Here is a 72089-nt window from a genome sequence, read left to right as displayed (position 1 = left end):
GCAAGCTTGGGTACCCAAAATGAGAAAATGAGGATGTACACATAGGTGTACCAAGGTACCTATGGAACATAAAGAATGAAACTTAAAATATACTTAAGAAAAGTGACTAAAATGGAAGAAATAATGAAATTAGTAATTCTTGCATCCTCTCATACTGAAATTGTTTTATTAGTTGATTAAAACACATCTTGCAAGTATTAATCATTCTTTTCTTGTGATATAAGTGATATTTCTGATATGAAAAGAAAATATATCCAAATCACTCCATCTTTCTTTACTTATAGATGGATAATTTGGTAAATCAATTCTCCTAAGAATAACTCTATGAATTCTCCATATGCTTGACTGAGAGTTTTTATCCATGGCATTATTGTTCATTGATCATAGATATGAAAATGTGTACTTGGTATATCTTTGAATATATGCATTATAAATACTATGATCAAAGAATTCTTTTTGGCATATAAAATTAACTTATGCTAGTATGGACCTAATCTCAAAAGATCTTGTCATTGGTTTACTTAGAATATCTTCTGCAAGGTCAAAGTTTACTATGCATGTTAACTAAGGAAACAAACAAGAATCAAGTTCTAAATCTAAAGATGTTGTTTCCATCACTAAGTTTTCACAAGCTTACATTGGATTTGTTTTTGGCAAGTAAAATTAAAGTATTTTCTGCATTTGCTAAATCTTGTGAAAGGGATCAAATGAAAAAGGTTTGCAAACTATGAAAGTAAAAGAAGTATCATGGCATAGTGTTGAAAACCAATTTTGTATTAAGTTGTGCACAGAAAATAATATTGAATACAATTATTTCTGCACCAAAGAACACCATAAGTAAAATAGGGTTAATAGAATCCTTGAAGAAATGAAAAAGACAATGTTGTACGATAGTCATTTAAAAGCTTTCATCATTGCTTGTCATATATATGGTTTCTATTAGGTCTATTTTTGACGAAAACTCCATTTGATCTTCTGAAAAATAGAAAATGAACTACTGCATATCTTTCATATTTTTCAGTCGTACACGTTATACTTGATATATTCTTATGAAAATAATGCCAAATCTGATAAAGATATTTCTATCCTTGGATATCATTCATCAAGCAATGCATATAGAATATTCAATGAAAAGATTCTAGTTAAAGAAATATCAATTCAGTTTATTCTTTATGAGACTAATGATTCATTATCAAGATACTAAAATCAAATTATATATGGATATGTTTAATCTTTTACATATGACAATCTGAAAACTTGTTAATAATTAGAACCAAATTGAGTTTTCAGAAATGCACTTAATGAAGAAAAATTGGTGACTACTAAAAGATTCAATCAAGAAAAGATGAATTAGATCTTGATGAAATTCTTGCATGATTAGAAGTAAAGATCATCATTATCATGTGCTTGCTTCATGAGCTTTATATTCTGTCAAATGAATGTGTAGAAGTCACTCCTATGTGGTTACTTCATTAAAAAGGAGATCTATGAAAAATAACCACCATATTTAAAAATATACATTACATATATGATAAAGCAATATGTGATTTAGAACAAGCATCAAAAGCATGATATATAAAAGCTTAAGCAACCTTTTTGATAGAAAGTAATAGTGATAAATCTATGCATCAAAAAGATGAATTTGTGATATCTTATTTGCTCAAAGTATGCATTGATGACATCATTTTTGGTTCTACTAATGAAGAGTTATATTGCAAAGTGAGTTTGAAATATGATGAATGAATTAACATCTTCTCTCAAACTCCAAATTAAGACAAACAGGAAAGGGAATCTTCATTGACCAACGTTAGTCCACAAGAAAACTCTTATAGAAGATTGGCATGAAGAAGGTATATCTATGACCCCATCATGTAGAATTTGAAAAGGATGAGCAAAGTAGATCTATTGTGTTAAAGCTGTATTGAAGCATGATAGAATAATTATTTTACAGCTAGTAGACCAGATTGTATGCTCATTATGTGACCTTGTGCAAGACTTCAATCTAACTTTAATTAATCATATTTTATTGATAACAAATAAATCATAATCTGAATTTTGATAGAAACAAATGTTTAAGATAAATTGATTAAAACATAGTTAACATATCTTATTGATAATTATCTTAAGCAAATAGAATCTAAACTAAATTGACTTAAACTATCTTGGTTAATGAATCTATCTCTTTAGTTCAAATGATATGTGCTTGCTTATATTTAGGCAATCTCTTGAGTAAAGTGACTCAACATGCAACTATTGTCATATCTTATATTGAGTCATCTAGTTAAAAAAAATATATATGTTGGATGAATGCTTTGTATCTTAAAGAAACTAATAACCTTCCTTCAAGAAAGAAAAATGAGAAATTTCAACTTTAAGGATATCTTCATGTAAGATACACTAAACATTCACATGCAAACAAGAGAGAGGATCTTCTTCAGCCAAAAGTTCACACATAAGAAATCTAGTTTGGCTTGAAGAACATACAATGAATAGGTAACTTTAGATACCTTTCTCACAAATTAATTGAGCTAAGTCAATAACTTAAATCCTATTATGGCATGATTAAATTTTTTAATTATTAATTTTTGATATCATGTCTATATGTGTATTGACTGACTTATACTTTTAGAAATTGTTTCATGGTTTGCCCAAACTAAAATATATCTTTGCCTGTGTCATAACCATGAAATACACAAGTATATGCTTAAAATTTTGATGTAAAATAACTTGTGAGAAGTTATGAATCCTTGAGCACAATGAAAATGTTGTTTGCATATTCTTTATTCTGCTCTTTCATGTAAATTACTTGAGAATAACAAAAAGAGAGAGAGATAAAGAAAAGAAAATGGATGTTATTCAAGAGAAGTAAAATCTAAGTAAAGGCAAATACTTCAATCTTAAGGAAAAGCAAAATGAACATAATATATTCGGCACATTTGTGAGACTTGTGTGAGCATTCTTTTGGAAGGGATAAAATCCATAATTAATTACACTTAAACAGGAAGAGTTTGAAGTGAACATTTTAACCTTTCTATATTGCTCATCATAGGGATGGTGCCAATGGGGAGGCTAGTGGTAGTACCCGGCACTATTTGATCCAACTATTCGGTGTAGGGCATATTAGGGACGGCACAAGAGGGAGGCTAGTGGTAGTACCTCGTGCCCCTTCCCAACTCCACCGGATAGGGAGCAAATAGAGTATAAAGTATAAGAAAGTAAAAATGAATGACAAAGTAAATGAAAGTATATAAGAAGAATCAAGTCAAGTTTTAATCACTTGGAAACACACCTTAAGGATGAAATTAGTGGAAGATTATATTTAAATAGAGGGAGTTAATTCGAAAAGAATTGATTTCGATCCTTGACATGCTTGTTCTTAATATTTTAATGTATGACTTAACACACACTATATTTTGCATATAGCATGATATTTTAAATTATGGGTTCTCAATATTTTTTGTAGTTCCCCATACTTGGACAACTTGATTGAATGAAATACTACATAACATCTTTGTTTAGTTTTATTGAAAAGAAATTTCAGATTTGTCATTCACAATCATTGTTAAAATCTGAAAGCTAAATAAAATTGTAGAAAGGAGAAGAGAAGAATATCTCTATTTAGGAAAAATAAATTGATTTTGATCTATCTTTCTACTTGCCTAACTTTGATACATAATGTCCTAATACTTGTTAAAATATCCTTTATTGTATTTCGAAACTCAAAATTAAACACAAAGATTCTGAAAGTGCTTTAATGTTATTGAAATATGTATTTTTCAATCGTAACAATTTAAGATGAGCTACATTGTGAAAGATACATATCTCATATTATGACTTAGAAAGCTTTTATTGAAAATCCTATATAATTCAGAATCTGATTTTGTATAAAAGCTTAAACTAAATGTGATTTTTAAAATAAAGTCTTACTTTAAGAAAAACAGAATTAATTTTGATGCTTTTGGTGATTGCTCCGATACACATCCGAAACATATCATTTCTTATCTTCAAAGTATACTAATATTGGTTCAAATGATGTATCTTTCGATGATCTTGATTGCAAACAAAAATTTCTAAATATATGATTTTATTTTGATATTAAAAAGATTTATTGTGATTCATGTATACATCGCTGAAAAACTATCATTAAGAAATTGAGTTCTATAAATATATATACCTCAATGATCATCTATATGTTTTTCTCTCCTACATTCTTAAAGATTTCCATCAGAAATATATATAGAGTGAATGATCTAAAAGCTAGAAATATTTCACCTCACTCAAGTGACTCTAAAAGAAAGAAAATGTAAATGCTGTTGAAAGAAACTGAGCGTCAAATGAATCATTTTCTGATTAATATTTCAGTACATTGTCTCAAAGATTAAGAGGAAGCATAACTTGTTCTTGATAGATTAAAAAGGGTGATTGCTATAAATTTTGAATAATTCTTGATCACTCTCCATTCTCGATATCATAGAATTTCAGTTCTATTCACGTTTGTCACTAAAATCTGAAATTCAACAAAAGAAAAGAATGATTAAAGAAGTATGCATCTTTTGAGGGGGAGCTTTAGATATTCAGTATCTTATCCTAAAGTTACTTCAATTTGATGTATACCTTAAATTTTATGGATTGATTTTGATGAACCTCCTTATATTACAAGACACGCTTTAATTACCTTGAGATGAGTTCTATAAAGGTTGTCTTATCTCAAACCTTGAATCTTGTGAAAATAAGCTGAAACTTATAGAAAATATAGTTTTGAGATTGACAATTTTATTGAACATTATCTTCAAATTCTAAACTCTTAAATGGAATGATCAATAGAGGGGGAGAAAGAAAATTTCAGAAGGAGAGGTCTCACGGAACTTAATCGCGTATATCTATAACTAAAGGAGAGAGGAAGAATACAAAATGAAAAATGATCCTAATACTCTCCAATATGTATCATCTGAAATTTAATCTGAAAATCTTTATGATACACCTTGAGGCGTGTTATTTGGTTAGTATATCTTATGCATCACTCATGAACCAAATTACAAATCTTGAGAGCCTCTAATTTAATGAAACAGGGGGAGAACAATGTATTAAATTTTCTTGAGTATCTCTTAGAAAATCTATTTTGAACTTCACTAATGAGTCCTAATTGGCTTGCTCTTTAGAACTTCAATTTTGTGCCAATTCATTATTTTATGTATCAAATTGTGCTTATTCTCTAAAGAAATAAAAGAAAGTCTTTAAAAGAGTTTTAAGATGTATAAAAAATTGCATGAATTCATATTTTGGTATTTGTGCCCCAATGCTCTTATTATCATAAAAGAACCTTGAAGTCATTAAGAATTAATGATCCAACAGGATGATATGTCTTTCAAATATATAAGTTTTGATCTTTTACTCTGAAAATCAATTGAATTGCTCTCCTATTGATAAAATACTTAATAGATTAGGCAAAAGGTCTTAAATGAACAAGCTTTCATACTTAGTGAAGAGAGGTTAGATTTCCACTCATATTTTTCCTTGAATATCATTTGTGGTACTTCTTGAATTAACCTAAGCAAGATTCCACCTACACTTGATTAGAAAACTATCTGTGGTATCAAATTAAAAAACCTCTTGAATTCACACTCGATGTGTTCTGCTCTGATCTTTGTACTTAATGTTTCACTATCTTTTTGATGTTGTCAAAAAGGGGGAGAAATATCTAAGTATATGCTATATACTCAGAATGCTTTATTACTTTGAATTAAATACAAATCAGCTTAAAATTTAAATATGTTGAGTGTGTTAAGCTGATTAAATCTAAAGCATTATCATGAAGTATGTTTTTAAATATATATGTTTTCCACTTCATGCAACTTAGCTATGTATTACTTCTAGAAATCAATATCTTTTATATTGCATATACTCCAAGTTTTGTCATCATCAAAAAGGGGGAGATTGATGACCCAAAGATTGATTCATAGATTGATTTTGATGATCACAAAACCTTGAAGTATAGATACTAATGTTTATGTTGCAAGGAGAAAGATATTTATTTTGCAAGGAACATAGCAAGTTGGAAGAACACAAGAAGGCCTCCAAAGCTCTCAAGTTGGAAGAAAGCTACAATTTATTGGCCCAAGTTTAAAGTTCAAAGGATTCAAATTGGAGGAGTAAAATCAAAAGAAAAATTCAAAAGAACAGTCTTCGAGTCGACTCCAGTGGAATTCGAGTCGACTCCGGAGAAGTATGAGTCGACTCCGGAGAAGTATGAGTCGACTCCTAGGAGTCACAGGCAGAAAAGTCAGAGAGCAGTTTTCGGGTCTGAGATTCGAGTCGACTCCAGTGGAACGCGAGTCGACTCCGATGGTTGGTAGGTCGACTCCAAAGAAAGCAAGAGTCGACTCTCAGCGGAACACAAGGAAAAAGTCAGAGAGCATTTTTGGGACTCTGAGATTCGAGTCGACTCCCGCATTGCACGGGTCGACTCCGAGACTCCGCGACCATCAACAGACAGAAAACCAAGTTACTGCCTCTGAGATTCGAGTTGACTCCCAGACAGCTCGAGTCGACTCCAAGGCAGCGCTACACCAAGATGGCAGAAGGCTGTGTTTCGCAAACTGAGAGCCGAGTCGACTCCAAGGAAGTTCGAGTCGACTCCAAGACTGGACGAGCCAAAAGACAGAGGATCGGGAGTTCGGGCTCTGAGATTCGAGTCGACTCCCAGGACAGTCGAGTCGACTCGAGAGGACAAAATTCAAAATTAGATCCACGGACTTCAGTGGATGAGCCGACTCCGAAATTGCCAAGTCAGCTCCAGAAGTTGGCGAGTCGACTCCAGGTTAAGACGAGTCGACTCCCAGTCGAGGCAAGCACATTAATTCAAATTTGGAACAGTGGCCGAGTTGTCTCCGGTAAAACATGAGCCGACTCCTGCAACAGGCGAGCCGACTCCTGATCGCGCGAGTCGACTCCGATCCCAACGGTAACATTGTCAGGAAATGCAGACTGTGTCCAACGGCTCTTTTTCTTGTCTCTAACGGCTATATTCTTGTTTCCACGCCATCTAAAGCTATAAAAACAAGAAGAGAGCTAGGAGAGAAATTATGGAAGTGGGAGAGATCATCTAGAAAAGAGATCTCAAAGAGATTACAAAGGAAATCTCCCATAAGCACAAAAGGGCCATCCAAAACGAAATAGAGAGAAGAAGAGCATCCAAGTGAATCCGAAAGCTTCCTCTCCATCCATGTGCTGCCTCAGGGATCCTCTACTTCATGCCAAATCAGAGGAGGATCAAGTTAAGAAGAAGCCGAGCTCCTCCATCTTCAAAACTCGTTTGAGGGCTTCTCTTTATTCTATTTGTTTATATTGTCATATTTGCTTGTTTAAGAAGCTTTGTTTTGTTTTATACTTTGTTTTAATATCTTGTAACTTGATTCAATCAAGGGATTGAATCAAGGGGTTAAGGTTTGTTGGTGAGCCAAAGGGAAAACCAACGGTGAAAGGTTTGTTGGTGAGCCAAAAGGAAAACCAACGGTGATAGGTTTGTTGGTGAGCCGAGGGTAAAACCAACGTGTAAGGGTTTGATTGTGATCCCAGAAAAACAATCGGGGAGGTTCTAGTCGGTGAGCCTGGAAAAACCGACCGAGTTCGTTGTGCGCTCGTAAAACAACAAGTTGGGTTGTGAGCTTGTAAAACAACCGGCTGTAATCGGTAGGATTATAGTGAAATTTCCAAGAGGTCTTGGGGAGTGGATGTAGGTGCTGGGGTGCACCGAACCACTATATGTCCTTTGTGTTTGTAATGCCTCTAGTTATTGTCTAACTAACACACTTACTTACTTAGATAAATTGCTTGCTTAATTCTTATCCGCACATCCTTTAGTTGCAAGCATATTTAATCAAGTCGAAGTCTATACATCAAACCCTTGCTAAGTTTAACTTTCACTGTGCATCTATACAACTTAGCATAGTTAATCAAAAAGTTTTAGAAGTAGCATAAAAGTTTTAAAAGACCCAATTCACCCCCCCTCTTGGGTTGTATCTACTGGGCAACAAGTGGTATCAGAGCAGGTGCTCAAATATTATTTGTAGTCTTAACCGACTAGAGCCAAAGATCATGACAACTCAAATAGATAGTTTTCTAGGAGAAGGACAATCAATTGATACACCTCCACTATTTAATGGTATAAACTACCCACATTGGAAAATACGCATGCGCATTTTTATTCAATCACAAAACTACTATCTATGGAAAATCATAATAAATGACCTTCACACACTCTCTCATATTAATGAGAAGGACTTAGCACAATTAAATGCTAATGCTATGAACATATTATATTGTGCTATTCAAGAAACAAAGTTTAATGAAATTTCTGCATGCTTATCTGCTAAGGAGATCTGGGATACTTTAGAAAATATTTATGATAAATCTCAGATTAGCTCTCATGTGCTTCAATTACATTCTAACAATGAGACTGCAGAAAAAGGTGTTGAATCTCCCACCTCAGTCGAGTCGACTCCAAGTATTTCAGAGTCGACCCTCAAGATAACCGAGTCGACTCCAATAAGGTCCGAGTCGACTCCGAGGCAAATCAGCTTCCTAAAGACAAAGAAAAAGAGGAAGCAAGAAGAAAGGAAGAAAGAGATAAAAAGGAAGAAAGCCTTGACCAAGAAAGAGTCAAGCCAAAAAATAAAGGTTAGAAGCAACAATGATGATATTAGCTCCAAGAAACTACAAGAGGTAACTGACTTGTGCTTTATGGCACAAGAAGACAAGGTAAAATCTGAATCTACTCTTACCTCAAATGATTTTCAAGAAGAATTCTCTTATGATGAATTATTAAATGCTTTTCATGAGTTTTATAGTGATTGTAGAAAATTATCTGTAAAGAATAAAAATCTTAAGAAACTAAATTCTGAAAATGAAAGCTTAAGGTCATTTTCAGAAGAATTGATTCAGAAAAATCATAGCTTAATTAAAGAAAATCAAAACTTAAGTAAAGAAATTAACCAATTAAGATGTTTTATTAACAAATTCACTGTAAGTTCAGAAAGATTAAAAATGATGTTTGAAAGCCAACATGCTGATTTTGATAAATCAAAATTTAGCTTGACTCCTTCGCTTAGCCATAAATCTCTAGAAAAAAAGGTTATCAATTTACCAAGCAAACCATTAAATAAGATAACTTATTTCAAAAATGAAAAGGATGGGAATAACAACTTTACCTATCGTTCTAGTATAATTAAATCAAATGGTAAAGTTATTACTATTAAACAGATATGGGTTCCAAAAGGAACCATATGTCCTAACTCTCAAGGACTCAAGCAAGCTTGGGTACCCAAAATGAGAAAATGAGGATGTACACATAGGTGTACCAAGGTACCTATGGAACATAAAGAATGAAACTTAAAATATACTTAAGAAAAGTGACTAAAATGGAAGAAATAATGAAATTAGTAATTCTTGCATCCTCTCATACTGAAATTGTTTTATTAGTTGATTAAAACACATCTTGCAAGTATTAATCATTCTTTTCTTGTGATATAAGTGATATTTCTGATATGAAAAGAAAATATATCCAAATCACTCCATCTTTCTTTACTTATAGATGGATAATTTGGTAAATCAATTCTCCTAAGAATAACTCTATGAATTCTCCATATGCTTGACTGAGAGTTTTTATCCATGGCATTATTGTTCATTGATCATAGATATGAAAATGTGTACTTGGTATATCTTTGAATATATGCATTATAAATACTATGATCAAAAAATTCTTTTTGGCATATAAAATTAACTTATGCTAGTATGGACCTAATCTCAAAAGATCTTGTCATTGGTTTACTTAGAATATCTTCTGCAAGGTCAAAGTTTACTATGCATGTTAACTAAGAAAACAAACAAGAATCAAGTTCTAAATCTAAAGATGTTGTTTCCATCACTAAGTTTTTACAAGCTTACATTGGATTTGTTTTTGGCAAGTAAAATTAAAGTATTTTCTGCATTTGCTAAATCTTGTGAAATGGATCAAATGAAAAAGGTTTGCAAACTATGAAAGTAAAAGAAGTATCATGGCATAGTGTTGAAAACCAATTTTGTATTAAGTTGTGCACAGAAAATAATATTGAATACAATTATTTCTGCACCAAAGAACACCATAAGTAAAATAGGGTTAATAGAATCCTTGAAGAAATGAAAAAGGCAATGTTGTACGATAGTCATTTAAAAGCTATTATCATTGCTTGTCATATATATGGTTTCTATTAGGTCTATTTTTGATGAAAACTCCATTTGATCTTCTAAAAAATAGAAAATGAACTACTGCATATCTTTCATATTTTTCAGTCGTACACGTTATACTTGATATATTCTTATGAAAATAATGCCAAATCTGATAAAGATATTTCTATCCTTGGATATCATTCATCAAGCAATGCATATAGAATATTCAATGAAAAGATTCTAGTTAAAGAAATATCAATTCAGTTTATTCTTTATGAGACTAATGATTCATTATCAAGATACTAAAATCAAATTATATATGGATATGTTTAATCTTTTACATATGACAATCTGAAAACTTGTTAATAATTAGAACCAAATTGAGTTTTCAGAAATGCACTTAATGAAGAAAAATTGGTGACTACTAAAAGATTCAATCAAGAAAAGATGAATTAGATCTTGATGAAATTCTTGCATGATTAGAAGTAAAGATCATCATTATCATGTGCTTGCTTCATGAGCTTTATATTCTGTCAAATGAATGTGTAGAAGTCACTCCTATGTGGTTACTTCATTAAAAAGGAGATCTATGAAAAATAACCACCATATTTAAAAATACACATTACATATATGATAAAGCAATATGTGATTTAGAACAAGCATCAAAAGCATGATATATAAAAGCTTAAGCAACCTTTTTGATAGAAAGTAATAGTGATAAATCTATGCATCAAAAAGATGAATTTGTGATATCTTATTTGCTCAAAGTATGCATTGATGACATCATTTTTGGTTCTACTAATGAAGAGTTATATTGCAAAGTGAGTTTGAAATATGATGAATGAATTAACATCTTCTCTCAAACTCCAAATTAAGACAAACAGGAAAGTGAATCTTCATTGACCAACGTTAGTCCACAAGAAAACTCTCATAGAAGATTGGCATGAAGAAGGTATATCTATGACCCCATCATGTAGAATTTGAAAAGGATGAGCAAAGTAGATCTATTGTGTTAAAGCTGTATTGAAGCATGATAGAATAATTATTTTACAGCTAGTAGACCAGATTGTATGCTCATTATGTGACCTTGTGCAAGACTTCAATCTAACTTTAATTAATCATATTTTATTGATAACAAATAAATCATAATCTGAATTTTGATAGAAACAAATGTTTAAGATAAATTGATTAAAACATAGTTAACATATCTTATTGATAATTATCTTAAGCAAATAGAATCTAAACTAAATTGACTTAAACTATCTTGGTTAATGAATCTATCTCTTTAGTTCAAATGATATGTGCTTGCTTATATTTAGGCAATCTCTTGAGTAAAGTGACTCAACATGCAACTATTGTCATATCTTATATTGAGTCATCTAGTTAAAAAAAATATATATGTTGGATGAATGCTTTGTATCTTAAAGAAACTAATAACCTTCCTTCAAGAAAGAAAAATGAGAAATTTCAACTTGAAGGATATCTTCATGTAAGATACACTAAACATTCACATGCAAACAAGAGAGAGGATCTTCTTCAGCCAAAAGTTCACACATAAGAAATCTAGTTTGGCTTGAAGAACATACAATGAATAGGTAACTTTAGATACCTTTCTCACAAATTAATTGAGCTAAGTCAATAACTTAAATCCTATTATGGCATGATTAAATTCTTTAATTATTAATTTTTGATATCATGTCTATATGTGTATTGACTGACTTATACTTTTAGAAATTATTTCATGGTTTGCCCAAACTAAAATATATCTTTGCCTGTGTCATAACCATGAAATACACAAGTATATGCTTAAAATTTTGATATAAAATAACTTGTGAGAAGTTATGAATCCTTGAGCACAATGAAAATGTTGTTTGCATATTCTTTATTCTGCTCTTTCATGTAAATTACTTGAGAATAACAAAAAGAGAGAGAGATAAAGAAAAGAAAATGGATGTTATTCAAGAGAAGTAAAATCTAAGTAAAGGCAAATACTTCAATCTTAAGGAAAAGCAAAACGAACATAATATATTCGGCACATTTGTGAGACTTGTGTGAGCATTCTTTTGGAAGGGATAAAATCCATAATTAATTACACTTAAACAGGGAGAGTTTGAAGTGAACATTTTAACCTTTCTATATTGCTCATCATAGGGATGGTGCCAATGGGGAGGCTAGTGGTAGTACCCGGCACTATTTGATCCAACTATTCGGTGTAGGGCATATTAGGGACGGCACAAGAGGGAGGCTAGTGGTAGTACCTCGTGCCCCTTCCCAACTCCACCGGATAGGGAGCAAATAGAGTATAAAGCATAAGAAAGTAAAAATGAATGATAAAGTAAATGAAAGTATATAAGAAGAATCAAGTCAAGTTTTAATCACTTGGAAACACACCTTAAGGATGAAATTAGTGGAAGATTATATTTAAATAGGGGGAGTTAATTCAAAAAGAATTGATTTCGATCCTTGACATGCTTGTTCTTAATATTTTAGTGTATGACTTAACACACACTATATTTTGCATATAGCATGATATTTTAAATTATGGGTTCTCAATATTTTTTGTAGTTCCCCATACTTGGACAACTTGATTGAATGAAATACTACATAACATCTTTGTTTAGTTTTATTGAAAAGAAATTTCAATCATTGTTAAAATCTGAAAGCTAAATAAAATTGTAGAAAGGAGAAGAGAAGAATATCTCTATTTAGGAAAAATAAATTGATTTTGATCTATCTTTCTACTTGCCTAACTTTGATACATAATGTCCTAATACTTGTTAAAATATCCTTTATTGTGTATCGAAACTCAAAATTAAACACAAAGATTCTGAAAGTACTTTAATGTTATTGAAATATGTATTTTTCAATCGTAACAATTTAAGATGAGCTACATTGTGAAAGATACATATCTCATATTATGACTTAGAAAGCTTTTATTGAAAATCCTATGTAATTCAGAATCTGATTTTGTATAAAAGCTTAAACTAAATGTGATTTTTAAAATAAAGTCTTACTTTAAGAAAAACAGAATTAATTTTGATGCCTTTGGTGATTGCTCCGATACGCATCCGAAACATATCATTTCTTATCTTCAAAGTATACTAATATTGGTTCAAATGATGTGTCTTTCGATGATCTTGATTGCAAACAAAAATTTCTAAATATATGATTTTATTTTGATATTAAAAAGATTTATTGTGATTCATGTATACATCGCTGAAAAACTATCATTAAGAAATTGAGTTCTATAAATATATATACCTCAATGATCATCTATATGTTTTTCTCTCCTACATTCTTAAAGATTTCCATCAGAATATATATAGAGTGAATGATCTAAAAGCTAGAAATATTTCACCTCACTCAAATGACTCTAAAAGAAAGAAAATGTAAATGCTGTTGAAAGAAACTAAGCGTCAAATGAATCATTTTCTGATTAATATTTCAGTACATTGTCTCAAAGATTAAGAGGAAGCATAACTTGTTCTTGATAGATTAAAAAGGGTGATTGCTATAAATTTTGAATAATTCTTGATCACTCTCCATTCTCGATATCATAGAATTTCAGTTCTATTCACGTTTGTCACTAAAATCTGAAATTCAACGAAAGAAAAGAATGATTAAAGAAGTATGCATCTTTTGAGGGGGAGCTTTAGATATTCAGTATCTTATCCTAAAGTTACTTCAATTTGATGTATACCTTAAATTTTATGGATTGATTTTGATGAACCTCCTTATATTACAAGACACGCTTTAATTACCTTGAGATGAGTTCTATAAAGGTTGTCTTATCTCAAACCTTGAGTCTTGTGAAAATAAGCTGAAACTTATAGAAAATATAGTTTTGAGATTGACAATTTTATTGAACATTATCTTCAAATTCTAAACTCTTAAATGGAATGATCAATAGAGGGGGAGAAAGAAAATTTCAGAAGGAGAGGTCTCACGGAACTTAATCGCGTATATCTATAACTAAAGGAGAGAGGAAGAATACAAAATGAAAAATGATCCTAATACTCTCCAATATGTATCATCTGAAATTTAATCTGAAAATCTTTATGATACACCTTGAGGCGTGTTATTTGGTTAGTATATCTTATGCATCACTCATGAACCAAATTACAAATCTTGAGAGCCTCTAATTTAATGAAACAGGGGGAGAACAATGTATTAAATTTTCTTGAGTATCTCTTAGAAAATCTATTTTGAACTTCACTAATGAGTCCTAATTGGCTTGCTCTTTAGAACTTCAATTTTGTGCCAATTCATTATTTTATGTATCAAATTGTGCTTATTCTCTAAAGAAATAAAAGAAAGTCTTTAAAAGAGTTTGAAGATGTATCAAAAATTGCATGAATTCATATTTTGGTATTTGTGCCCCAATGCTCTTATTATCATAAAAGAACCTTGAAGTCATTAAGAATTAATGATCCAACAGGATGATATGTCTTTCAAATATATAAGTTTTGATCTTTTACTCTGAAAATCAATTGAATTGCTCTCCTATTGATAAAATACTTAATAGATTAGGCAAAAGGTCTTAAATGAACAAGCTTTCATACTTAGTGAAGAGAGGTTAGATTTCCACTCATATTTTTCCTTGAATATCATTTGTGGTACTTCTTGAATTAACCTAAGCAAGATTCCACCTACACTTGATTAGAAAACTATCTGTGGTATCAAATTAAAAAACCTCTTGAATTCACACTCGATGTGTTCTGCTCTGATCTTTGTACTTAATGTTTCACTATCTTTTTGATGTTGTCAAAAAGGGGGAGAAATATCTAAGTATATGCTATATACTCAGAATGCTTTATTACTTTGAATTAAATACAAATCAGCTTAAAATTTAAATATGTTGAGTGTGTTAAGCTGATTAAATCTAAAGCATTATCATGAAGTATGTTTTTAAATATATATGTTTTCCACTTCATGCAACTTAGCTATGTATTACTTCTAGAAATCAATATCTTTTATATTGCATATACTCCAAGTTTTGTCATCATCAAAAAGGGAGAGATTGATGACCCAAAGATTGATTCATAGATTGATTTTGATGATCACAAAACCTTGAAGTATAGATACTAATGTTTATGTTGCAAGGAGAAAGATATTTATTTTGCAAGGAACATAGCAAGTTGGAAGAACACAAGAAGGCCTCCAAAGCTCTCAAGTTGGAAGAAAGCTACAATTTATTGGCCCAAGTTTAAAGTTCAAAGGATTCAAATTGGAGGAGTAAAATCAAAAGAAAAATTCAAAAGAACAGTCTTCGAGTCGACTCCAGTGGAATTCGAGTCGACTCCGGAGAAGTATGAGTCGACTCCGGAGAAGTATGAGTCGACTCCTAGGAGTCACAGGCAGAAAAGTCAGAGAGCAGTTTTCGGGTCTGAGATTCGAGTCGACTCCAGTGGAACGCGAGTCGACTCCGATGGTTGGTAGGTCGACTCCAAAGAAAGCAAGAGTCGACTCTCAGCGGAACACAAGGAAAAAGTCAGAGAGCATTTTTGGGACTCTGAGATTCGAGTCGACTCCCGCATTGCACGAGTCGACTCCGAGACTCCGCGACCATCAACAGACAGAAAACCAAGTTACTGCCTCTGAGATTCGAGTCGACTCCCAGACAGCTCGAGTCGACTCCAAGGCAGCGCTACACCAAGATGGCAGAAGGCTGTGTTTCGCAAACTGAGAGCCGAGTCGACTCCAAGGAAGTTCGAGTCGACTCCAAGACTGGACGAGCCAAAAGACAGAGGATCGGGAGTTTGGGCTCTGAGATTCGAGTCGACTCCCAGGACAGTCGAGTCGACTCGAGAGGACAAAATTCAAAATTAGATCCACGGACTTCAGTGGATGAGCCGACTCCGAAATTGCCAAGTCAGCTCCAGAAGTTGGCGAGTCGACTCCAGGTTAAGACGAGTCGACTCCCAGTCGAGGCAAGCACATTAATTCAAATTTGGAACAGTGGCCGAGTCGTCTCCGGTAAAACACGAGCCGACTCCTGCAACAGGCGAGCCGACTCCTGATCGCGCGAGTCGACTCCGATCCCAACGGTAACATTGTCAGGAAATGCAGACTGTGTCCAACGGCTCTTTTTCTTGTCTCTAACGGCTATATTCTTGTTTCCACGCCATCTAAAGCTATAAAAACAAGAAGAGAGCTAGGAGAGAAATTATGGAAGTGGGAGAGATCATCTAGAAAAGAGATCTCAAAGAGATTACAAAGGAAATCTCCCATAAGCACAAAAGGGCCATCCAAAACGAAATAGAGAGAAGAAGAGCATCCAAGTGAATCCGAAAGCTTCCTCTCCATCCATGTGCTGCCTCAGGGATCCTCTACTTCATGCCAAATCAGAGGAGGATCAAGTAAAGAAGAAGCCGAGCTCCTCCATCTTCAAAACTCGTTTGAGGGCTTCTCTTTACTCTATTTGTTTATATTGTCATATTTGCTTGTTTAAGAAGCTTTGTTTTGTTTTATACTTTGTTTTAATATCTTGTAACTTGATTCAATCAAGGGATTGAATCAAGGGGTTAAGGTTTGTTGGTGAGCCAAAGGGAAAACCAACGGTGAAAGGTTTGTTGGTGAGCCAAAAGGAAAACCAACGGTGATAGGTTTGTTGGTGAGCCGAGGGTAAAACCAACGTGTAAGGGTTTGATTGTGATCCCGGGAAAACAATCGGGGAGGTTCTAGTCGGTGAGCCTGGAAAAACCGACCGAGTTCGTTGTGCGCTCGTAAAACAACAAGTTGGGTTGTGAGCTTGTAAAACAATCGGCTGTAATCGGTAGGATTATAGTGAAATTCCCAAGAGGTCTTGGGGAGTGGATGTAGGTGCTGGGGTGCACCGAACCACTATATGTCCTTTGTGTTTGTAATGCCTCTAGTTATTGTCTAACTAACACACTTACTTACTTAGATAAATTGCTTGCTTAATTCTTATCCGCACATCCTTTAGTTGCAAGCATATTTAATCAAGTCGAAGTCTATACATCAAACCCTTGCTAAGTTTAACTTTCACTGTGCATCTATACAACTTAGCATAGTTAATCAAAAAGTTTTAGAAGTAGCATAAAAAAATCAATGCTTTTGGCAATAGAACGAAGGTAAGGAGGGGGGAAGCTCACCGGCGGTTGACGGAGGTGGTGGGTCTTGGCCAAGGGAGGCTCGATCCGGTGTTAAGCGGCGGCGGCGACGGCACCTTCCAAAGGGGAGGTAGATCCAGAAACAGGGGAAGGCCGTGAGGGGATTTGGACAGTATTCGGCCGGAGAGCTCGCCGGTCACTCGGGAGGCAAGAACAGAGGGAGGAGAGGAAGAGGAGAGGGAGGAGAGGGGCTCGGTGGTGAACTAGGAAGGAGAAGAGGGGTTTTTATCATCCCCTTGTACCGGCTCTCCGCCGCGAAAATCGCAGCAGTCGAGCGTGATCCGTGGCCGTGATTGGCCGCGATTTGACCGGAGGGGAGGTGCCGCGGGATGCTTGCGACGTCTTGCCCCGATTGATCCTGGAGGAGCCGGAGAGGATCGCCATCGCCATCCTCTGTCCAGTTCCTCCCAGATTAGGACCGGGGCTGAAGTCGGCTGGGGCTGCCGACTTCAGCCTCGTATCTCACATTCTCTCCTCCTTAAAAAAAAATTTCGTCCTCGAAATTTAAAAGATCTAGGCCTTTCAAAGTTAGAATTGCTCAGCCCATTGAATAATATAAATCCAAGATCTCATTCTCCTCGATCAAAATCAGTGTGATAGATAGCTTTAGATCAATTATCAAAAATTTCATAAAACTCGCAAGATTAACACTAGATAAGTGACTAACTAAAATCTCAGATTGAAATTATCATCTTGATGCATGTTCACTCGAGATCAGATCAGGATTGATTCACAACAGGATTGATTAGAATTAGTTGCATTTGGGATAGAACTTGAAATGAAATAGATCTCATATACTTATTATAGTAGTGTGCTGATCCCTCAAAGGATAATGACCAACCTTGGAGTCAAATCATTATATGGCTAAGAATGTAATTCATAAAATGAACATGTACTGATGATCATTAGATAGCAATGGTCTATCTCAAAAATGATTTGCATCAAATCACAAGAGCAAGTCTAAGAAGACAAAGTATTAATACTATGATTCAATATGCCACAAAGCTTTTAACTTAAACTTATAAATCATAAGATGGGAGCAAATAATGCATAGTTTATTCAGATTCTTAACAAATTAGACCGTATTTGGTCAACAATCAACTAACCCGAGTCATAATATGCTCAAATTATTATTATTATTATTATTATCTTGTCATACCCAAAAATAGCAAAGTCTATCCAAGAGATAACATAATCATATTATGACTGACCTGAGAATCAATAGTATTCATCTTTCCTTATTAACAAAATCTTTCATTATTGAACAACATAGTCTTTCATCATAACATATTACCAAAACACAGTCAGTATTTTTATCCAATTTAAAATAACTCAGTCCACCATGCTTTTGTTGTGCAACTCTGATCAATATTTTCCAAAATTTCTTAATGATCTTATATCATCAACATTTTTTTATATATATATAATATCCAAGCAAAATTTTATCCTTGCTTCCCAAGTACACTATGTCATGATTAACCCCTGAGATAGTTGGCGTATTTGTACCATCATATGATCAAGTAATCATATTCTAAATCCAAATTTGAACTAAGCCAATTCTAGTTTCCCTTGACAATTCCATTATACAAGTTGATATTCATTCTAAGCTTCGATAATTAAAGGATTCTAGATTAGCTTACTCAGGAGCCTAGTCAATCATCCCGAATCTTTTCTTTTAGGCTAAACTTATTTGGGCCTCTCATGAAATCCCACTTGCATTTCTCATATGGTGATACAAAATCCACAATCAACTCATGGCCTTGATTTATAAATATTTAATTCACAAGAATCTAATAATCTAGTTCAAAGATTTACAAGAAATTCCATCAAGATATAAGCTCTATGATTTTACATTGAGATCCATCAAAATATCAATCTTAATTGTTTCAAGTCTCAAGGGTTAGAGCCAAATAAAAATTCTTAAGTCTCATCCCCAAGTATATTTTCCTTCTATATACGAGTTCCATGCATGATCCACATACAGATTTCAATGAATATTTTCTAGTCCAACTTTTAAACATCTTTTTATAAGTGAATCTTAATTTGCCACCAAAATAATTAACTTCAACTAGAAGCAATATCCATAGTGCCTGATATCAAGTTAAACTTCCAAAATAATTATATTGCACGATAATATCTCATGATTAATATTCCTTCACTTAATTTAGTCAAAATCTAATTAATCATAACTTGAAATACAAATTGCTCTACCAAGAAAACTCTCAGAGTAGCTCATTCACACTTCGGTTACGACCATAATTAGGTTGCATTCTAATTTTAGCATTTCAAAATTATGATAAAATAACTCAAATTTATCAATAACAAAAGCAAATAAATGCCTTCGTCTAATGGCCTAATGTCTACCCATCTCTCAAACTTTCTGACGAATCCTAAAGATCCTAAAACTTAAGCTCCATCTGACTATTTCAAACACAATCCCTAGGAATCTGAAACCTGAGCTCTGATACCACCAAATCTGTGACGCCCCGAGCCCGAGGCGCGGCAGACGCTGCACGCCCGCACGGCGGGCCGCACAGGCGTGCAAGGCATCGAAACATATCGGAGCAAATATAGATGTTCAAAACTTATTTAAGAGTTAATCACAGATGCTTAAAATTGACATAAATAATTAAAGTCATTCAAAAGCAGTCTTACAAAATTTCAAAATAGCATTTGCTAACATAATTCAAATGTCCAAACTAATCTAACTGAAATGTCAATAACTGAAGAAATTATCGAAAAATCTAACGCACTCCCCAATTCCGTGTGATCAAGCCTCTGGATCTGAAAAATAGAGAAAATAAAATAATGAGCTACACTAGCCTAGTAAGCAACAAAATACCCCAAAGTGGGGTCAGAGCATATCAGATTAAAATAAAAAAAATGTCTGGAATAAATCATAAATAATATCGTTTTACTGTTTTCAAAATTTATTATCATTTTTCCAAAAATCTGATACCAGAATCTCAACATGATAGGCTACGGCCACGTAACCCAGTGGCATGGGTTGCACAAAGTGCCAGAAACCACTATTGTTAGTCACCGGTGGCAACGGTGTTCAGAAACCACTATTTTAATCACCGGTGGTGCGGTGTCGAAACCGGTTTCTCAAGATTATAAGTCGACAGGTCCAACGTATAATCCCCATTGGCGGGGCCAGAACAGAACAGAACTGATCATAGCCATGCTGAGAATGCATATATATAGAAAAATAGATTTCATAAATTATCCAGTCATATTTCACGAATTTCAGAGCATACCACAAAATTTTCAAATAGAATTTAATATGCTTAACCCATTTTATAGAATACAAAACATATATCAAAATTTAATCTATTTATCAAATAATTTGGAAATCACACTTGAAGTATCCAGTTACTTACCTCTTCTCGCTTAATTCCTACGCAAGGTAGGCGAATCAGGTTTACCTGTTAACATTTAATTAATTTCTTTATAAATTTTAGAGCTAAGCAAAACCAAAAGTAATACTACTGGACACGGCCCAACAGGGCCCAAAGTTGGCCCATAATGGACATGGCCCGATAGGGCCCACATCGGACACGACCCAATGGGCCCGCATAGACTCGGCGTAATAGGGCCCTCCCAAAGTTAGCCTCTAATTTGTTCATTTATGCAATAAAATCCATTGCAAGGACCAATATATAATTACATAGTATTGTTCTGTAATAAAACTTGAGTAAAGGGACTAAACAAATATAGTTGAGGGCCTTTATGTAATAAATCTTTCCTATAGGGATCAAATACAAATTATAGATACCCTTTTATGAAATAATATACTGCCAAGGGCTGAACTGAAAAATTCCATTTATTGGCCAAATGGGTTTGGATTTCGGGTTTCGGGTTCTGGATTCGAGTTCGGATTCGGGTTCTGGGTTCGGATCTGAACTGGGCCCAAGTTGGGCCCACAAAGGTACTACCCAACTGGGCCTAACCGGACTGGACTGGGCCCAAGTTGGGCCTGCAATGGATAGGGCCCAACGGGCCCAGTTTGGCCCGTGATGGGCCTCCTCCTTCCCCATACCCCCCACGGACAGGGGAAGTAGGAGAGACGGAAGAGAGAGAGAGGGCCGGCGGGGTGGCCGGAGGCCACCCCTCGGTCGACGGCCAGCCGGCCGCCATGGCGGCCGGCGGCCATTGCATTGGCCGACGGGGAGGAGAAGCAACTGAGATGATCTCGATTGCTGGGGCTGAAACAGAGAAGAAAAAAATCAATGCTTTCGGCAATAGAACGAAGGTAAGGAGGAGGGAAGCTCACCGGCGGTCGACGGAGGTGGTGGGTCTCGGCCAAGGGAGGCTCGATCCGGTGTTAAGCGGCGGCGGCAACGGCACCTTCCGAAGGGGAGGTAGATCCAGAAACAGGAGAAGGTCGCGAGGGGATTCGGACGGTATTCGGCCGGAGAGCTCGCCGGTCACTCGGGAGGCAAGAACAGAGGGAGGAGAGGAAGAGGAGAGGGAGGAGAGGGGCTCGGTGGTGAACTAGGAAGGAGAAGAGGGGTTTTTATCATCTCCTCGTAACGGCATTGTGAGTTTACTAAACTTGTGTTCGGACGCATTCACTGGAATTCTCATATATGAGATCATAGTTAATGGATCACTTGAAAAATTCATTTATATTAAGCAACAAATTATTCTAGATCTTGAATGGGTGAAACAATTGGAGATTGAAATTGGTAATGCACGAGGCTTAGACTATCTCTACCATGGCTGCAATATCCAAAAATATCTTATTTTCGGCCAGCTAAAATAGTGTAGCTCGGCTGACAGAATCATATCAATGGCCAAATCTTGAGGGACTGTAGGCTACTTTTATTGCCCTTGAGGTCCTCTCAAGGAATTTTAGAGGCATCTCTAGCAAATCCATTGTTTATAGTTATGGGATTATAGTGTTTGAAATGGTTGGTGGAAGAAAAAATATTGAAGTTCAAGTAGACAACATCCGTGAGATATCCACTTCTCACATTGGATTTACAAGCATCTCAACTTGGATGAAAATTTGAGAACTTTCACGGCCATGACCCAAGTGGAAGAAGAGATTGCCAAAGGGATAATTCTAGTAGTTTTATGGTGCATTCAGACTAAGCTAATAAATATAGACTCTCGATGGGTAAGGTTCCAGATATGTTAGAAGGAAGGATTATAGACTTGCAAATTCCCCCCATGCCAGTTTTATTTTCCCCTCAAGATGAGGGAAGCATTTCTAGACAAATCATTCTCATGAAATAGTATCAATAGTCACTTGTTATAATGGACTCAACATATTTGACCGTATAATAGGTATGTTACCCATAGTGTTGTAGGCATCTCTTAATTTCCTATGTTAGATAAAAATTTAGAGTTGTGGTTCTAAAGGCTTAAATAAATCATTCAACCTTCAATGGATTTATATTTTACTTTCAATTTAGCAATCATGCAACTTAATGATCAGACGACCCGGGATCCGCCACGTGGCAGGCCATAAGACAGCCTCAACAAATCTCTCTGAATTGCCCCCACTAAATGCTGATCATTATGGAGGGTGCTCCGGAGCTCGAAATATTGATGGCTGACCTCTCGCATTTCGCCAGATGAGACGCTTTGGAGAAGGAAGCATTAATGGCCGGCTTCTCACGTTTCGCCAGATGGAGTGCTTCAGGGGATGGAAAATTAATGATCGAAACCTCCAGGAAGGAACGCCCATGTGGAACACTGAAAAATTTCCACGGCGGATTCTACTCAAGAAAATCTGGCAACTCGAACCTCCCAAGTCCGACGTCGAGCTCTCGGCCAAGAAATATGCCAAGGCATACCCAGTTTGGTACACACCTCTTCTTGCCTACGTGATTGAAGCACTGGACGATTAGAAGTCTGCCTACTTCCATCGTCCGAGCTGCAAGGCGGCTCGACCTCGGAAGTGGGGCGCAAATGATAGGAGAAAAAATGGATCGTCCAGCCCACAACTAAAAGGCCGCCCAGTTTCGGCCCAATAAACGTCAACGCCAACCAATCGAATCCACACTTCGGCACCGAGTCAGCTCGACTTCGAGACTCCGCCGAAGGCTCCATCAACTTCAGACATTCGCCGACTCCCCTGACCAAGTTCGGGGTGCCTCCAGTATTCGCCGACCCGCCCCAATTAAGCTCGGGGCGCCTACCTCAGCAGTATGCCCCGACTTTCGAGCTCGGAGCGCTCCACTAAGCACGCCTCGGAACCTGAAAAGCCAAGCTACTCCCAGTACCCGTCAAGCCGACCTCTCATGATGAGGGCTGCAGTGCCACTACCACCTGGGCCACTCCACCGAGACTATAAATAGCTCGGTCAGGTAACTTGTAAAGGACTTTTGGGCTGGATCAAATCTACTCCACTCTAACTTGATCGTCGAAGGGCCCTCACCGGAAATACTGATGAAACTTTGTGCAGGTCCGCGGCCATCGCACAGAAGGTGGCTCCCGTCTTCTCCTTCCAATCACTGGCGGCTCCCTCGACTCCACCGGCGTGGTCTCCCTCAGGCCAAATTTGAACCACAACAGTCATAACTCCAGGATTAGTTGGATTGACTTGCTTCTAAACTATTACACTGTCGGTCATCTTTGTTTTCGGACTCTTAGTCATCTATGCCTTCAAATGATGATACTTTCAACCTTCAGCTAGTGCAGACCATTTTTCAACCCTTGATCTCTTTACCCTATTCCTTTTATAAGTCAAGATGGTTCTCTTCCTTCAGTTGATGAAAGCTTGTAATACCTACTCTATCTTGGTTTTTCTGAAGTTGTATATCTCCACTCTTTGTTACTCCTCCCTCTTAGGTGTAGCAGTAGGAGCATCATCTATTATATCTCCTTTTTCAATTCCTTAATAAAGTAAAAAGAGAGACTTTCTAGTAAACTAGAATCTTTCACTACAAATTAAAACCGAGTTTTTCCTGTCAAATTTGTTGATGGCTGGCCCATAAAAAAAAATTTGGCAAAATACTTTTCTAATAGCTTTATCTAATTTATTCGTATTATAAAATAGATAAAAGGTTAAATTAGATGATGTTATGTGATAACTGGGACATCAAAATCAAGCTTGATCTTGGAGTTCAAATAACTGGGACACCAGATAGTGTCCTGAATTATGGTACATTAATTGATATAATATTTAATTTGGAGAAAGGCTAGGAAAGAAGCAAACAACCTGCTTCCTTTAGAAGACAATGACACAGGAGCACTCCGAGTAATGGTTAGAAAATAGATACTAGTGTTGATTCCAATTGTCCAGCATCAAGATACAGTCGACTAAACAGACTACCATGTCAAAGTGAACCAGCATCCAGCAGCTCCCTTGTTCAATCTTTGATCATTAAGCTATCACCTCAAGCTGGATTAATCACTTCAAGATGCAACCGAGTTGACAACTTTCTAGGACATATTGCAGAAGCTAAAATGGCCCTATGGGGTATGTTGGAAGCAGCTACCATTAAAGGTTGGAGCCAGAACCTAGAAAACTTGCCAGCGAGCAAACAGAGCAAGAGAGAACAATTGATGCATTGGCAGGCTTGAAAGATGGGTGATCTTTTCAAGATAACAGGTCTGGGCTCTGCACTTTCGATAGGGCCTTATGAAGTTAAATTATATAGAATACGATGCACGTACACCAAACAAATGAACACCTCTAAACCAGCGGGTGTTCTTATTGGTCGACTAAACAGACACCTATTTAACCATATGCCAAACAATCGCTTTGTGGAAGCAATTCACAAGATGAACCATATGTGTTGACACTTGCACTACGCCGTTTGTGGCCTTCTTCACTAGTTGTTATCCACCCAGAACTGAGCCTGGAGATACTTGATCGTATCCTTGCCCACTTGGAAGGCCTTGGCCAAAACCGCATCAGAGATGGGTGGGTTTGATCCAAAGACTGCATTGGCTATAGTGATCACTCCAGGGTTCTGGCTGCTTAGGGCTGCAACGGCCATGGCAGGCATTGGACCGTAGTTGAATTGGAAATGGATTAGACCTTCGGGAAACACAAAGACATCACCCTTCTTGAGCATCTTAGTGAAGAGAAGGTTGCCGTTGTTGGTGTTGGATGTGACAAAGCCGACATAGAGCGTGCCTTCTAACACTGTAAGGATCTCGGTGGCCCGGGGATGGGTGTGTGGCGGGTTGAGACCGTAAGGTGCATAGTCTATTCGAGCCAAGGAGATGCCGAGGGTGTTGAGCCCTGCAATTTGGTTCACATTCACCTGCGTCACCTTAGATCCAATCTGGTTCGACGTGTTGCCAGGCATATCGAGGCCGGAGAAGAAGAAATCATCCGTTGTCATGTGCATTGGTGGCTTGCAAACAAAACCATTCACAAGGACTGCATCCAAAGGAAGAAGCTAAGCAACAAAGGGTAACTCGTAAACCATTATGTTGAAACTAGTAAAAGATAAGAGTGAAGAGTAATTACTAGGGGACTTGAGGTCAGCAACGCAGAAGTCTTGAAGTTGGCTGGGATCGGAGGCCATCACACGAGAGGAAGCCAGGGCAAGGAGAGCAAAGAGGAGGATATGGCAAGGCATCTCTTTCCTATACGAAATTAAATCTTTAGAGGAAATGAGGGTATTTGGCGGCATAAGAAGGCGTGGAGAGGATCGGTATATATAGACCAGGAGATGGAACCAGTCATGCTCTAATAACGCAGTAGAAGAGTCTATGAGGTTAGGTATGAAGGTTTCACACAAACTACTTGCTCTGCAGGCCGTAGACGCAGTCTATTGTGTGTATCCAGTCATGGAGATCAAAAGGTTTGATAGTCTTGGTGTAAGAGCACATGGTCAAAAAAATGTACGATCAACATTGTTTACTTAATAATATATATAAATATATACCCACCTCTGGTAGACCCCAGAACCACAAACCGTTCGCTAGAGGCGGAGCCATGTTGGGTCCTCATATACTTTACGAATTTTTATTTTCCGACACAAAGGCCATAAATTCTGAGTTCTGGAATATCTCCATTAAAAACAAAGACTCATAAATTAAAAAAAAACTGAAGATTTTTAAAAAATTCTGATGAAAAAGATAGCAAGAATAAAGAATCTAAAATTACGCACTCATGCATATGATATATATATATATGTGTGTGTGTGTGTGTGTGTGTGTGTGTGTGTGTGTGTATTAAACACTATAAAAGAGTGAATAATCTCTATTGAAATAGATTTCAAAGTATTAGATATTCTTTATCTCCCTGAAACCATTCCATTTTGCCTTTACATCTATCTCATTTCAGACCGTATCCACCTACATATTAAACCCATGAAATACCGTTCAACAACACTTAATCGGATTTGTGATGCCTTTTTATTTAGAGTCAAGAGGAAATTTTATTCATTGGCCCTTCTTCTAAATCCAAAGAGTAAGGAGTTTTCTATATATTAGCAATTTAAAAAATTGCTTTGATCTTGAGTTCAGTCGTTAGTAAAGAAATTATTACAAATCTAACTACTTTATTATAAAGAAAGAAAGGATTCTAAGAAAATTATATTATTTGAATTTGGAAATAGTCGGGAGGTCATCAATCCTTGCTTTATACAAGCCACTTCTTAGGCTTAAAAAGAAATTCTATCAATTACCCCTTCAAGGCTTCAAAAGATAAATTGCGCATCGAGACCGACTCACATTCCTTAAAGTAGAACAAACCAACACCCGTCGAGAAATACAACTCTTGAAGGAAGAACAAGCAGAGCTGGAATGGAATAACAACACTACAGGAAAAATAGTATATTCCGACTCTCATGTGCCGATGCTAAAAAGAAGCGTCAGCAATTTAGTCACCCTGCAAAAATTTGCCGGCACTTTTTAGTGGCGTCGGGGTAGGAATTACACTAAGACGACGCTTATTAGCACTGTGCGAAACCAACCTACTAATATTGAATTCTGACGATGCTTAAAAAAGCTCGATCACCCCTTCCATTGACCCTTGTTAGCCCTAAATTGACCCTTCTCAGCCCAAATAACTCTGCCTTCGCCTCCTCCTCGCCGCCCTGATCCCCAACTCATTTTCCCTCTCTTAGATGGCCTCCTTCTCCTCCACCCCCTCTTCCTCCTCCTTCTCCTCCTTCTGGCCGGTCTACTTCTCCTCCTCTCCCTCTTCCTCCTCCTTTCGTCTGCCCATACCCACCGCAAAGCTTCCCTGCAGATGTATCGTCTTCTCCTCCTCCCCATCTCCGCTTGCCTTCTCCTCCTCCTGCCCCTCTTCCTCCTCCTTCTCCTCCTTTTGTCGAAGCCATTTACTGATCCGGTCAACCGCCCTCCTCCGGCTGACCGCCCTTCTCTGCTGCGGATCTCAGCCGACATACATCCATGCTGGTGATTTTGCTTGATGCCTTAATATTCTGTTTATAGCTCTAATTTGTGCTTAATATTTAAACTTGCTCTATGTGCTTAATATTCTGATTGCCGTCTAATATGTATTTAAATTGTACATGTAATTGTGTCTGTTAACAATGCTTATACAGATGTTTTTTTCTTTACTTAATACATTGTTCCATTCCTTTTTAACTTTATCTGAATAAATTATTTTTTTTACTTTGGGCCAAATTCTGATCATGTTTCCATCCCATGACAGGACAACCAATAGTATCACGTTTTCAGCCTGTAACAGGGCAACCAATAATATCACATTTTCAGCTTTTGATGGGGCAACCAGTAGTTTCACATTTATAGTCTGTGATGGAACAAACAATTGCTTTACATTTCTAGCCTGTCATGGCATAAATAGTAGTATCATATTTTTAGCCTGTGGTAGGGCAACCAATGATAACGAGATGAGCCCAAAGTCTTTATTCATTTAATCAAGTTCACATCCATCCATCAATTTTTTTTAACTTTATTTCTGGCTTTAGACTAACCACGATCATGTTTTTCATCCATAACCGGGCAATCAATATTACGTGGTTAGTCCAAAGCACCATATCCATTAGTCCTATTATTTAAGTATAAATTATGTACATATATACACCCATCATACTATCAATCATAAGTAAATATGATCAAAATACAATTTAATACCAAAACGATCATAAAATCATTCTTGCTTCTTACTTATTTGGATCATTAGTATGAAATACATATAGGTACAAAAATATCTATATCATGCAGGTTAGTATACAAGAATTCTTACCTCTTTACTGACAACCCAGACAGACTACCACAATCTACAAACCAGAGTGCGCAAAATCCTACTCAATATCTTCATGCCTAAAAGATTGTTATCCTATAGAACCGAATCAACATCAAAAATTATCCAAGATATCCGACAACCCAGAATTTCCTACTGATCCACTAAAGGTTCCACCATCATGTTGTAATCTAAGACTACCCTTTGAGTCCCTTTAACCAAAATTTCTTCGGATCAAGCTAGAGAGAGAATACCAAGGGAAAAAAAATAGAAAAAGAGAGAAACTAGAGTATAAGATCTCGTCGGGCTTCTTTCTGCTTGGATGACTATAGCCTCATATAAAACCAAGGCTGACCATGAAAATAGAATTGTATAAAAAGATATACAAGACCAACTAGATAACAACGCCCAATTATTTGAATCGATCAGTGCAATATAATCCAATTCATTTGATAAAGAATCATATATCAAATCAAGAGAATAAATCAAAGGTTATCAATTAGAGGTCCAACGGTGGTTAACAATTTGGATGAATAGGGTCGACTAGATGCAGCGTCCGACGATCTGGGTCAATCGGCTCTCGCCAGTCCAACTAGTCAAATCATGAAAAGACAATCAAACCATAGTTCATAAAACACAATAGGGATTCATGGTAATAGAGTCCAATGATGCTCAGCAATATTCGGGTTAAGGCTAGCTTGACGGATGGTCGCAGCGACACTAGTTTAGAGCCCTTAACTAGGGTCAACCCTAGTCTATAATGAAGAGAAATTAAGAGAGAGAGGAGAGAGAGAAGAGAGGAGAGAGAAAGAAGAGAGAAGACTCTCTTCTATCTTCTTAAAATAGGGGAGAGTCAATCCCCCCTCTCATCTCGAATCAGAGCATTGCAGGCCACTTAGTCGGCCCAGCCTCGACGATGATAGCCACGGGCAGCCCTTCGGCCGCGGCACCGTCGGCGACAGTGGTCGGATGGCGCGAAGAAGGGTAGAAGAAGATCAAGAAGAGCAAGGGGTGAACAACTCAGCATAGATCGTGGTGGATTCTTTTTTGACTGACGGCCATGCAAAATCGTTAATCCCAAGAAATGGCGAAGTCCAGCTCGAATAAGCAGCCGGTGGTGGTGAACATGGAAGAAGGATGCCGAAATAGGGCACCCCTATTTCGGATCAAATTTTAGTGATTTTTTCGGTGCAAATCAGCGTGGCAACAACTCTAAAACTTGAAAAAAAAAAAGAGAAGAAGGCAAGTGAGGTTTCGATGGCCTTTCTGGTGACAAATCGATGAAGAAAATTTGGAAGAAGAACTGGGAAATCGGCAGTGATATCTCGGATTTTCGTTGATGACAATCAAAGTGGAAGGAAGGAGTCTTAAATAGATTGAATCTCGAGTCTGGCCAGTGTTGGGATTGCCTCAAGATTCTTAGAGTCCGGCATTATCAGAGGAGGAAGAAGACTCCGATCGGGAGTCTTCTCCTCCTTCATGTGCAACAAGGCATGCCCGAGCTTGGGCCTGGCCTCTTCAGGCTGTCCCACAAGCCCGAGGGCTGGACTATTACATATATAGCTTGAAAATGACTCTCGGACTATGTTCACTTCATATGGCCACATAGTTCTGATTGAACAACATCTTAAATTAGGTCCAGCAAAACCACTAACATCGAGTCATAGCAGTCTTCATGTCATTTATTGACAAAAGATCCTTTTATGGTTACAAATATTAGATATGGATCTCAGTGATGTAGTGCATGTAGTGTGAACTTTGTTTCCTTATGTGACTCTTGGAGCTCTTCCTCGGGGGGGCAGAGCCTCTTCCTTAGAGTTGAGCTAGGCTGAGTGGCCGAGCTTTTTCCAAAAGCAGACTCAAGAGAAGATAGGCCAGGCCTGATGGGCTCCACGACTTGGGTCCGATCATGTATCTAGGATCTGGGAGGAGCATGCCTCAACTTTGTGGACTAGGAGATCTGTTTCATTTAGCCTAAACAAGCTAGGGCTAGGGACCGAGGAAAATTGGGCTTGCTCCATACGGATGTCCACATGGCGAAGGCCCATAAATATTGTGGGCTCTCCCGATTCCTTCTATGCCTGACCCAGGAGCAAGCCTAAGCTTGACCTAAATCCGATCCGATCAACACACCCGCCCTTTCACCACTACTAGACCATGCACCAACAATGGAGATTAGATAATCCAGCATCCACTGCCTGAAAAACTTGGCCGATTTTGCTAGCCTTCAAAGTCCAAGGGGAACTCTAGGGAGGATGTTTGGGATAGGGAAATGCTCGTGGCCTAAGCAAGGCCAGGGTCTACAACTTTTCCCCTTTCCCCTAAATCGAGGGGCCTCAACAATCTAGTTCTAATGCCCACCAACCAAAAGCCAAATGGAGGCTATTGGTCGGAGGACTGAGGATCTAGATTCCCATTCTAAGCTTGCATCGAGGCTTCTTTCTTGGAGTAACTTGTGCCAACATCGATAGACATGGGAGTGAACACAAATGACTTTTGGGTCTTACCATTTTGTCCATCCATCACAATGTTCTCTAGCCTACAAGATTGCAACCCTCCATCAATCAAGAGCAAGTATAAGTATGGCCATAGTTAAAGGCTCTTGAGTTGAATATGAGTTGTTTCAAATCGGATTTATAATTGTGTATATGAATTTTGAAAGAAATGGATCTTAATGGATTTGTTTTTTGAAATGGAATTGCTTATGTCTTTACACTGATTTGTGATAATTTTTGTTTTACTATTGTCACATACGTTTTTATATAAATTTTCAAGTTAAGGTATTCATTACTTATCGAGCTGTCTAGCTCATTATAGATTTTTTTATATTTTTAAAGATTTGAACAATTAGCTTGACTCCAGAATTTATCATGGGAGAGCGACTAGAGATAAGATTTTGACAATCTTTATTTACACTAGATTTTATTTTTGATTTGATGTAAAATTTTGGAATGTTATTTATTGTAAGACTTTTAATTTTGTCATTTAAATTAGAATTTGAATGTTAATTATTTAAATGTATTCTGCTGGTTGTATATGATATCAATTGAGATACCTTGCATGCTTGTGGAGAGAGTTTTTTATGAGTATAAGGCGGCTGCTGCGATCCCTGACTCACAATCTTAGGTCGGGGGCGTGACAAGTTTCTTCACAACCATTGCAAAGTTCAAAAGTTCATGATCCTTGAATGAGGTTGAACAGTCAGAGAAGAGCTTCACAACTTTTCTATCCACCTAATTGCTGAACATTGTAGAGGAAGAATCTAGAGCTCCATTCCAACCAACATGACCATAAAATAGCTACTACAAGCATGAGAAAAATGCATCGCAGGATGGATGAGAATTTCCACTTGCACCAAGTGGAGCAGATATCGACCAGATTTGGAGGAACAACTAGATTGCTCTATAAATTATGTTGTTCAAGCAAAACAATTAGAAACTATAGTTAGATTGGTAATTCATTAAATGAACTCCAAGTGCCTAATTAGCCGGTTCTTAGTTGATATGAATTTCCTTTAGAAGGAAAATTATGATTTGAGAGATTGAATTGATTGAAGCCTCCTCCCATGCCCTTGATGCCTATCCACCTCCTTCTCCACCTCGATGGCTTCTTTCGATGCCGATAAGGATAGGGGATGGCCGGCGGCCAACACTAGCCTACTTTCAAGTACCTTAATTGCATCTCTTTTCTCTCTCTCTTTCTTCACATTGCCCGTCGGAGCATAGTCGATAGCTTGTGGGTGTAGCAGCAATACCCATTCCTTGTCTAACTTCGATCATATCTACTGGTCACCTTCCAGCCACGTGCATACACCGTGGTCCTAGATTTCAAGCCAGATAAGGATGGATGGATCGAAGCAGACATGAAGGTCATGAAAAGGATGGAGAGTCTTTGAGATTGGTGAAGTTGGCGAAGGTGCTGACTTTGGTGCAGCAGAGCAATGGGATTGGGGTTTTGACATAGTTGATCAGGTTGGATCAGGCAACACCAAATAGGAAAAATCTTTGGCGCTTTAACTCTTTTCTTTATTTGCCTTTCATAATTACATATTATTTGATGCAAAAATAAAATTGTTCTCCCAAGTGCAGGAGAATCGCACAAGTAATATAACTCGGGAGTCCGAGGTCGATTCCTCAGGAAACGATCTATAGATTATTAGCGTAATTTTTAGATGTAGTTTTCAGTTGATTTTCAAAAGTTAAAAGCAGAGGATTAATAGATAATTAAACAAAGTTCAAGAATATAGAGAAGGCTAGGGATCCGGAATCCTCCTTGACAATATTACTTCCAATAAATAAACTCGGCGATTCTTGATTAAAGATTAATATGATACAGTAGTTCTAATCATGGAGTATACAATCTGAAAACATAAATTCAACATCTAAGTATTTATCGTGCCGGTTACGTCTATGACAAATCAAACATCGAAACAATCCATGCATCAATATATATATAAACCATAAAAGATATATCTAATAAATAAATATTCAAGAATTCAAAACATACCAATGGATATAAAATAATTAGAATAAACGTTTAGAGTATACTTGATGAAAGCAACATGACAAGGATTCATCCATCACCCTTTGCCAACGGAATTAGCAAACCATTACAAACATCAACATCCCTCCCTTTCTCACTCTCTATTTTTTTCTTCTTTTTATTTTCGAAAACAGGGCATCCCCTGTTTCCCTTTCTCTTTTTTTTTGTTTGAAACCACGGAGGAGGACGTGGACATCCGGGGCGGTGATAGCGGCTGCTGCGGTGCTTCACAGGCGGAAGGAGAGGGATCTCGAATGTTGATCGCGGAAGATGGATTCGTTGCTGGGGCGCTGCAGAAGGAAGAAACGGGTGTTGCAGAGGCGGAGGGCGTCAATCCGTGGCTGGATTTCGGGCTGGAGGTTGGCACGCGGACGCGGTTGGACGCGGTTCACGGACGCGTGATGCTAGGAGGTGATCACAGGATGATCACGGAAGATTGCTCGCAGGGGAGAAGCTCGGACGCCGTGGATCTGAGACTCCGGACGATCGCTGATGCTTGGGATTACGGGCTCGGGCGGACACCGTGGAGGAGGCGGATGGCTGGGCGGTAATCACGGGCGTTGCGTTGCTTGATCCGGAAGCTGGGATTACGAGGAAAGAAGATGATGTGGGGTGCTGCTCGCTGGTTCCGCAGGAGAATCAAGAGGAAGAGGATGCGGTGTTTTGGGTGTTTTGGGATGCAGACTGATGCAGAAGGATGGGCTTCGGATGTTTTTGGTGCATTCCATGTGGATGATCGCCAAGTGTCGCTCTAATATGGTCAGGCCTGGCTGCTGCCCATAATTGTGAGTTTGATATATGATGGGTTCGACTAGGATATGGCGAGATTGGGTGCGCACAGCTTGGGTTAAGCATCTTCCTAAACCAAACTTGTACCAAATATGCATTTTATCTCTGATTTATGATAAGACTATGCGAAACACAAAATACAATTTAACTCGACGATATTATCATCATCTGTTAACAATAAGACTAATTTAAGTGGTATGTAGATCACATTTTTGTGCTCTCATCACACCCCCCAACTAGCTTATTGCTAGTCTCTAGCAATTCAGAGTAAATTGTCACGCCCCGAGCCCGAGGCGCGGCAGACGCCGCACGCCCGTACGGTGGGCACAGGCGTGCAAGGCATCGGATCATATCAAAACAGATACAAATATTCAAAACTGACATAATTATTTAAATTGTTCAAAAGCGGTTTTACAAAATTTCAAATAACAAATGCTTACGTAAGTCAAATACTTTCATCAATCTAACTAAAGGACTAATAACTGGAGGAATCGTCGGAAAATCTAACGCACTCCCCAATCCCGTGCGATCAAGCCTCTGGATCTGAAAAATGAAGAAAACAGAATAATGAGCTACACTAGCCCAGTAAGCAACAAAATACCCTAGAGTGGGGTCAGAGCATATCAGATCAAAATACAGGATAATATCTGGAATAAATCATAAATAACATCGTTTTGTTGTTTTCAAAACTTATTATCATTTTTCCAAAAACTCTTATACCAGAATCTCAACATAATAGGCTACGGCCACGTAACCCAGTGGCATGGGTTGCACAGAGTGCCAGAAACCACTATTGTTAGTCACCGGTGGAAACGGTGTCCAGAAACCACTATTCTAATCACCGGTGGCGCGGTGTCGAAACCGGTTCCTCACAGATTACAAGTCGACAGGTCCAACGTATAATCCCCATTGGCGGGGCCAGAACAGAACAGAACAGATCATAGCCATGCTGAGAATGCATAAATATAAAAATAGATTTCATAAACTGTACAGGCATGTTTCACGGAATTCAGAGCATATAATAAAATTTTCAAATAAAATTTAATATGCCAGACCCATTTTACTAAACACAAAACATATTTCAAAATTTAATCTAGTAATAAATTACTTTACCAAATAATTTGGAAAAATGCACTTTGAAGCATTAAGTTACTTACCTCTTCTCGCTTAACCCTTACTTCAGATAGGCGGATCAGGTTCACCTGTTTAAATTTAATTAATTCTTTGTTAATTTCAGAGCTAAGCAAAACTAAAAAAAAAATAATACTATTGTACATGGCCCAACAGGGCCCAGAGTTGGCCCATAATGGGCATGGCCCGATAGGGCCCATATCGGACACGGCCCAATGGGCCCGCATAGACCCGACCAAATAGGGCCCCCAAAGTTGGTCTCTAATGGATTATTTATGTAATAATCTTTCTTATAGGGACCAAACATAAATTATAGAATACCCTTTTGTGAAATAATATACTGTCAAGGGCTTATCTGTAAAATTCCATTTATCGGCCAAATGGATTCGGATTTCGGGTTCTGGGTTTCAAGTTTCGGGTTTCGGGTTTCGGATTTTGGGTCTGAACTGGATTTCGGATTTCGGGTCTGAACTGGGTTTCGGGTTTTGGGTTTCGGATTTTGGATTCGGGTTCGGGTTCCGGGTTCGAGTTCGGATTTCGGGTTCGGGTTTAGAGTTGAACTGGGTTTCGGGTTCGGATTTCGGGTCTGAACTGGGTTTCGGGTTCGGGTTTCGGATATGAACTGGGTTTCGGGTTTTCTTTTTTTTTTTTTTTGTTTCGGGTTTCAAGTTTGAACCGGGTCTAAGTTGGGCCCACGGTGAACAGGGCCCAACGGCCCATCATACTGCTCACGGCCCACATGCAGTGGGCCTTCTTCTTCACCGAGCTCCCCATGAACAGGGGAGATGGGAGAACGGGAGAGGAAGAAGAAGGGGCCGGCTGGGGGGGGGGTCAGCCAAGGCGGCCCGGGGGCTGTTGCCCGGCCGACGGCCGGCCGACTGCAGTGGCGGCCGGCAGCTTCTGCGACAACGGGCATCGAGGGAAAACCGAGTGATCTCGGTTTGGGGCCAAAACAAAGGGAGAACACAAGTATGTTTAGCAACGGAATAAAGAGAAAAAGAAGGGGCTTACCTGCGGTCGACGGAGGCGGCAGATCCCGGCCGCAGGTGGCTCGATCCGGCGGCTAGCAGCGGCGACGGTGGCGTTCGAAACCGAGATAATGGATCTCGGAACAGGGGATGGCCGCGATGGGGATCCGGACGGCGCTCGGTCGGGAAGAGGACGCCGGTCACTCGGGAGGCAAGAACAAAGGAAGAAGAGGGAGGAGAGGGAGGAGAGGGAGAGGAGGAGACGGAGGAGAGGGAGGAGGAAAGGGGGGTTTTATAACCCCATTTCAACAGCTCTCCGCCGCGAAAATCGCGGCGGTGGGGCAAAATCAACGGCCGCTCGTGCGGCCGTGGGGTGGCCGCGGAATGACCGCGGGGCTGCCGCGTAACGCCTGCGGCGCCCCGCCCTCGCTGCGCCCGAAGAAGCCGGAGGGGATCGCGTCTGCGATCCCCTGCTCTGGCTCCTTCCAAAAAAAGGAAAACGGGGCTGAAGTCGGCTGGGGCTGCCGACTTCAGCCCGTATCTCACATTCTCTCCCCCTTAAAAAAATTTCGTCCTCGAAATTTAAGAGATCTAGGCCTTTCAGATGCTCAGCCCATTGAGTAATATAAATTCAAGATCTCATTCTCCTCGATCAAAATCAGTGTGATAGATAGCTTTGGATCAACTATCAATAATTCATAAGACTCGCAAGATTAACACTAGATAAGTGATTGACTAAAATCTCATATTGAAATTATCATCTTGATGCATGTTCACTCGAGATTGGATCAGGATCGATTCACAACAGGATTGATTAAAATTAGTTGTGTTTGGGATAGAACTTGAAATGAAATAGATCTCATACACTTATCATGGTAGTGTGCTGATCCCTCAAAGGATAATGACCAACCTTGGTCAAATCATTAAATGGCTAGAAATGTAATTCACAAAATGAACATGTACTGACGATCATTAGATAGCAACAGTCTATCTCAAAAATAATTTGCATCAAATCACAAGAGCAGGTCTGAGAAGGCAAAGTATTGATACCATGATTCAAAATGCCACAAAGCTTTTAACTTAAACTTATAAATCATAAGATGAGAGCAGATAATGCATGGTTTATTCAGATACTTAACAAATTAGACCATATTTGGTCAACAATCAACTAACCCGAGTCATGATACGCTCAATTATTATTATTATTATTTTCTTAGCATACCCAAAAATAGCAAATTCTATCTAAGAGATAACATAATCATATCATGATTGACCTGAGAATCAATAGTATACACCTTCCCTTATTAACAAAATCTTTCATTATTGAACAATATAGTCTTTCATAATAATATGTTACCAAAACATAGTCAATATTTTTGACCAGTTTAAATTGACTCAGTCCATCATACTTTCGCTGCGCAACTCTGATCAATATTCTCCAAAATTTCTTAATGATCCCAGATCATCAACAATTTTTTTTTTTTTTTTTAATATCCAAGCAAAATTTTATCCTTGCTTTCCAAGTACACTAGGTCATGATTAACCCTTGCGATAGTTGTCGTATTTGTACCATCATATAATCAAGTAATCATATTCTAGATCCAAATTTGAACTAAGCCAATTCTAGTTTTCCTTGACAATTCCATTATACAAGTTAATATTTATTCTAAGCTTTGATAATTAAAAGATTCTAGATTAACTTACTTAGGAGCTTACTCAATCATCCCGAATCTTTTCTTTTAGGCTAAACTTATTTGGGCCTCTCATGAAATCCCACTTGCATTTCTCATATGGTGAGACAAAATCCATAATCAACTCATGGCCTTGATTTATAAATATTTAATTCATAAGAATCTAATAATCTAGTTCAAAGATTTACAAAAAATTTCCACCAAGATATAAGCTCTATGATTTTACATTGAGATCAACTCCTCAAATAAGTAAAATATTTTTATTTTCAGTACTGCAAACATTTGGGGATCTTGTAAATCTACTAGACTTAGAGAATCTACTAATAACACAATGATATCCATATCGATCAAAATCAAAAAAACTATACTTTCCAATGATCTTTTTTTTTTTATATTTTTTTTTTAACAAGGAAAAGCATCAAGAACTTTTCCAAATCAAACAAGTCCTATTTTCGACCAACCCAAAAACATTTTAATCCACCAATATTCTCAAGATTTACTAATTGACTTTCCATCAAAATATCAATCTTAATTGTTTCAAGTCTCAAGTAGAGCCAAATAAGAACTCTTAAGTCTCATCCCCAAGTATATTTTCCTTCTATATACGAGCTCCATGCATGATCCACATACAGATTTCAATGAATATTTTCTAGTCCGAGCTTTAAACATTTTTTTTTATAGATGAATCTTAATTTGCCACCAAAATAATTAACTTCAACTAGAAGCAATATCCACAGTGCCTGATATCAAGTTAAACTTCCAAAATAATTACATTGCACGATAATATCTCATGATTAATATTCCTTCACTTAATTTAGTCAAAATCTAATTAATCATAACTTGAAATACAAATTGCTCTACCAAGAAAACTATCAGAATAACTTATTCACACTTTGGTTACAACCATAATTAGGTTGCATTCTAATTTTAGCATTTCAAAATTCTGATAAAATAATATAAATTTATCAATAGCAAAAGCAAATAAATATCTTCGTCTAATGGCCTAATGTCCACCCATCTCTCAAACTTTCCGACGAATCCTAAAGATCCTAAACTTAAGCTCCGTCTGACTATTTCAAACACAATCCCTAGGAATCTGAAACCTGAGCTCTGATACCACCAAATCTGTCACGCCCCGAGCCTGAGGCGCGGCAGACGCCGCACGCCCGTACGGTGGGCACAGGCGTGCAAGGCATCGGATCATATCAAAGCAGATACAAATATTCAAAACTGACATAATTATTTAAATTGTTCAAAAGCGGTTTTACAAAATTTCAAATAACAAATGCTTACGTAAGTCAAATACTTTCATCAATCTAACTAAAGGACTAATAACTGGAGGAATCGTCGGAAAATCTAACGCACTCCCCAATCCCGTGCGATCAAGCCTCTGGATCTGAAAAATGAAGAAAACAGAATAATGAGCTACACTAGCCCAGTAAGCAACAAAATACCCCAGAGTGGGGTCAGAGCATATCAGATCAAAATACAGGATAATATCTGGAATAAATCATAAATAACATCGTTTTGTTGTTTTCAAAACTTATTATCATTTTTCCAAAAACTCTTATACCAGAATCTCAACATAATAGGCTACGGCCACGTAACCCAGTGGCATGGGTTGCACAGAGTGCCAGAAACCACTATTGTTAGTCACCGGTGGAAACGGTGTCCAGAAACCACTATTCTAATCACCGGTGGCGCGGTGTCGAAACCGGTTCCTCACAGATTACAAGTCGACAGGTCCAACGTATAATCCCCATTGGCGGGGCCAGAACAGAACAGATCATAGCCATGCTGAGAATGCATAAATATAAAAATAGATTTCATAAACTGTACAGGCATGTTTCACGGAATTCAGAGCATATAATAAAATTTTCAAATAAAATTTAATATGCCAGACCCATTTTACTAAACACAAAACATATTTCAAAATTTAATCCAGTAATAAATTACTTTACCAAATAATTTGGAGAAATGCACTTTGAAGCATTAAGTTACTTACCTCTTCTCGCTTAACCCTTACTTCAGATAGGCGGATCAGGTTCACTTGTTTAAATTTAATTAATTCTTTGTTAATTTCAGAGCTAAGCAGAACTAAAAAAAAAATAATACTATTGTACATGGCCCAACAGGGCCCAGAGTTGGCCCATAATGGGCATGGCCCGATAGGGCCCATATCGGACACGGCCCAATGGGCCCGCATAGACCCGACCAAATAGGGCCCCCAAAGTTGGTCTCTAATGGATTATTTATGTAATAATCTTTCTTATAGGGACCAAACATAAATTATAGAATACCCTTTTGTGAAATAATATACTGTCAAGGGCTTATCTGTAAAATTCCATTTATCGGCCAAATGGATTCGGATTTCGGGTTCTGGGTTTCAAGTTTCGGGTTTCGGGTTTCGGATTTTGGGTCTGAACTGGATTTTGGATTTCGGGTCTGAACTGGGTTTCGGGTTTTGGGTTTCGGATTTTGGATTCGGGTTCGGGTTCCGGGTTCGGGTTCGGATTTCGGGTTCGGGTTTAGAGTTGAACTGGGTTTCGGGTTCGGATTTCGGGTCTGAACTGGGTTTCGGGTTCGGGTTTCGGATATGAACTGGGTTTCGGGTTTTCTTTTTTTTTTTTTTTGTTTCGGGTTTCAAGTTTGAACCGGGTCCAAGTTGGGCCCACGGTGAACAGGGCCCAACGGCCCATCATACTGCTCACGGCCCACATGCAGTGGGCCTTCTTCTTCACCGAGCTCCCCATGAACAGGGGAGATGGGAGAACGGGAGAGGAAGAAGAAGGGGCCGGCTGGGGGGGGTCAGCCAAGGCGGCCCGGGGGCTGTTGCCCGGCCGACGGCCGGCCGACTGCAGTGGCGGCCGGCAGCTTCTGCGACAATGGGCATCGAGGGAAAACCGAGTGATCTCGGTTTGGGGCCAAAACAAAGGGAGAACACAAGGATGTTTAGCAACGGAATAAAGAGAAAAAGAAGGGGCTTACCTGCGGTCGACGGAGGCGGCAGATCCCGGCCGCAGGTGGCTCGATCCGGCGGCTAGCAGCGGCGACGGTGGCGTTCGAAATCGAGATAATGGATCTCGGAACAGGGGATGGCCGCGATGGGGATCCGGACGGCGCTCGGTCGGGAAGAGGACGCCGGTCACTCGGGAGGCAAGAACAAAGGAAGAAGAGGGAGGAGAGGGAGGAGAGGGAGAGGAGGAGACGGAGGAGAGGGAGGAGGAAAGGGGGGTTTTATAACCCCATTTCAATAGCTCTCCGCCACGAAAATCGCGGCGGTGGGGCAAAATCAACGGCCGCTCGTGCGGCCGTGGGGTGGCCGCGGAATGACCACGGGGCTGCCGCGTAACGCCCGCGGCGCCCCGCCCTCGCTGCGCCCGAAGAAGCCGGAGGGGATCGCGTCTGCGATCCCCTGCTCTGGCTCCTTCCAAAAAAAGGAAAACGGGGCTGAAGTCGGCTGGGGCTGCCGACTTCAGCCCGTATCTCACATAAATAATAACATGAGAGTACAAAAAGTGTTGGTCAATTCTTTGACTTTTTATTAAAGCTAAAGATATAAAACTAAGATATGTACCCACTTTCGTAGGGCATCACGATTACACTTAGCACGTGCAACAAGCCGTTAAACTCTTAGGTTACCCTAGTGGACGAGTGTTGTCTCGTGAGGATTTTCAGAGATATTACCCACAAACATCATGAATGATATGACATGAGGTCCTCAATTCTAAGCTAATACCCATGTAATTAATATATATTTTCAAGCATGGCAACTATCAAAGCAAGGGGAAATATGAAAGTGTAGTGTGCATAAAATAGTATGACTTTCTCAGAGTACTAATACCTCCACCACAATATGGTACCGCTTGAATTTTAGGTGTACTACTCAAGTTCACAAGTGTTTACTACAGTTTATTAGAACCTGATCCATCAAATTTTCGGAATATCTCATGTTGTCTAAAATTGTCAAAAATGGTTCGCATAAAAAGAAGGAGCTATCAATCCCAACTAAATATCCAAAGTACACAAAGGTTCAATACAATGGAGTCAAACCAGCCATTACCATATGTCACTAGGTTCAGCCCGACCAACCCTATTCATGCTTATTTTTATTTTTGAACACATATGATGATTACAATAGGCCAACCCCCTTAGGCTCTAGCAAGGTCCATGTAGCGAGTTTTTGACCAATGACTCCTGATCCAGTTGGCTCAAGGCATTAGGTGAAACACCCCTCGGGCTTAATTACTCGAACCAGACTACGCCACGAGGTTAGACTTGTCATCTCCTCATTTTTTTTATTTTTTTTATTTTATTTTTATATATATATTTTTTTTGCAAAATAGAGAAAGTAAACTGAACCATATAATGTGACTGTATCGTGACTATAGGTCAACCAAGGTCGGAACATAAGACACTTAGATGATCTAGCCGGGGTATTCAACCTCTATCTTTATGTGAAAACCAAATCATGAACCTTATAGTACGGACAAGGATACTCGTACTTCTTTTACAGATATGGCTTAATAAAAATGCATTAAACAAATATGAAATCCTGAGACCTTTCTATAATCATTAAGTACATGTGCGGGGATCTAATAATAGATCTCTGATCAGTCATAGTATGCATGTGTTCCTTGCCTTAATAGTTGCACAAACTTAATATGAAAATACATGTGCATTGGTAATAAATCAAATGCAGAAACATTTTTGTTTTTGTTTTCTTTTTTTTTTGCAAAATACTTTCCTCCCCCCAACTTAAACATTGCATTGTCCTCAATGTAATAGATACAAGAAATATTTATATGAGAGACAGTAGAGAAAATAATATTGGAGAGAAGAAAAATACCTTGAGCTGTTGATATCCAGAAAATAAGACCTACAAAACTAGAAAAAATATAATTCTAACTAATATACACATACCTTTGCCTTCATATTCAGTCATAAGAAGGCTCCCCCAAGGAAAAGGAGTCCTCTTCATCTGCAAAATTCTCAAGAAAGTGTTTTAACCTATGTCCATTTACCTTAAAAATTTTACCATCTCGTGAATTCTCAATCTCAACCGCTCCATGTGGAAAAATAGTTTTTATAATATAAGGACCTGTCCATCTCGATCGCAACTTACCAGGAAACAGATGTAAGCGGGAATCATATAAAAGAACTTTTTGCAAAGGTTCAAAAGATTTTTTTAAAATTGATTTATCATGTAAGATCTTCATTCATTCTTTGCAAATTTTAGCATTGTCATAAGCATCTCTGCGAATCTCATTAAGCTCATTCAATTGCAATTTTCTAGTTAGACCGGCATCTTGTAAATCAAAATTTAATTTTCTAATTGCCCAATACGATTTATATTCTATTTCTACAGGCAGATGACACGCTTTTCCGTAGACTAGCCGGTAGGAAGACATGCCAAGAATGGTTTTGTATGCAGTCCGATAGGCCCATAATGCATCTGATAGTTTCAAGGACCAATCTTTTCTTGATGGATTTACCGTTTTTTCTAAAATACGCTTGATCTCCCTATTGGCTAATTCTACTTGGCCACTAGTTTGCGGGTGATATGGGGTAGCAACTCTGTGGGTGACACCATACTTTTTCAATAAGGTCTCGAAAGGCTTATTACAAAAGTGTTTTCCATCGTCACTAATTATAACCTTAGGCATCCCAAATCGTGAAAAAAATATTTTCTTTTAAAAACTTCAGGACAGGTTTGTGATCATTGGTCCTACAAGCAACAGCTTCTACCCATTTGGACATATACTCGACACCGACTAAAATGTACTCATATCTAAAAGACGGTGGGAATGGGCCCATAAAATCGATGCCCCAACAATCGAAAATTTCGATAATAGTAATGGATTGAAGAGGCATCATTTGCCTACGAGTTAGACTTCCAATACGTTGACATGGATCACATGTCCTGCAGAACTCGTGGGCATCTTTGAACATAGTAGGCCAATAGAAACCACATTTCAAGACCTTTGCGGCGGTTTTCTTAGAAGCAAAGTGTCCACCACAAGCATCAGTATGGCAGAAAGAGAGTACGTTTTGTATATCATGATCCGATATGCATCGTCTAAAGATTTGATCGTTGCAATATTTAAATAAATAGAATTCGTCATAGTAATAATTCTTTACTTCGCGCAAGAAAATTTTTCTATCTGTCGACCCCCAATGTTCTGGCATCTGGCTTGTAACAAGAAAATTTACAATATCTGCATACCATGGCATACTAGAAAGTGCAAACAACTGCTCTTCAGGGAATGAGTCCTTGATGGAAAATTGTGGCACTGAATCATGAAAAACTAGCCTTGATAAATGGTCCGCAACCACATTCTCTACTTCCTTTTTATCTTTAATAGTGATGTCAAATTCTTGGAGTAGAAGTATCCATCGTATTAAGCGTGGTTTGGCCTCTTTCTTATCCAACAAATATTTTAGTGCCGCATGGTCCGTGAAGATAACAATAGGAGCACCAAGGATATAAGAGCGAAATTTATCTAAGGCAAATACTACTGCAAGCAATTCCTTCTCGGTGGTAGTGTAATTCATTTGAGCATCGTTTAAGATTTTGCTTGCATAGTAAATGACATATGGCTTATTATCCATGCGTTGTCCTAGGACAGCTCCTATCGCATAGTCGCTAGCGTCGCACATAATCTCAAAAGGTAATGACCAATCAGGTGGTCGCACGATGGGTGCAGTGCTAAGCATAGACTTCAACTTTTCGAATGCCTCTTGACAGGTTTCAGTCCAATTGAACGGTGTATCAAGGGATAGGAGGTTACATAATGGTCGAGCTATGACACTAAAGTCCTTGATGAACCTCCTATAAAATCCGACGTGACCCAAAAATGATCGAACATCTCTAACCGTCTTGGGTGCAGGTAGCTTAGCAATTAAATCGATCTTAGCTCTATCTACTTCCATGCCCTTCGATGAAATAATATGTCCTAGGACAATTTCCTTTGGTACCATGAAGTGGCATTTCTCCCAATTCAATATCAAATTCTTTTCTATACATCGAACTAAGACTGCTTGTAAATGTGACAAGCAATCATCAAATGAGTCACCAAAAATGGAGAAGTCATCCATGAACACTTCCAAAAACTTCTCGTTCATGTCTTCAAAGATGCTGAGCATGCATCTTTGGAATGTTGCAGGTGCATTACACAACCCGAATGGCATTCGTCGAAAAGCAAATGTGCCAAAAGGACAAGTGAAGGTAGTCTTCTCTTGATCTTCTGGTGAAATATCAATTTGATAATATCCCGAATAGCCATCGAGAAAACAATAGAAATCATGCCCTGCAACTCTCTCCAACACTTGGTCTAGGAAGGGTAGAGGAAAGTGATCCTTTCGTGTGACCAAATTCAGCTTTCGATAGTCAACACACATGCGCCAACTCGTTGGAACACGAGTTGGAACTAGTTCACCTTGTTCATTTTCTACCACCGTCAAACCCGACTTCTTAGGAATGACTTGAGTAGGGCTTACCCACTTGCTGTCAGAAATTGGGTAAATAATACCTACGTCAAGCAACTTGAGGATTTCTGCCTTAACCACATCTCTCATCATAGGATTCAACCTTCGTTGCATTTGCCTTGTAGTTTTGGCATTGTCCTCCAAATATATCTGGTGCATGCAAATTAAGGGGCTAATTCCCTTTAAGTCGGCAATAGACCACCCTAAGGCTCCTTTATGATTCTTTAGAATACCAACTAATTATCTTTCTTGGGTATGACCAAGTCTAGATGAGATGATTACAGAAAAAGTGTCTTCGGGTCCAAGAAAAGCATACTTAAGTTTCTTTGGTAAGGGTTTCAATTCGAGCTTGGGTGCTTGCTCATGGGATGGTACTATTTTTGCCTCTCGAGGCGACAACCTCTCAAATTCGTCTACTTTTGGTCTCCACCTATTGACCATCTTGATATCTAGATTATCCACAATAGGTGTGACTGACAAATCATCATCATCGGTTCCATTAGGACACCAATCAATTAAGCTATCATTGGATGGGTCGTTAATTGCTTTAGCTAACAAATATTCTTCTGCGATGGTTTCAACCCAATCAACCTCCTTACTCTCTTCGGGATCATTGGGTTGTTTGCACACATTAAAAATGTTCAGTTCTAAGGTCATGTTACCAAAAGAAAGCTTCATGACGCCATTCCTACAATTAATCAATGCATTAGAAGTTGCAAGGAATGGACGTCCTAAAATGACCGAAATCTGAGACTGTGAGTTCGAAGCCGGATGTGTGTCCAATACAATAAAATCGACAGAAAAGTAGAACTTGTCTACTTGGACTCATACATCCTCGATAATCTCCCTTGGAATTTTAACTGACCTGTCAGCTAATTGCAAAGTGACGGAGGTTGGCTTCAACTCACCTAAACCAAGTTGCTCATATACAGAATATGGCAACAAATTCACACTCGCCCCTAAATCTAACAATGCTCGCTCTATCCTAAAGTCACCTATGATGCATGAGATGGTTGGGCAACCTGGATCTTTATATTTAGGGACAATGTTGTGCTGCAAAATAGCACTCACATTTTCAGTTAAAAATGCCTTCTTCTTAACATTTAATCGACGCTTAACAGTACACAAGTCCTTCAAAAATTTGGCATATGAGGGTACTTGTTTGATTGCATCAAGAAGAGGTATGTTGATCTTTACTTGCTTAAAAAGCTCAAGAATTTCAGAATTAGGTTCGAGCTTTTGCAACGGCTTTAACCGTTGTGGAAAAGGTGGAGGAAAAGGACATTCTACTTTCTCGGTAGAAGTTGGGACCTCAATTTTTTCTTTGTCCCTTTCATCGGCTTTGGGAGTATCAGAATTAGAAGTGACCTGCGGTCTCAATGGGACGGTCTGATCAATGACTTTTCCATTACGCAAAGTCATGATGCTCTTTGCATGTTCTGTATGCGAACTAGAAGGAGCTGCATTATTACTACCGTGCACTTGTGGGTTAGGTTGGGGTTGAGCTGGAAGCTTACCCTTCTCTTGGGTACTTAGGACGGTAGTCAACATTGACAATTGGTTCCTTATATCTTCAAAATTTCGAGTATTTTGAGCATTGATATTAGCTTGACCTTGTAGAAAAGTTTGTATGGATTGCAAGGTATCCTCGATATTTGGCTTCTGAGAGGGTGGTGATGCAAAAGTAGGATGTGCAGGTGGAGGAACTGAATGGTATGACTGTTGAGGATGATCATTTCTCCACCTAAAATTTGGATGATTCTTCCAACCAGGGTTATAGGTATTCGAGTATGGATCGTTATAAGGCTTTTGGTAGGAGTTCATAGCATTTGCTTGATCGTGCAAGACTTCTTTGAATGCCGGTATGGTGGGGCAATCTGTAGTGGTATGATCCGACATATCGCAGATACCACAACACTCGTTTCTAAGCTCTATAGTCTTGACAGGCTCAACCTTTCTAAGCTCAATTTCTTCTACTTTTCTAGTGAGGGCTGCCATTTTAGCATGAAGATCATCCTCAGTTTTGAGGTTGTAAAGGCCTCCTTGAACAGAGCTAGTAGGCTTAGGTAAAAACTTGGTGTTTCTATCCCCATTATCCCAAAGTTGGGCAGTCTCAGCAAGGGAATCCAAATATTCCCATGCCTTATCAGGGTGTTTTTCTAAAAATCTATCATTGCACATGGTCTCTACAAACTGTTTCAACTGTGGAGATAAACCTTCATAAAAGAAGTTAATGATTCTCCAAGTTTCGAATCCGTGATGAGGGCATGAGAGAAGGTCTTTAAATCTTTCCCAACATTCATAAAATGTTTCATTATCTTTTTGTTGGAAATTGCTGATATGTCTTTTCAAAAAGTTGGTCCTTTGTGTGGGGAAGAACTTCTTTAAAAATTCTCTCTGCATATCTTGCCAAGTTCTTATTGATCTAGGTCGTAAAGAGTTTAGCCATATTTTGGCCTTATCCTTTAGAGAGAAAGAAAACAATGTCAACTTGAGGACATCCTCGGTGACGTTTGGCACTCTAAATGTAATGCTCAATTCTTCAAAATCCTTTAAATGAAGATACGGACTTTCGGACTCTAACCCATGAAACTTGGGCAGCAATTGGATTACCCCTGGTTTGATGTCAAAATATCCTACATTATCAGGAAAAATTATGCATGAAGGCTGACTAGTCCTAGTCGGTTGTAGGTATTGTCTTAGAGTCATAACATGGGGTTCTCGTTCTCGATTGTGGTGACTCCCCGCATCTTCATTTAAATCAGCCATCTCACAAGGTGTGAGATACTGCGAAGGAATTTCAGGGGTGTGTCCTAAGGGATGATCTAAAGTTGTACGACTTAATCGACCGGTGTCGTCCCTATTCCACTTTAGCATGCAAAATATTTTCTTCTCTTTTTTTTAAAAAAATAAATATAAGTACCAACTAAAGATATCCTAAAACGAAAATCTATTTACAATCAAACATGCAACAAAACATTACACCTCAATTTCTAATGTTTTTCTTAAATTTCTAGACAGCTCCTAACTGGTTTGAAGAGGGCACCTAAGCCTCCAATCCGGTCTAATGAACCGAGTTGACCAGGTAAGCTCCCAGGTAAGTGGAGGGGTCACGATGCGTTCGCAAAGGTCCCACTTAAAACCCACTTGCTTCGAACAGATGAATTGTCTCCCTTATAGGGACAAAGCTTGCCTAGACATCAACTAAGCCACAGAGCGAAATTGGTGCAACTTTCGGTGGTCTTCGTCCTATTGAGCTCGAATGTCCTTAGGGGCCAACGTCTAGTTGATTTTAGTTAAGCTTAGGATATTTATGCACTGGGGTGATTTTTGGGCTAAGGACGAGTGATGAAATCCTGACCTTATCTTTTTAAATGGGTTCAGCCCTTAGAATATTTTATGCTGATGCCTTATACTATATGCAACAATCAAGAGATTTTTTTTTTAATGTTTTATGACATGACATTAAATTTCATTGAATAGGTGATCAAGCAAATTATTTATTTTTTTAAAAAATTATATGAGTTGAAGTTTGAAATTTGAATTCTGAAATTTGAAATTTGAAATTTGAAATTTTAGGTTTTTTTCTCTTTTTTTATTTTTGAATAATCACCCTTGATCTTTTCTTAAAGTTTTTTTTTCTTAAATTTTCAATTAGCAACAAGGGTTAATGAGATATGATAACAATAAAATTCTGATTCTAAAAAAATTAAATGCAGAAAATTCAAAACAGAAAGCAGCAAGGTTTCATATTAAGCTAATGGTCTTAAAAGTCTCATAATATCAATCAGACCGTTTAGATTATTGAAACATATGTCTTGCACCAGCTGACCAAATTTGAGTCCAATCAGACAGCTAATTTCTATGATATCAGAGTTTGATGCAACTGTGCAGGAAATTAAAAATAGTAGTAAAGATTTAATCTAATTTTTTTTTTCAAAAGAAAAATACTAACTACTAAGGTAAAAATTAAATCTAAAATTATACTAATAACACAGCCGTTCTCCGGCAACAGCGCCAAAAACTTGATGCAAAAATAAAATTGTTCTCCCAAGTGCAGGAGAATCGCACAAGTAATATAACTCCGGAGTCCGAGGTCGATTTCTCAGGGAACGATCTATAGATTATTAGCGTAATTTTTAGATGTAGTTTTTAGTTAATTTTCAAAAATTAAAAGCAGAGGATTAATAGATAATTAAACAAAGTTCAAGAATATAGAGAAGGCTAGGGATCCGGAATCCTCCTTGACAATATTACTTCCAATAAATAAACTCGGCGATTCTTGATTAAAGATTAATATGATACAGTAGTTCTAATCATGGAGTATACAATCTGAAAACATGAATTTAACATCTAAGTATTTATCGTGCCGGTTACGTCTACGACAAATCAAACATCGAAACAATCCATGCATCAATATATATATAAACCATAAAAGATCTATCTAATAAATAAATATTCAAGAATTCAAAACATACCAATGGATATAAAATAATTAGAATAAACGTTTAGAGTATACTTGATGAAAGCAACATGACAAGGATTCATCCATCACCCTTTGCCAATGGAATTAGCAAACCATTACAAACATCAACATCCCTCCCTTTCTCACTCTCTATTTTTTTCTTCTTTTTATTTTCGGAAACAGGGCATCCCCTGTTTCCCTTTCTCTTTTTTTTTTTTGTTTGAAACCACTGTCGCCCCCCCCCCCCCCGACGCCTCTCTTCACGGAGGAGGACGCGGACATCCAGGGCGGTGATAGCGGCTGCTGCGGTGCTTCACAGGCGGAAGGAGAGGGATCTCGAACGTTGATCGCGGAAGATGGATTCGTTGCTGGGGAGCTGCAGAAGGAAGAAACGGGTGCTGCAGAGGCGGAGGGCGTCAATCCGTGGCTGGATTTTGGGCTGGAGGTTGGCACGCGGATGCGGTTGGATGCGGTTCACGGACGCGTGATGCTGGGAGGTGATCACAGGATGATCATGGAAGATTGCTCGCAGGGGAGAAGCTCGGACGCCGTGGATCTGAGACTCCGGACGATCGCTGATGCTTGGAAAATTATGGGCTCGGGCGGACGCCATGGAGGAGGCGGATGGCTGGGCGGTGATCACGGGCGTTGCATTGCTTGATCCGAAAGCTGGGATTACGGAGAAAGAAGATGATGTGGGGTGCTGCTCGCTGGTTCCGCAGGAGAATCAAGAGGAAGAGGATGCGGTGTTTTGGGTGTTTTGGGATGCAGACTGATGCGGAAGGATGGGCTTCGGATGTTTCTGGTGCATTCCATGTGGATGATCACCAAGTGTCGCTCTAATATGGTCAGGCCTGGCTGCTGCCCATAATTGTGAGTTTGATAAATGATGGGTTCGACTAGGATATGGCAAGATTGGGTGCGCACAGCTTGGGTTAAGCATCTTCCTGAACCAAACCTGTACCAAATGTGCATTTTATCTCTGATTTACGATAAGACTATGCGAAACACAAAATACAATTTAACTCGACGATATTATCATCATCTGTTAACAATAAGACTAATTTAAGGGGTATGTAGATCACATTTTTGTGCTCTCATCATTATTTACTAGATTTATTATTTGATATTGAAGGTTCCTTGTCTAGAGAATTCAATCTAATTGTCAGATGGTTTTTTATAATTACACATGTGACTCAAAGAGCTGATGTCGGTATATATTCTGCAATTAGAATTTTTATTTGTTCATTTTTTCCCTAATTTGTTTTATGGTTATCTTAGGGTTGGCTAGTCAGTATAGGATGTTATGGATTACGGAGATACAATGATTATATTATTGGTAATTTGATATCACTATAGAAAAAGATGAAACAAAATTGCAAGGAAAAATATAGTTAATTTTTAAATTTTAAAAATTTTCTATGTATATTCATAAATCTAATTAGTTTGGTGTGTATATATATATATATGTATACACTAATAATCTTATACTTATGGGAAACGGGAAAAAAGAACTAAATTACAAAATAGCAAAATCATTTGTTGTTTCCTCTTCCTTTTATGAAATCTCTTTTGGGGGATGAGGGTTCTTTAATGCACACTCTTTCATTTAAAATATTAAAATGATCACAAAAGGGGAAAAAGGCGAAAAATGAAAATATAGGGAAGGAAAAAACATATGCAAAATGCCCTATTGGGAACTAGAGAGGATCGAAGGCAATCACCAGAAGACACTTGCCCAAGTGAGAGAACATTTGACGATGCTGAAAATAGTGAGGAAGTGGGGCCATAGAGCAAATAATATTACAGACAACACAACATTAGGAACAAAGATGCAATAGTGAAATAGAGCAACAAACAAAACAAAGTAGAGGACCGAAATTCCAGCCTCTACTACAACCAACAATGTCTAGTGACAGAACTTTAGTAACACTTAGCAAAATCCATCAATATAAATGTTCTCTAGTAATGATTTTAAGAATATCAAAATAGATATATAATTTCACAAAGTTTCATCGTGAGAGTTTGTTGACCCCCTAATGGATTTTGATGAATACAAAACACTAGAGTATAATTCCATTTATCTGAACAATTTACTTGAGGATTTCATGTGTTTAATTAAGAATATTGTTAAGAAATTTCTAGGCAAGTTTCTATAATTTTTATGAATTTATTGAAGAATTTTTGAGATGAAGAAAACAGATCAGGGACAGCCGAGACGTCTCCGGTTTGTTCCAGAGACGTCTCTGTCACAAACAGGAAGAACTGGCACGTTTGGAGACGTCCCCGGCACCTGGCGAGGCGTCTCGCAGGGTCGGAGTCGACTCTCTCAGAAGCGGAGTCGACTCTCTCAGTGGCGGCAGAAAGGCCGATTTCAAGAGATGCGCGCGAGCCGTCTCCACAGTACGCGGAGTCGTCCCCGCAAGTAAAAGCTGAGTTTTCGAGTCGTCCCCAGAGAGTGCGGAGTCGACTCTCTCAGGGTATTCCAGAGGATGTCTTTTTCGGTGATAAGGCAGCGGAGACGTCCCCTGAAAGAGCGGAGTCGACTCTCTCAGAGAATTCCAGAAGACTTGTTTTTCGGAGATATAACGGCGGAGTCGTCCCCAAGGCAGCGGAGTCGTCCCCATGCAAAAAGCGCAAACAAGCCGAGACGTCCCCGTAAAGTGCCGAGGCGACTCTCTCAGAAAAACAGAAAAATAAGGATTCAAACCGTTCATCATCGGAGTCGTCCCCGTAAAGCGCCGAGTCGACCCCAAACAACGTCAAAAGTAAAATCTTACAGCCGAGACGTCTCGCGTTGAAGCGGAGACGTCTCCGAAGCGCCTGGGACGCGACTGACAACTTTTTCAGCTTTGGTTTGAATTTCAAACTCCCTTAACTTTATCTCTAACGGCTATATTTGCTTTTTGGGCTATAAAAGGGAGCTCTTAGGTGCTTTCCAACAACTTCTCACAAACCCAACACAAGATCATTCAAGAGAGAAGAAAGAAAAAGAGGTTCAAGGGAGTTAGTGCATTCAAGTGAAGAAATCAAGTGCCTTCAAGCTTCCCAAGTGATTTCGTGCTCGACTACTCTCTTCCGCTAGGCATTCAAAGCTCACATTCAAGCCAACGCGATCCACATCGGAAGAACCAACATTTTCCACGCTTCCAACGGCTAAAAGGGTTCTTCCGGGTTCTATTATTTCTCACTGTTTTATTTGCTTCTTGAGAGCTTTTAAATCCTTGTAAAACTTTTTCAATATTGTGCTTGTTCCAGTCAAGGGACTTGGAACAAGGGAAAGGCGTCCCAAGCCTAGGTGAAATTGGGGGTTATAGGGTTCGTTGTTAGCCCGATGTAAAACAACGAGTTGGGTAGTGCACTCGCAAAACTACCGGACTGTAATCTTGGATTATAGTGGAAATTCCCTAAGGTGCTTTGGAGAGTGGATGTAGGAGCAGTGGAAGCTCCGAACCACTATAAAACCTTGTGTTTGCGATTGATTGTTCTCATACCTCTATCTTTACTTTAGTTCATACATTTGTGTGTTTTATTTTTAATTAGGCAAAAAGTTTTAAAATACCCAATTCACCCCCCTCTTGGGTGACCATCTCTGGGCAACAAGTGGTATCAGAGCGGGTGCTCTGTGTATTTCTTGAAAGACCTAACCGTCTTAGCCAAAGATCTAGACGGCAACACCCTTTAACAATGTTCCTGCTGAGGGGCAGGCAACCAATAGACCTCCACTCTTCAATGGGATAAATTATACCTATTGGAAGACTAGAATGAGGATTTTTATTCAAGCACAAGATTATGCCTTGTGGAGGGTCATAATCAAGGGACCACACGAACCATCTCACATGGTTAATGGCATTCAAGTTCCCAAACCTGAGGAGGATTGGGATGAGAATGACAGTAAGATGGTTCAACTCAATTCTAGAGCCATGAACTCATTATTCTGTGCTCTAGATGTAAATGAGTTCAATAGAGTCTCCACCTGTAGTTCCGCCAAGAAAATATGGGATAGGCTTGAAGTTACCCACGAGGGTACGAATCAAGTCAAAGAGTCTAAAGTGAACATTCTAGTTCACAAATATGAGTTGTTTAAGATGGAACCCAATGAAACTATCACATGCATGTTTACACGCTTCACCGATATAATTAATGGTCTAAAGAGTTTGGGTAAATCCTATACTAATCCGGAACTTGTGAGTAAAATTCTCAGGTCTTTGCCGAAAGCATGGGAAGCAAAGATCACGGCGATCATAGAAGCCAAAGATCTCAACACTTTGGGACTAGAACAACTATTGGACTCATTGATGACGCATGAGCTCACAATGAAGCAACATGAAGAAGAGTTGCCAAAGAAGAAGACAATTGCACTCAAGGCTACTTCGAGTGTGTGTGAAGAAGAAAGTAGTGAGAGTGAAGAAGAAAGCGAAGATGAGGACTTGGGTTTAATAGTAAGGAAGTTTAAGAAATTCATGAGAAGAAAGAAACCCTTCCCAAGAAAGAAATTTGGAGGGAGAAATGATTGGAAAAAAGAAAAGGAAAAAGAAAGAGACCCAATCATATGCTATGATTGCAAGAGACCGGGACACATTCGTTCCGAATGCCCTCAACAAAAGAAGCACTTTGGAAAGAAGAAGAAGAAGGCGTTGAAGGCAACGTGGGACGATAGTGACACATCCTCCTCCGAGGAAAAGAAGGAAGAGACCGCAAATTTGTGCTTCATGGCATTTGAAAACGACGAGGTATGTCAAAGCTCAACTATAAATTTTACTTTAGAAGAATTATATGAAGCTTTTCAAGAACTTATGAGTGATTGTAGTATGTTAGGAGCAAAGAATAAAGAACTAAAGGCCTCCAATCAAAAACTAAAGGATGATATTAAAAAACTATTGATTGAGAAAGAGAGCGTTGAAAATGTTAACACCATTGACCTAGAAAATAAAAATTCAAAACTTAGCATTGAAAATGAAACGGCAAAAACACTAATTAAGGAATTGAATCTAAAAGTTAAATCTCTACTCAATAATAATACCTCACTTGCACAAAATGTTGAATCCCTTAAAAAGGATAAGGAAGAACTAGTTAAAGAAAATTTGGATCTTAAGAATGAGGTACATAAGTACAAACCAATTGTTGAAAAATTTACACAAAGCTCTGAAAAATTAAATCTTATTCTTTCAAATCAAAGAGCTGTTTTTAATAAAGCCGGATTAGGATATAAAACTAACAAGCAACAAAAGTATCTAAAGAATTTCTTTGTGAAAGCAAAAGATGTCAAAACTGAAAAACCTACATGCTTTCATTGTGGAAAAAGTGGACATAAAGCCTACTCTTGTATTCAAAGAAAGATCCAAACTAACAAGAGTACATTTGTAAAAGCTAAAAACATAACTAAAGTATGGGTGCCTAAGGGAACCAACTACACTAACCACGAAGGACCCAAGAAAACTTGGGTACCTAAGAGCTTCACATGATCATTTTGCAGGTATGCCTTGCAGCCGGGAATAAAAAGAGAATGTGGTATCTTGATAGTGGTTGCTCAAGGCATATGACTGGTGACAAGAGTCTCTTCATCACTTTAAAATCAAAAGAAGGAGTAGTCACATTTGGAGACAATGCTAAAGGTCAAATCATTGGTGTTGGTAAAATCTCCATATCACCCTCCTCATTTATTGACAATGTATTGTTAGTTAATGGACTCAAACATAATTTATTAAGTATAAGTCAATTTTGTAACAAGGGCTTTAAAGTGTCATTTGAATCTTCACTTTGCATAATTAATAGTCCAGTTGACAATGAGATCATACTTACAGGACATAGGCATGGAAATGTTTACATGGTAGATCTTGATGATCTCACCATGAAGGATGGCCAATGTCTTGTAGCCATGGATCCCAAAGTCAATGAGACTAGTTGGTTATGGCATCGTAGGTTAGGGCATGCTAGCATGGATTTAATCTCTAAATTGATTACAAAAGATCTAGTCAAAGGACTACTAAAAATAGATTTTGAAAAGAACAAAATTTGTGCTGCATGTCAATTAGGGAAACAAACGAGAAGCTCTTTCAAGTCTAAAAACATAGTCTCAACATCAAAACCCTTAGAACTAATTCACATGGATTTATTTGGACCCACTAGAACTGCTAGTCTAGGGGGTAAGAAATTTGGTCTTGTAATTGTTGATGATTTTTCACGTTTTACATGGGTTTCATTTCTTGCACACAAAGATGAGTCCTTTTCCGCTTTTATCAAGTTTCATAATAGGGTTTCGAATGAACTCAATCTTAAACTAAAAGCAATTAGGAGTGATCATGGTATCGAGTTTGAAAATCAGTATTTTGAAAAATTTTGTGAAGAAAATGGTATCAATCACAATTTCTCGGCACCTAGGACACCCCAACAAAACGGGGTGGTAGAAAGGAAGAATCGCACACTAGCAGATATGGCTCGTACCATGTTGTGCGAATCGGATTTACCAAAGTACTTTTGGGCTGAAGCAATAAATACTTCATGTCATATTTTAAACCGTGCTTTAGTTAGATCCATCTTAAAGAAAACACCTTATGAGTTGATAAAAAGTAAGAAACCAAATATAAGCTATTTTCATATTTTCGGTTGTCGATGCTTTATTTTAAACAATGGAAAGGACAATCTAAGTAAATTTAGTGCTAAATCAGATGAGGGGATCTTCTTAGGTTATTCCTCATCTAGTAGAGCATACAGGGTCTTCAACAAGAGAACTCTCGTTGTTGAAGAATCCATTCATGTTGTTTTTGATGAAACTAATGGAGATTCTTCTAGAAAAGAAGAAGATGGTGATGCAGGTATACTTGAAGACCGAATGAAGGAATTCTCCATACAAGACAAACAACATGAGGATGAGATCAAAGAAGATACAATTCAGCAAGATGAAGAAGATCAACCTCCATCGAGAAATCAAGATCTTTCTAAGGAATGGAGGTATGCACCTGGTCATCCAAGGGATCTAATCCTTGGTGATCCTTCACAAGGAATAAGAACTAGATCCTCTTTAAGAAACACTAGTAATTATCTTGCATTCGTTTCACAAATCGAGCCTAAATCACTAGAAGAAGCTGAAAAAGATGATAATTGGATGAATGCTATGCAAGAGAAATTAAACCAATTTGAAAGAAATAAAGTTTGAACTCTAATGAAAAGACCTCCTAATATTTCAATTATAGGCACCAAATGGGTATATAGAAATAAACTAGATGAAGATGGAATAGTAATAAGAAACAAAGCTAGGCTAGTGGCCAAAGGATATAATCAGGAGGAAGGAATAGACTTTGATGAAACTTTTGCTCCTGTTGCTAGATTAGAGGCTATTAGACTACTTTTGGCATATGCATGCTTTATGGATTTCAAACTCTATCAAATGGATGTAAAAAGTGCCTTTTTAAATGGTTATATAATGGAGAAAGTTTATGTAGGACAACCTCCAGGTTTTGAGAACCACTTACATCCAGATTATGTTTTTAAATTGCATAAAGCATTATATGGACTTAAGCAAGCCCCTAGGGCATGGTATAAAAGATTAAGTAATTTTCTAATTGAAAATAAATTTAAAAGAGGAAATGTGGACAAAACCCTCTTCATTAAAAGAAAAGGAAATGACTTATTGCTTGTGCAAATTTATGTGGATGATATAATTTTTGGTGCTACTAATGATTGTCTTTGTCAAGAGTTTGCCAAGCTTATGCAGGGAGAATTTGAAATGAGCATGATGGGTGAGCTCAACTTCTTCCTTGGGCTACAAATAAAACAATCAGAGGAAGGCATCTTCATCAGTCAGTCCAAATATATCAAGGAGATGTTGGAAAAATTCAAGATGAAGGATGTAAAGGAAATCAGCACACCCATGGGCTCAAGTTGCAAGCTTGACAAAGATGAAAAAGGTAAAAGTATAGACTGCAAATTGTACAGAGGTATGATAGGCTCTTTACTTTACCTTACTGCTAGTAGACCAGATATATTATTCAGTGTTTGTATGTGTGCTAGATACCAAGCATGTCCTAAGGAATCACACTTGCAAGCTGTTAAAAGAATTTTTAGATATCTAGTAGGGACATCTAATGTAGGCTTATGGTATTCTAAACAATCTGACATAAATTTAATTGCTTATTCCGATGCTGATTTTGCCGGGTGCAAACTCGACAGAAAAAGCACAAGTGGCACATGTCAATTCTTGGGTGCTAATTTGGTTTCTTGGTTTAGCAAGAAACAGAATTCAGTTGCCTTATCCACAGCTGAGGCTGAGTACATTGCAGCTAGAAGCTGTTGTGCCCAAGTTCTATGGATTAAGCAACAACTTGAAGACTTCGGTATCAAAATGGACAATATACCAATTAAATGTGATAATACAAGTGCAATTAATTTAACAAAAAATCCTGTCCAACACTCAAAATCAAAACATATAGAGATTAGGCATCACTTTATTAGGGATCATGTGCTGAAAAATGATGTGATGATTGAGTATGTATGTACTGAAAATCAATTGGCCGATATCTTTACAAAGCCCCTTTGTAAAGATAGTTTCAACTTCTTAAGGAATGCATTGAGCTTGTATGATCCTAGCAATTAAATTGAACTTGCATTGCAATGCTTTGCTACTCAAACTAGTAATCCACCTCAAGGTCAACATAAGTGAAAGCATGAATCTATCTAAGTTAAATGACGAATTGTTCGACTTTCCGGAGGATGGTTACCCTCCCTTGGACTCTTCATGGAGATATTTTCAGAGCCTATTTCATAGGTATTCGAAATTTGGTCAAACATTCCTCATTTCAATGTTAATAATTCAAAAAATCATTATCAAACTTTTATAGGATGTATTATTAAGGGGGAGGATTACAAACAAACTCACTCTGTATTCACCAAAAGAAATCATGTTGATTAGTGTGATTGAGTAAAATAAATTGGGAAAAGATAGAAATTAGTCTGAAATTTTTCAGTGCCGGAGACGTCTCTGGCAAATCGCAGAGACGTCCCCCCGGCGAGACGTCTCGCATCAGTTGCGGAGACGTCTCGGGGACCTAACGAGGGTTTTTAAATAGGTGAAACAGCTCGAGCCGACCCGAGCTATTCTCTTCCATCCCCGACAAAAACAAAAACCCTAGCCTCTATTTGCTCTCCACCACAAACCCTAGCCTCCATTTGCTCTCCATCACAAACCCTAGCATCCATGGCACCTAAGAGGGCTAGACGAACCGGTGGGAGGCGTCCTATGGTAGCAACTGACGGTGAGGAACGGAGGGAAGAGCCATTCGCGCCGTCCCCTCCGGTTGCTCCGCCAACCACGACCATTTCCTGTGCGAATCGCACAGTAACCACCGGTAGGTACATAGATTTTCATTTTCTAGATAGTGAGGGGTTCTCTATTAGAGAGAAACTCCGTGCCCAAGGGTGGGAATACCTTTGTACCCTCAATACATCGACCTACCCCGGCCTAGTTAGAGAGATGTTTAGTAATATGGCCTTAGGGGACTTAGGGTACACTGCACATGTCCGGGGGACGTTGGTAGAGATTAATGAGGATGTCCTATCTAGCGTCTTGCAAATCCCTAAAGACGGTGAGGCTCCGACCTCACATCCCCAAAGGGAAATAGCCCTAAACTTGCTTTTAGGACGAGAGGACTGCGGGCCTCTTGATGTAGAGAACTCACAAGACCTAAATACCGAAATGAGACTACTTTTGAGTATTGTCAACCGGGTCTTGTTTCCAAAAACCGGTCGCTTCGATTTTGTTTCGGAGCGAGACCTAGTTATCATGCACCACATCCTACTAGGGATTCTCCTAAACCTCCCTAGACTTATGTTGAACTACATTGCTATATGTCATAGGTATTCTAGGTTTAGCATACCCTATGGGATGATCTTTACCCTAGTATTCAAACATTTTAAGGTTCACATTCCAGAAAATGAACCTGCAAAACCCTTGAGAAACACCGACTATTATAATGAGAGCACAATGCGTAGAATGGAGTTTCACAAGGTAGATGGGTCATGGGTTAAGGTACCAAAAAGAAAAGCTCAAACCTTAGACCCTGAGATCCCACATCAAGAGCCTGACCACCACTCTCCTCAACTCAGCCACATGGACTTCCCTGATATACCCTCCAGCTCAGCTGGACCTTCCACCTCTATGCCACCTCCTCCTACAGTCACTGGGCCCTTCTCCCTATCAGAAGAACAGATGCGCACTTTAGCATCTGTGATATGCCAGCAAATGAGGGAGAAAATGAGATCGATAATCTCTACTGAGTTGGCCCCCATCAGAGCCTCACATGAAGGGCTTCTACAAGAGTTGAAGGAAATCAGAACTCAGATAGAAGCTACAGCGCAAGAACTAGTTATTGTGAGTGCCACCCAAACCTTCAGATCAATTGAGCTACAAGACAGCTTGAGGAACATTTCAGATGGTCTTCAAGAGTTGACAAGCCCTGGAGGCAATGTGGGCACCGTGGCTGCCCAACTTAGAGGAAGAATTGAAAGGGCAAGCATTGAATTTGAAGCACTAGTGGCAGCCTTCCATCAATCTCAAGGAGAGCAGTTCAAAACTCTACTGGACTCAATTAATGCATTTATAGATGCAGCTGCTAGGGCTTATGAGCAACGTCGCCGATGAGAGACATTTTGTAGACATCTAGAGTTCATCTGTTTTTGTAAAACCCTAGGCTCATTTTGAAACTTCTTTTGTATTAGGAATCAATACTTGTAATGATTTCCATTTTAACCTTGTAATGACTTCAAATGTTTACAATGAATGACATACAATTCCTTTTGAAACCTTATGTATGTAAATTTGACACAACTTATCAATGCATATGAAACAGGGTGAGCACAACCTGAATATCAAAGGGGGAGTGAAATGAATTCTGAATTCATTAATAAAACAATAGACAGAGGGAGCATAACTTGAATATCCTTGAGTGGTTCATTGTAATATGCTGAATTCTCCTAGGAATTGTGCTTTAAGTACCTACGTATAATTTGTCCCCTTCATTGTTGATGACAAAAAGGGGGAGTAGATATATAGAACTTATATATGGAGTAGAACCTGAATATGGAATGCAAAATTTACACTCATACTTAAAGTTGAATTAGAAAAGATAAAATTGAAGAATATTGGCTTTAAGATAATTGCCCTTCTGGAAAAGAAAGGGGGAGTCAAAAAGAACTTAGCTTTCAATTATCTTTAGCATCAATATTTCATTTTAACTTGATTCAAATTCAGCTGATATGCTAAAATTGCTTAAGAGCTATTAAGATCAATCTTATGCATAAGGATAGAACTGAAAATTGACTATTTTGAATTATGCACACTGTATCTAGCTCTAATCAAAACATTATACTTGTACATCTGATCAAATACTGTGTATATGTTTAAATTTCGAATTTTGCATATACTCAGTGTTTTGTCATCATCAAAAAGGGGGAGATTGTTGACCCCCTAATGGATTTTGATGAATACAAAACACTAGAGTATAATTCCATTTATCTTAACAATTTACTTGAGGATTTCATGTGTTTAATTAAGAATATTGTTAAGAAATGTCTAGGCAAGTTTCCATAATTTTTATGAATTTATTGAAGAATTTTTGAGATGAAGAAAACAGATCAGGGACAGCCGAGACGTCTCCGGTTTGTTCCAGAGACGTCTCTGGCACAAACAGGAAGAACTGGCACGTTTGGAGACGTCCCCGGCACCTGGCGAGGCGTCTCGCAGGGTCGGAGTCGACTCTCTCAGAAGCGGAGTCGACTCTCTCAGTGGCGGCAGAAAGGCCGATTTCAAGAGATGCGCGCGAGCCGTCTCCACAGTACGCGGAGTTGTCCCCGCAAGTAAAAGCTGAATTTCCGAGTCGTCCCCAGAGAGTGCGGAGTCGACTCTCTCAGGGTATTCCAGAGGATGTCTTTTTCGGTGATAAGGCAGCGGAGACGTCCCCTGAAAGAGCGGAGTCGACTCTCTCAGAGAATTCCAGAAGACTTGTTTTTTGGAGATATAACGGCGGAGTCGTCCCCAAGGCAGCGGAGTCGTCCCCATGCATAAAGCGCAAACAAGCCGAGACGTCCCCGTAAAGTGCCGAGGCGACCCTCTTAGAAAAACAGAAAAACAAGGATTCAAACCGTTCATCATCGGAGTCGTCCCCGTAAAGCGCCGAGTCGACCCCAAACAACGTCAAAAGTAAAATCTTACAGCCGAGACGTCTCGCGTTGAAGCGGAGACGTCTCCGAAGCGCCTGGGACGCGACTGACAACTTTTTCAGGTTTGGTTTGAATTTCAAACTCCCTTAACTTTATCTCTAACGGCTATATTTACTTTTTGGGCTATAAAAGGGAGCTCTTAAGTGCTTTCCAACAACTTCTCACAAACCCAACACAAGATCATTCAAGAGAGAAGAAAGAAAAAGAGGTTCAAGGGAGTTAGTGCATTCAAGTGAAGAAATCAAGTGCCTTCAAGCTTCCCAAGTGATTTCCTGCTCGACTAGTCTCTTCCGCTAGGCATTCAAAGCTCACATTCAAGCCAACGCAATCCACATCGGAAGAACCACCATTTTCCACGCTTCCAACGGCTAAAAGGGTTCTTCCGGGTTCTATTATTTCTCACTGTTTTATTTGCTTCTTGAGAGCTTTTAAATCCTTGTAAAACTTTTTCAATATTGTGCTTGTTCCAGTCAAGGGACTTGGAACAAGGGAAAGGCGTCCCAAGCCTAGGTGAAATTGGGGGTTATAGGGTTCGTTGTTAGCCCGGTGTAAAACAACGAGTTGGGTAGTGCACTCACAAAACTACCGGACTGTAATCTTGGATTATAGTGGAAATTCCCAAAGGTGCTTTGGGGAGTGGATGTAGGAGCAGTGGAAGCTCCAAACCACTATAAAACCTTATGTTTGCGATTGATTGTTCTCATACCTCTATCTTTACTTTAGTTCATACATTTGTGTGTTTTATTTTTAATTAGGCAAAAAGTTTTAAAACACCCAATTCACCCCCCTCTTGGGTGACCATCTCTGGGCAACAGAGTTATTAAAAGTTATTATATAGCGAGGGTATCTTGTAACCACTATAAGAAATTGTATTCTATAGTAATAGTTTCAAATATTGTCATAAAAGGTCTATAATATTGTAATGTTTATAAATGAATGTTTCAAAAATTTTATGTTACAATGGTACCTTATAAGTACAACAATTACTAGTGAAATAATACTTTATTGGTAATATATACAGTTTTATTATAAAACATAGGCTATTTATCGATAAGATAAATTATATCACCTATACATTATTGTATAACCAATAGTTTTCAATATTGATATTTATTTATGATTTATTTGTGTGACAAATTAGTATGGTTGTAAATTGATTTGGATTTTTTGCAACAACAACATCTCATTAGTAAGTATGTCTTTAAATATTTTTCAAAATAGATATTATATTAATCTAATAAATTTTTGAAGTAATATGGTTTCAGATCGACTATTATGTATTCTAGTTGTACTTAACAATTTTTGATGAGTTCATTAAGTTAGTTTCAACTTTATTAGGCCAGAACTATTTACCGAACAAGTAACATGATCAGCCAATTCAGGTAAATAATTGGAAGTTGTTTGGGCTCGGAAATATTGCAAATAATGCACCATAACCAGCCACTAGTCTAAGATATAATTATTAAAAACTTAAATGGAGATCGATTTAACCAAGATATTGGATCAATAATCCAATTTGATTTGTATTAAAAATATAGGTTTGCTACGCCTGTTGCCCCCCTTCTACTTTGTTCTTCCTCCAGCCAGGGATAGAGGAGAGATAGAGATAGGAATAGCTGTTTTCCTAATAGTCAAAATTAGAAGTAGCCTGAGTCCAGACAGAAGCTTAGAAGTAGGTGCTTCTCAAACCTGTGCGGAGGATGTCATACACCACTATTCTGTTTTTGCCAAACTTTTGAAGCCATGGCTGCTGAAAGACAATCCAGATCCAAATACTTTTCCTTTTTCAGTCCTCCATTCAGTAAAATCCATCTTTTCCTCTATGATGCCTATGGCTTAATTCATCCTATCCGCTCACAAACATAAAGTTGGTGGATAAAGGAATAAGCAATTTGTGATATCAAGTCCAACAAACATCTTGACCTAATGTTACAGCAAAAAGAAAAATAAAAACAGAAGCAAGAAGCACTTTCTCCTGCTGGGAAATAAATTGCCTTTATTGCTGTAGAATTGTCAACTCATTGTTTGCTTATTTGTGCTAAAGAATGCAAATGAATAAGTGTAACAATCAAAATAATACAAATGAATCAGCGGAGCAATCCTTGTAGCAAAGAAAGAGTTATCAGTTGTTGTTGTCCATCCAGAACTGAGCCTGCAGCCAGTCAATAGTCTTCTTGTCCACCTGAAAGGCCTTTGCAAGAACGTCACGAGAGATGGGTGGCTTCGACCCAAACACCGCATTGGCTACAGTGATCACACCAGGGTTTTGGCTGCTCAATGCGGCAATAGCAACAGCATTCTTCATCCCGTAGTTGAACTGGAAGTGAATTAGACCTTGGGGGAACACGAACACATCACCCTTGTTGATGACTTTGGCAAAGAGACGGTTGTCCGTGTTGGAAGTCACAAAACCCACATAGAGTGAGCCTTCCAACACCGTCAAAATCTCTGTCGCCCGAGGGTGGATGTGAGGTGGGTTCAGGCCATAAGGAGCAAAGTCTATGCGAGCCAATGAGATGCCAAGGGTGTTGAGCCCTGCAATTTTCTCCACATTAACTAGAGTCACATTCGATCCAAGTTTGTTTGCAGCGTCGCCAGGCCTGTCGAGGCCGGAGAAGAAGAAATCATCAGCTCTGACATCGTTTGGGTTCTTGCACACAAGACCGTTGACAAATACTGCACAATAAAAATTAACATAATTCACCAAGGTTGATAGAAAAACTTGAGAAGAACCTCGTTCGAAAGCCTACTTATAAGTTTGTGGATGAGTAAGAAATTTTGCTCAACTTGAAAAAAGGAAGAATATATATAATTACCATAGGACGTTTTGTCAGCAACACAGAAATCCTGGAGGGGACTAGGATCAGAAGCAATTGCGTGAGAAGAAACCAGCGCAAGGAAAGCAAGGAGGAGGATGCGTGAAGCCATGTCTGTTCGGTTAAGCAGGAGAGAGTGCAGGAGGAATGGAACTCGAGAGTCTAGATCGAAGCTCGATGCGCTGGGATGGCTTGGAGTAGATAGATATATATAGAGAGAGTGGAGGGATGAGGGACCCGGTTTATGCGATGGTTAGACCGTTGAAGTAGTCAGGAAGGGTGGTCGTGATTTGCTTTGTATTGTTTTATAAAGTAGTAATAAAATGGTTTCAGTTGTCCACCAATTCCAGTAGACCGTGGCCAAAGGCAACGTTCCCAAAGACGAAGTATAACTTGATAAAGTATAACTTGATCTATAACCATATTGATGGTAGGTGAGAAACAGCAGATGGAATAGATCAATATTCGCCGCCTTTGACGGTACAACGGTTCGGCCAGCTAAATAGATAATAAGGCTTGTTTCGTAGTCTAATCATGAACTAGTCCAGCCATTTTAATTATAATTTAACCAATTACTTATTTGTTTAATTTTATGCTAGTATGGACATATGTGATGAACATGAAAAAAGTTATTAAATTTAAAGATACGGTCATCAATTGTTTATTGAGACATTCCTCCTCCAACTTTATTTTTGTTGCCATAGAAAATTGAACAGTTCAAAGAAAGATCCAAAGCTGGGAGCCTTCATGAAGATGTTCGGATACTTGGCCACAATGAGGTTTAGCAACTTCAAGATGACCTCTTCCTTCCGTCACAGAAAAGGTCATTGTAGTCATGGTGGCAGCGAAGAACTTGAATAGTTCTAAATGCAAATACAGGGAATTCTTCATCGAGGTTATCAGCATTGGTTGCGCTTATCATAACAACATTGTGAGTTTACTAAACTTGTGTTCGGACGCATTCACTAGAATTCTCATATATGAGATTGTTGGGAAGAAGGAGTGATAGATAACAAATATGAATGGAAGACTTGTTTTATTTTCTGGAAACAGAGGAAAACAGAGGATATTTTTCAGCACACCAACTTCATAACAGATAATGCCTCTTTATAGGCTTACAACCAGCGGAAACACTAAACAACCAGATAAGAACCATAAACCAGAAAACTAAGAGATAAGTCCTGTCTAGAAACAAACTAGTAAAGAGATAAGTTTCGCCTAGAAACCAACTAACAAAGAGATAAGCCTTCCGAAAAATATGCTGTCAAAGTTTGAATCAGTCTTCAACACTCCCCCTTGATTCAAAATTGCCCATGCCAAGCTGTGATCTAAAGTACACATGCTTCTCACAAGGGAGTGACTTTGTGAATATATCTGCCACTTGCTCATTTGTGCTACAGAACTTTAAGGTCATCAAACCATTTGCAACTAGGTGCCGAATGAAATGGAACCGAATGTCAATATGCTTTGTTCTTCCATGGAATGCAGGATTTTTAGTCATTGAAATTGTTGATTTGTTGTCACAAAAGATTTCAGTTGCTTTTCTTGGTTTTTGATTAAGATCTGCAAGAAGTCTCCTTAGCCATACGGCTTGACATGCTGAAGAAGTTGCCGCCATATATTCTGCCCCTGAAGAAGATAATGCTGTTGTTGCTTGTTTTCTTGAACTCCAAGTGATAGCTCCTGATCCAAGACTAAAAATGCTTCCTGAAGTGCTTCTTCTATCATCACGTGACCCTGCCCAATCGCTATCAGTAAAGCCAAATAATCTGAAATTAGGAACATGAAAATACCAGATTCCATAATCCACAATGCCAGCAATATAACGCAAGATCCTTTTAGCTGCACCAAAATGTTGCTTTGTGGGACTATGCATAAACCTAGAAACCATACCAACAGAGAATGCTACATCAGGCCTAGTATGAGTTAAATAAATTAAACCACCAACCAGGCTCCTGAAGTTTCTTGCATCTGCCTTTTCTGTCCCGTCTTCAAGCTGCAACTTGTCATTTACATTCATGGGTGTAGCTGCCATCTTGCAATTCAGCATATTAAATTTCTTAAGAAGATCTGTTGCATACCTTCTTTGTGAAATAAATACTCCATCTTTTCCTTGCTTCACCTCAAGGCCAAGAAAGTAATGCAACAAACCTAAATCTGACATTTCAAATTTTCTCATCATACTAGCTTTAAATTCAGCTATAAGAGAATTAGATGAGCCCAAATAGATTATATCATCAACATAAAGGCAGACTATAAGCAAATCAGTGTTACCTTGCTTCTTCAAATAAAGAGTAGGCTCATTCTCACTTCTATCAAACCCATTCTCTCGAAAGTAGGAATCAATTTTACTGTACCATGCTCGTGGAGCCTGTTTTAACCCATAGAGTGCCTTTTTCAATTTGTACACCTTTTCTTCCTTACCATGAATAATGAAGCCTTCAGGTTGAGAAACATAAATTTCCTCTTCCAATTTACCATTCAAAAAGGCAGATTTAACGTCAAATTGATAAACATGCCAATGTAATTAGGCAACCAAGGCTAAGATAATTCTCACCGTTTCAAATCGAGCAACCGGAGAAAATGTTTCTTCAAAATCAATACCTTGCTGCTGTGAGTACCCCTTTGCCACAAGTCTTGCTTTGTGCTTTTGTATCCTTCCATCAGCATCATACTTTGTCTTAAACACCCATTTCAAACCGATAGCATTTCTTCCTTCAGGCAGGTCTACTAACTCCCAAGTTTCATTTTTCTCAATTGCCATAAGCTCTTCCTTCATTGCATTGCACCATTCCTTTTTCTTTGCTGCTTCTTCAAAAGTTGTAGGATCTGCAAGATACAAAGCAAATGTGCAAGTCTCATAGATTTCTTTCAAAGATCTATGTTTTTGTGGAAGTGTCCAATCTAATGATTCTACTGGAGGAGACGAATTGCTGATGCTGCAAGTCGAAGGAGATAAGACAGATAAATCTGTGGGGCTGCTAGTGCTTGAGGTTGACAAGGATGAAGCTGGATCTGCTGTTTCACTTGATGGACTCTCCACTTTTTTCTGAATTTGAGTTTCTTCATTGCTGCCATGCCAATTCCAGCTTGCATCTTCATTAAACACTACATTTCTGTTGATAATCACTTTGCCACTAATTGGGTTATATAATCGGTATGCTTTGGATTGTGAACAATAACCAATAAAAATGCATTTTTCTGATTTTTTATCTAGCTTATGATGGCTCTGCAAATTTACCAAAGCATAGGCAATACAACCAAAAATTCTTAAGTGACTTACAAAAGGCTTTGTACCTCTCCAAGCTTCATATGGCGTTTGGTTTAGACCAGCCTTTGTTGGTAAAATATTCAAAAGATAAACTGTTGTAGCAACTGCTTCTGCCCAAAACTGATTTGGAAGCTCCTTGGCTTTTAGTAAGCTCCTTGCCATTTCAACAACAGTGCGATTCTTGCGCTCAGCAACTCCGTTTTGCTCCGGCGTGTAGGGTGCTGTCAACTCCCTGCGAATGCCATGTTCTTCACAAAAATGGTTAAATTCATTAGACAAAAACTCACAGCCCCTATCTGTGCGAAGAGTCTTTATGCTAGTATCATTTTGCTTCTCAACCAAGGCCTTAAACTTTTTGAAATTCTCAAAAGTTTCTGACTTGTACTTCAAAAAATACACCCAACTCATACGACTGCAATCATCAGTAAAAAGCAAAAAATATCGACTCCTACCAAATGATTCGGTGTTCATAGGCCCACACAAATCAGCATGTATTAATTCAAGGCAACTAGAAGCCCTCCAAGATTTTCCAACTGGAAATGATTTTCTTGTTTGTTTACCATAAATGCATTCTTCACATAAATCCAAAGAATCAATTTTGGGCAGTCCAAGAACCATACCTTTCTGACTCAATAATTTCATGCCTTTTAAGTTCAAATGCCCATACCGTAGATGCCATAATTTTGATTCAGCTTTTTGACCAGCAGCAAGAGCATAATTCTCCACATTTGAAACTTCAAGCGGAAACATGTTATTTTTTGTCATGCAAACATTTACCAATACCTGCCCTGAATTTTTTTCTTTAATAACACATGACTCATCATCAAACAATATTGAATATCCACTAGCCATTAGTTGCCCAACACTTAACAAATTATGTGCCAAACCAGGAACAAAATGAACATTATAAAGTAATTTTACTTTACCATGGCTAGTCTTGACTGCAATAGTTCCTTTTCCTTCAACTTGAATTTGTTTATCATCGCCAAGCCTTACTGTCTTCTTTTGAGTTTCATCAAGCTCCTTGAACATTGACTTCATGCCACACATATGATTGGAGCAATCGCTGTCCACAAACCAAACATCATTTGAAACCTCATCGGCATCAACATGGGCCATGAACAACCTGGTTTCTGCTTCATTTTCTTCTGCATAGTTCACTTGCTTCTCTCTATGCCAGCAATCTGCTTGTACATGTCCGAATTTCTTGCAATGATAGCATTGAACACCATTTTTATAGCTTCTCTGCTCATTGGAAAACTGCCTAGTTTCAGCTTGCCGATCGAACCGTCCTCTGCCTCTGCTTCTGCCACGGCCTCTGCCTCGAAAGCCACCTCTACCACATCCTCTTCCTGCTGAATTTTCATGCTTATCTTTTTGAGTAGATGATTCACCTTTCACCTGGAATGCTTTCTCCTCAGACTTTTCAGTTGGCCTATTCAACCTTTGTTCATGAGCTTGCAAAGAACCCATTAGTTCATCAAATGAAAAAACAGACAAGTCTTTAGATTCCTCTATTACAGCAATAACATGATCAAACTTTGGAGTTAAGCTTCTTAAGACTTTTTCTACAATAGTTTGATCAGAAATCTTCTCACCATATGCTTGCATTTGGCTAACTAAAGCAGAGGCTCGAGACAGAAACTCTTGCATGGATTCATTATTTTTCATAAGCAAAGTTTCAAAGCTTTGACGAATGGATTGAAGTTTTACAGCAATTACCTTCGATGAGCCTTGAAACTTCCTTTGCAATATCATCCATGCTTCCCTTGAAGTAGTTACTGCTGCAATTCTGGAAAAGATTGTCTCATGCACAGCTTGCTGAATGAAGAACAATGCTTTTGAGTCCTTCTTTTTGGCTTCTCTCAATTGATTCCTCTGAGCTGCAGTCATTTGCTCTAGATCCCCTTCTATGTAACCATACTCAATCAAATCCCATAAGTCTTGAGACATAAATAAGGTTTTCATTTTAATGCTCCAAAACTCATAACAATCACCTTTGAAAATAGGAAGGGAAGGTTGAGAAATAGACATGAGATTACCATTTGCTGCCATGTTTGCCTTCTCAGGATTTTTATCAAACAACTGGTGTGCAGGAAATGCTTACCCTCTTTGCACCTGAGATAAGCTTAAATCTGATTTGTAGAGATCTCCATTCACTTGCAATGTTTTGCCCAAGTATGATCGAAACCAAGCTCTGATACCACAAATTGTTGGGAAGAAGGAGTGATAGATAACAAATATGAATGGAAGACTTGTTTTATTTTCTGGAAACAGAGGAAAACAGAGGATATTTTTCAGCACACCAACTTCATAACAGATAATGCCTCTTTATAGGCTTACAACCAGCGGAAACACTAAACAACCAGATAAGAACCATAAACTAGAAAACTAAGAGATAACTCCTATCTAGAAACAAACTAGCAAAGAGATAAGTTTCAACTAGAAACCAACTAACAAAGAGATAAGCCTTCCGAAAAACATGCTGTCAAAGTTTGAATCAGTCTTCAACAGAGATCATAGTTAATGGATCACTTGAAAAATTCATTTATATTAAGCAACAAATTATTCTAGATCTTGAATGGGTGAAACAATTGGCGATTGAAATTGGTAATGCACGAGGCTTAGACTATCTCTACCATGGCTGCAATATCCAAAAATATCTTATTTTCGGCCAGCTAAAATAGTGTCGCTCGGCTGACAGAATCATATCAATGGCCAAATCTTGAGGGACTGTAGGCTACATTTATTGCCCTTGAGGTCTTCTCAAGGAATTTTAGAGGCATCTCTAGCAAATCCATTGTTTATAGTTATGGGATGATAGTGCTTGAAATGGTTGGGGGAAGAAAAAATTTTGAAGTTCAAGTAGACAACATCTGTGAGATATCCACTTCTCACATTGGATTTACAAGCATCTCAACTTGGATGAAAATTTGAGAACTTTCACGGCCATGACCCAAGTGGAAGAAGAGATTGCCAAAGGGATAATTCTAGTAGTTTTATGGTGCATTAAGACTAAGCTAATAAATAGACTCTCGATGGGTAAGGTTCCAGATATGTTAGAAGGAAGGATTATAGACTTGCAAATTCCCCCCATGCCAGTTTTATTTTCCCCTCAAGATGAGGGAAGCATTTCTAGACAAATCATTCTCATGAAATAGTATCGATTGTCACTTGTTATAATGGACTCAAGATATTTGATCGTATAATAGGTATGTTACCCATAGTGCTGCAGGCATCTCTTAATTTCCTATGTTAGATAAAAATTTAGAGCTGTGGTTCTAAAGGCTTAATAAATCTTTCAACCTTCAATGGATTTATATTTTACTTTCAATTTAGCAATCATGCAACCTAAATGATCAGACGACCCAGGATCCGCCACGTGGCGGGCCATAAGATGGCCTCAACAAATCTCTCTGAATTGCCCCACTAAATGCTGATCATTATGGAGAGCGCTCCGGAGCTCGAAATACTGATGGTTGACCTCTCGCATTTCGCCAGACGAGATGCTTCAGAGAAGGGCACATTAATGGTCGGCTTCTCACGTTTCACCAGATGGAGTGCTTCGGGGGACGGAAAATTAATGATTGAAACCTCCAGAAAGGAACGCCCATGTGGAACACCGAAAAATTTCCACGGCGGATTCTACTCAAGAAAATCTGGAAGCTCGAACCTCCTAATTCCGACGTCGAGCTCTCGGCCAAATTGATGGAGCTTACGTCAGCTCGACTTCGAGACTCCGCCGAAGGCTCCACCAACTTCAGACATTCGCCGACTCCCCCGACCAAGTTAGGGGTGCCTCCAGTATTCGCCGACCCGCCCCAACTAAGCTCGGGGCGCCTACCTCAGCAGTACGCTCCAACTTTCGAGCTCGGAGCGCTCCATCGAGCATGCCTCGAAATCCAAAAAGCCGAGCTACTCACAGCACCTGTCAAGCCGACCTCGTCAAACGCATGGCGCGACCTTTAACGAGCTCGGCCTCGCCAACGATCGCACACATGTGCGCACCTACGTCCATCTGCGTGGCCGTACTTTGCAACACTACCGTGTCACATCTCCATATCCGGCCTTCAACAATCAGACGGCACTTGACCACTCCAGCCATACCCTGCCGTGACTGTCAACACCCTACCGTTCTCAAGAATGGATAGTACTACACGCCACCAGCCAATATAAGCTGCGCGCCATCCGGCTCAGAGCCACGCCCTCTCATGATGAGGGCTGACATTG

At 38.5% G+C, this 72089-nt stretch overlaps 2 protein-coding genes and 1 non-coding gene across 3 annotated transcripts in view; 1 reads left to right on the top strand and 2 right to left on the bottom strand.

Annotated features, from left to right (window-relative positions):
- Positions 1 to 25885, bottom strand: part of LOC113461322 (putative germin-like protein 2-1) — a 30658-nt gene extending 4773 nt beyond the window's left edge. The window contains exons 1-2 of the mRNA XM_039128613.3: positions 25774 to 25885; positions 25184 to 25683 (exon numbers count right to left, since the gene is read on the bottom strand). Of these exons, the coding sequence (XP_038984541.2) occupies positions 25184 to 25683; positions 25774 to 25885 (612 nt within the window). The remainder of the gene's footprint in view (positions 1 to 25183; positions 25684 to 25773) is intronic.
- Positions 25886 to 47345: 21460 nt separating this feature from the next.
- LOC120111803 (small nucleolar RNA R71) lies at positions 47346 to 47451 on the top strand. The gene has a single exon (XR_005513199.2). It is a non-coding gene; the product is annotated as a small nucleolar RNA R71 (small nucleolar RNA).
- Positions 47452 to 63332: 15881 nt separating this feature from the next.
- On the bottom strand, positions 63333 to 64898 carry LOC120103896 (putative germin-like protein 2-1). The gene is made up of 2 exons (XM_039128614.3): positions 64589 to 64898; positions 63333 to 64448 (listed from the first exon to the last, which is right to left on the bottom strand). The coding sequence occupies exons 1-2, from the start codon at positions 64698 to 64700 to the stop codon at positions 63895 to 63897; spliced, it is 666 nt and encodes a 221-aa protein (XP_038984542.2). The 5' UTR covers positions 64701 to 64898; the 3' UTR covers positions 63333 to 63894.
- Between the last annotated feature and the right edge of the window lie 7191 nt (positions 64899 to 72089).

This window comes from Phoenix dactylifera, chromosome 14 (genome assembly GCF_051530095.1).
Source record: "Phoenix dactylifera cultivar Ajwa chromosome 14, Ajwa_hap1_PhDact_Kaust_v1.1, whole genome shotgun sequence".
Taxonomy (NCBI): Eukaryota; Viridiplantae; Streptophyta; class Magnoliopsida; order Arecales; family Arecaceae; genus Phoenix; species Phoenix dactylifera.
This window is presented reverse-complemented; position numbering and strand designations above follow the sequence as displayed.

What these genes read in the sequence shown, in the direction of transcription:
- LOC120103896 (XM_039128614.3), bottom strand. Translation starts at nt 64,700, where the DNA reads ATGGCTTCACGCATCCTCCTCCTTGCTTTCCTTGCGCTGGTTTCTTCT. An exon ending in TGCTGACAAAACGTCCTATG is followed by an intron (nt 64,449 to 64,588) that starts GTAATTATATAT and finishes TTTATTGTGCAG; the next exon opens with TATTTGTCAACGGTCTTGTG.